The sequence below is a fragment of the Dendropsophus ebraccatus genome, chromosome 4, assembly GCF_027789765.1.
Source record: "Dendropsophus ebraccatus isolate aDenEbr1 chromosome 4, aDenEbr1.pat, whole genome shotgun sequence".
NCBI classification, from domain to species: domain Eukaryota; kingdom Metazoa; phylum Chordata; class Amphibia; order Anura; family Hylidae; genus Dendropsophus; species Dendropsophus ebraccatus.
The window spans coordinates 10,313,735-10,385,823 of record NC_091457.1 but is presented as its reverse complement, the minus strand read 5'-3'; the positions used below and the strand labels follow the sequence as shown (position 1 = coordinate 10,385,823).

At 43.7% G+C, this 72,089-nt stretch overlaps 1 protein-coding gene and 1 long non-coding RNA gene across 2 annotated transcripts; both read right to left on the bottom strand.

Annotated features, from left to right (window-relative positions):
• Positions 1-49,747: 49,747 nt before the first annotated feature.
• LOC138787862 (receptor-type tyrosine-protein phosphatase eta-like) lies at positions 49,748-68,256 on the bottom strand. Its single transcript, XM_069965131.1, has 19 exons — positions 67,982-68,256; positions 67,014-67,268; positions 65,980-66,246; positions 63,138-63,413; positions 62,460-62,711; positions 62,101-62,367; positions 61,239-61,376; positions 60,507-60,708; positions 60,091-60,257; positions 58,646-58,727; positions 57,779-57,814; positions 56,292-56,379; positions 55,491-55,581; positions 54,510-54,583; positions 52,775-52,909; positions 52,397-52,516; positions 52,146-52,300; positions 50,450-50,585; positions 49,748-50,057 (listed from the first exon to the last, which is right to left on the bottom strand). The coding sequence occupies exons 1-19, from the start codon at positions 68,250-68,252 to the stop codon at positions 49,845-49,847; spliced, it is 3,225 nt and encodes a 1,074-aa protein (XP_069821232.1). The 5' UTR covers positions 68,253-68,256; the 3' UTR covers positions 49,748-49,844.
• A 143-nt stretch (positions 68,257-68,399) lies between these two features.
• Positions 68,400-71,314, bottom strand: LOC138787864 (uncharacterized). Its single transcript, XR_011362525.1, has 3 exons — positions 71,207-71,314; positions 69,566-69,820; positions 68,400-68,660 (listed from the first exon to the last, which is right to left on the bottom strand). It is a non-coding gene; the product is annotated as an uncharacterized lncRNA (long non-coding RNA).
• Positions 71,315-72,089: the final 775 nt, after the last annotated feature.

Genomic DNA, 72,089 nt, shown 5'->3' with positions numbered 1-72,089 from the left:
CACTGACCTTACACCAACACTCTCAGTGTTTGTCATGGTGCAAAACAAGATGGCAATGGAGGCTGGAATAGAGGTCTGTCCTTTTAAGCAATTAAAGCAAGTTTTCGCACTGTTTTTTTATACACTTTTTTTATTCTTTGTAATTATGCTACTTACCACGTTGGGTCACTTGTAAATTTGGTTAAGGAAAACATTGAGCAACTTTACTATGTTGCATCACAATGAAGCCCATCCCTAAAATTACTCGGTAAATGACTAGAATTAGACACGGTATACTCACCTGTGCAGGTAGATAGTGACACCGGGTCTGACTCAGTGAGGCCATCGGCAGCTCTTGTATATACCATGAATGTATATGTCTCTCCTGGGGTCAGACCCGATATTGTAGCTGAGTCATTTGTCACTATTGTATTACTGATCAGTGAGGATGATGAGGAGACATTGGTCTGGACTCTGTAGGTGTAAGACGTCTGATACTCATCAGGTTTACTCCACGTCAGAGACACAGAAGATGGAGTCACATTAGTGTAATCGAGGGATTTTATAGACATTGGTTCTAGAATAAGAAGAAAAATAAAAAAGTAAATAATAATAATAATAATAATAATAATAATAATAATAATAATTAGCCCAGTGAACTATACGGGACATATGACATATGGTTATTCAGTCTGTACGGTTGCAGAAGTATATATAGAAGGGTTATAACTATTAATACATTTATGGAGAGGCCACAGAGATTAAATGTCCTAAAAAATCTTGTTTGTGTGCGTGTGTTTTTTTTTTTCCATTTGTGCTAATACATAACACATGCAGTGCAGACAAGGGACCCCGGAGTACTTAGGGAAGGACATGACCCGAGCTCTACTTTGTGGATATACTGTCTGTTCTCTTTCTATGCTCTATACAGGTGGAAACCAAATCTCTGAATCACTTTCTGAAAGTGACACAGACGGTCCTGCATTCTGGGCCATAGTGATTGACAGCAGTGGGTGATCAGGGAGACTGGCAGAGCTCAGTAGGGTATAGTGAGCTGCTGGCAAGGACAGAGCTGTGAGACTTATGGAAGCCAATAGAAGAGAACAGGAAAGGGAAGGTGATGAAATAGAGGGTGGTGCACATCACATTGTCTGCATAAAGCCTTGGGTATTTCTACCTACTGTTCACTGTCTTACTGTTTCTACTGTTCCCTCCTGGCACTGATTTTCTGTCCATACTAATCCCTTTAGTTATTGTCTCACTGTCCTTACTATCCCTCCTTTTTTGACTGCCTTATTGTCCCTACTGTCTCCTCTTCTGTCTCTGCTTCTCTTTCCCTACTGCTTCCTTTCCTATTACTGACTTATTGTACTGTACCTACTACTCCCCTCCAGTCACTGTCTTACTGTCCCTACTGCTCTCTTCGGTTACTGCTAACTGTCCCTACTTCCCCTCCTGTCACTATATCACTGTGCCCACTGCTGTTGCCTTCTGTCATTGCCTCAATGTCCCTACTGTTACTTTCTGTAACTGCATTGCTGTCCCCCCTACCAAACTCTTGTCACTGCCCTCACTACTCCCTCCTGGTTCTGCCTCTTTGTCTCAACTACTTTCTCCTGTCACTGTTCATACTGCTTTATCCTAGCATTGACTTTTTGTCCTTACTGCTTCTTTTTGTCATTGTCCCAACTACTCCTCCACCCGTAACTACCTCATTGTACTGCCTCCACTACTGTCACTGCCTCTCTGTCCCTACTGACCCCTCTTGCCAATGCCTCACTGCCCCTAACATTCCCTCGTGTCATTGCATTTCTGATTCTACTGCCCCCTCCTGCCCTGTTTCCTTTCTCATGTAACCTACTGCCCCTTACTGTGACTGCTCTACTTCCCTTTTCTTGTTACTCTGTCCCTGCCTTTACGGTGTCCACTGTTATTGCGTCCTGTCACTGCCTCTCTAACTCCTTCATTCTGTCACTGCCTTATTGTCCCTAATTTCCTCCTCCTGTCACTTCCTTACGATCTTTACTACTTTATCCTGTCACTGTCACACTTTCCTTGCAGCCCTTCCTAACACTCTTTCACTGTCCATACTACTCCTTTTCACTGCATCAGTGCCCCCACAACCCCCCCTTCTGTCACTGCCCTTTCTATTCCCTCCTTGCACTACCTGGCACTCTGTTCCTCTTCCTGTCATATACGTTTCTATCCCTATCGCCCCCCTCTTGTCACTGTCTCATTATCCCTACTGACCCTCTCATGCCTTACTGTTCCTACTGCTCTTACCTCCTGTCGCTGTCACACAGTCCCTTCTGCTTCCTCCTGTCACAGCCACATTTTTCCTTCTGCCATCAATCCTTTTATTGCCTTAGTGTTCCTAGTGCCTCTCTTCTTGTCACTGCCTCACTGTCCTTACTGCCCAACATCCTGTCACTGCCCGTACTGCTCCCTCCTGTCACTGCCTCACTGTCCTTACTGCCCAACTTCCTGTCACTGCCCCTACTGCTCCCTCCTGTCACTGCCTCACTGTCTTTACTGCCCAACATCCTGTCACTGCCCGTACTGCTCCCTCCTGTCACTGCCTCACTGTCCTTACTGCCCAACTTCCTGTGACTGCTCCTACTGCTCCCTCCTGTGACTGCCTCACTGTCCTTACTGCCCAACTTCCTGTCACTGCCCCTACTGCTCCCTCCTGTGACTTCCTTACTGTCCTTACTGCCCAACTTCCTGTCACTGCCCCTACTGCTCCCTCCTGTGACTGCCTCACTGTCCTTACTGCCCAAATTCCTGTCACTGCCCCAACTGCTCTTTCCTGTGACTGCCTTACTGTCCTTACTGCCCAACTTCCTGTCACTGCCCCTACTGCTCCCTCCTGTGACTGCCTCACTGTCCTTACTGCCCAACTTCCTGTCACTGCCCCTACTGCTCCCTCCTGTGACTGCCTCACTGTCCTTACTGCCCAACTTCCTGCCATTGCCCCTACTGCTCCCTCCTGTGACTGCCTCACTGTCCTTACTGCCCAACTTCCTGTCACTGCCCCTACTGCTCCCTCCTGTGACTGCCTCACTGTCCTTACTGCCCAACTTCCTGTCACTGCCCCTACTGCTCCCTCCTGTGACTGCCTCACTGTCCTTACTGCCCAAATTCCTGTCACTGCCCCAATTGCTCCCTCCTGTGACTGCCTTACTGTCCTTACTGCCCAACTTCCTGTCACTGCCCCTACTGCTCCCTCCTGTGACTGCCTCACTGTCCTTACTGCCCAACTTCCTGTCACTGCCCCTACTGCTCCCTCCTGTGACTGCCTCACTGTCCTTACTGCCCAACTTCCTGTCATTGCCCCTACTGCTCCCTCCTGTCACAGCCTCACTGTCCTCACTGCCCAACTTCCTGTCACTGCCCCTACTGCTCCCTCCTGTGACTGCCTCACTGTCTTTACTGCCCAACTTCCTGTGACTGCCCCTACTGCTCCCTCCTGTGACTGCCTCACTGTCCTTACTGCCCAACTTCCTGTCACTGCCCCTACTGCTCCCTCCTGTGACTGCCTCACTGTCCTTACTGCCCAAATTCCTGTCACTGCTCCTACTGGCACTTCCTCTCTGTAGCTACTGCTCCCATCTGTCACATGCCTCAGCAGATTCCAGTACTGCCTCTTTCTTCTATTTGCTGATAGCTTATGATGTTACAAGCTGCAAGCCAATAGAAGGAGAGTAGGAAAAGGAGGGAGAAAAAAAAAATGGAGATTGGTGCAGAAAACATTGCCTGCATACAGCCTGTGGTTTGTCTGCCTAGAATTCACTGCCTCACTTTCGCTACTGTTCCCTCCTCCCATTGCCTTTTTTTCCTCCTGGTACTTTCTCTCTGTTCCTACTGCTCCCTCCCATCACTGCCTCACTGTCCCTACTACTCCCTCCCATCACTGCCTTACTGTCCCTACTACTCCCTCCCATCACTGCCTTACTGTCTCTAGTAAACATCCTGCAAACATCCCGATGTTCGGTTCGGATCCCGAACACAAACATAAAAGAAAAAAAAATAATCGTGATTGGTTCGTGTTTGCCGAACATTCACGACCAAATAACGAACGTACAGTAAAAGCATACGTTTTGGTCTACACACATGCGTACATATTATTAGGTGCAAAGCGTAAATTAAGCAGTTGTGTACACATTTGTGTACGCTTTAGCATACCCAATTGTGTATGGATTGTGTAAATTTCGGTCTACAGTTATGCACATGCGTACAGATTATCAGATGCAAAGCGTAAATTACGCTGAAGCCTCAGCCAGATGAAGTGAGCGAGTCTCACGAAACAATCGTCGCTGAACACTATGCATGTGTGATGTCCTCCCTACCCCCACGCCCAACGTATTCTGTTCTATGAACTGAAAATGAAGAAGATTTTACAGATTCCGGTGAGTTGCCACAGTTTTTAATTTTCTCTTTTGCTTGATCGTTATAACCATTCCGATCATCGAACAAATTGTTTGTGATTGGTCAGTATGAACAATTAGCGGCATGTTTATAAGAACATACGAACATTTACTAATATGTTCACTCATCAATAGCCTGTAGTGCTCCCTTTTATCTCTGCCTTGCTGTCCCTGCTATCCCTCCTCCTGTCAATGCCTCACTATCACTAGTGCTTCCTTCTGTGACTCCCTCGTTGTGCCTACTACCCCTTTTCTAGTCACTGCCTCTTTGTTCTGTCACTGCTTTTCTGTCCCTACTACTCCTTCCTGTCACTGTCTCACTGTTCCTACTTCTCTCCCTCCTGTCACTGTCTCACTTTCCCTACTGCTTCCTGTTCTCACTGCATTATTGTCTCTACTTTCCTCTCTCCTGTTACTTCCTCACTGTCCCTGCTGCCTGCCTTCTTGTCACTGCCTCACTGACCCTACTGCCTTCCATCATGTTACTGCTTTACTGTTTCAAATTCTCCCCCCTGTCACTGCCTCACTGTTCCTACTGCCCCCGCCTGTTACTGCCTCACTGTCCCTTCTCCTCTCCCTCCCATCACTGCCTCACTGTGCCTACTGCTGTTGCCTCCTGTCACTGCCTTACTGACCATACTGCTTCCCTTTGTCACTGCCTCACTGTATCTACTTTCATCCCTCCTTTCACGCCTCACTGTCCTTACTGCCTGCCTTCTTTTCACTGCCTCACTGACCCTTCTACCTCCCCTCATGTCACAGCCTCACTGTCCTTTCTACTCCCTCCTGTCACTGTCTTACTGTCTTGTCTCATTGTCCTCACCGCCCAGTGTCGTGTCTTTGTCCCTCTTCCTGACACTGCCTCACTGTGCCTACTGCTGTTACCTCTTGTCACTGCCTTGCTGTCCCTACTGCTTCCTTTTGTCACTGCCTAATTGTTTCTACTTTCATCCTTCCTGTTACTGCCTCTCTGTCCCCACTGCCCCTCCTGTTACGGCCACACTGTCCCTACTCCCCTCCCTCTCATCACTACCTCACTTTGCCCACTACTAACTCCTGTCACTGTCTCACTGTCCCTACTGCTTGCTTTTGTGACTGCCTCACTGTCTCTACTTTCATCCCTCCTGTCACTGCCTCTCTGTCCCTACTGCCCCCCTGTTACTGCCTCACTGTGCCTACTCCTTTCCCTCCCATCACTACCTCACTGTGCCTACTGCTGTTACCTCCTGTGACTGCCTTACTGTCCCTACTGCTTGCCTTTGTCACTGTCTAACTGTCATTACTACTGTCTCCTGTCACTTCTTCATTGTCCCCACTGCCTAGTGTCGTGTCACTGTCCCTCTTCCTGACACTGCCTCTCTGTCCCTACTGCCCCTCCTGTTACTGCCTCACTGTCCCTATTCCCCTCCCTTCCATCACTTCCTCACTGTGCCTACTGCTGTTACCTCCTGTCACTGCCTTACTGTCCCTACTGCTTCCTTTTTTCACTGCCTCACTGTCTCTACTTTCATCCCTCCTGTTACTGCCTCACTGACTCACTGTCTCTACTTTCATGCCTCCTGTTACTGCCTCACTTTTCCTGCTGCCTACCTTCTTGTCATTGCCTCACTGACCCTACTGCATCCCCTCATGCCACTGCCTCAGTGTCCCTACTGCTCCCTCCTGTCACTGTCTGTCATTACTGCTGTCTCCTGTCACAGCCTCATTGTCCCCACTGCCCAGTGTCCTTTCACAGTCTCTCTTCCAATCATTGCCTTACTGTTTCTACTGCTTCTGCCTGTCAATGCCTCACTGTCCCTACTGCTTCCTTTTTATCATTGCCTCACTGTGCCTACTGTCCACCCACTCTTCACAGTCCTTACTGCCCACTTTCCTGTCATTGCTTTTATGGCTCCTCTCTGGCACTGCCTTTCTGTTGCTAGTGCCCCCTCTTGTCATATGCCTCAGTGTCCCTACTGCTTCCTCCTGTCACATGCTTTACTGTCCCTACTCCCCCTCCTCCTGTCATATGACCCACTGTTTCAACAATGCAGTGCCTTATACCTCATTGGGGCATAGTGTATTAAGAGGACACAGTGTATTATACCTTATTGAGGAAAGCACAATGTATTAGACCTCATTAAGGGGGCAGCACAGTGCATTTATGACTAGTGTCTATAGAATTATTACACCCCACCTTCTGCCATGTCCCTTACTGAAATAAATAAGGATAAACAAAACAGTGTTGTGGGGTTACAGTACTATCCTGTCCGATCTGACATTGGATGTGGAGAGATGCAGCTGCTTGCTGGGCAGTAGAGTAGCTGAGGCCACTGACTGTATCTGCGAACGATACTCAGTGGATGTCGTATAGTTGCCTTCAGTCTAGTGTGCAGTTACAGATCTCAATGGCAAAAGATAAAACTGACATGGGAAATAGACATGAAGGGTTATTGACAGCACACAGTGTGCAAAAATAATTGCATGAATGTAGAGAATGAACGCTCTCTAGGCCTGGGATCCTACAGACCCTATTACCATTGTAGAAATCCAAAATGAAGCTTGAAAAATGAAAATTGCAGTTAATTTAGTTTTTGAAGAACACATTGAACCTACTTGTATAGACAGACGTGGTGACCGGTGAGCTCGGATACCCCCGGACTCCGACTGTGACCACAGATATGGAGTAGTTGGTCCCAGATATCAGGTTCTCCAGGGTGACGCTTGTTGTGTTACTTGTCACAGTTATATTAGATGAGGGGGATATTCCATAGCTTATATTATATGACTTATTCACACTGCCCAGATTTACTGGCTCTCTCCAGGATAATGTCATAGTTTTTGTTGTTATTGTGTTGATGGACAACCTTCCAGGTTGGGTCGGATCTACAGAAATACGTATGGGTGAGAACATATATAGGAAATGTGTAATAATTAAAAAGTGGTTATATAAATGTGTAGTATAGATGAGATGCTGAGGATACTCACATGTGGCCTCTGTCACTGGAGCAGATGTCTGGCTGCAGCTCCCACTGACTGTCTGTACAGTGACGCTATATTCTCTGCCTGGTAGTAATCCTGGGACAGTCACCTGGGTAGTAGTAGTCTGTATTGTGTTACTGATGTCTCCTGTTATACTGACGATATAATTACCCACTTTTCCTATTGGTCTCGTCCATGTGACTCCGAGAGTATTAACCGACTGAGAATTGGTCAGTGAGATGACAGCCTTTTCTGGAACTGAAGAAAGGAGAAAACATAAAAAAAAAAAAAACTATCCTTAAAGGGACTAAGCAAAATTTTGGGCAGCAGTCACTGGTGCCATCTTGGCGGTTCCTTCGTGTGCAGTGGATCTGCTTCCTGGGCGCATAAACCTTGATGCTGACTTGACCCCCGAAGTGCTTGGCATCAGGGTCAGGGCTATATCAGCAGCATGGGAGTAAAAAAGGTACAGTATAGGTCTTTCCTATTTTTTTCTACCTGCCTATAAATATAATTCCCAGATACATGGCGCATTGAATCCATGCTTTATGGCATATGCAGTCAGAAGGTATTGGAGGCCGTCCTCAACTATTGTCACTATTGTCCAGCAAATGTGACAGGAAGGGCCCTATAACACGGGACGATTATCGTGCGAAAAATTGCTATATTGTTCAAATTTAAACGATAATCGTTCGGTGTAATTACAGGCAATGATCGAAAAATCGTTCGTATGCTGTTGATCGTTGATTTAGATCTGACCCTAAAATTATCGCTAATCGTTCGCTGTAAATCCACATTCTTTCGCTCTAGTTCCGCATTTGTTCACTAATCTTACAGTGGAATTGCACATTGTCCATGGTTTTGCTGGGAGCAGAAGGAATAAATAGTAACGATCGCAATAACGATTAATGTTCTATGTAATATGTGTGACGATTTCAGGTTAACGATAAACAATCTCGTTTGCGATCGTTTATCGGTAGTCGTTAAAAATCGATTTGTGTAATAATACCCTAAGTGTAAAGAGGAATTCCAAGAAAAACTAATATGTCCACAGGATAGGGAAGAAGTAAGAGATTTGGGGGGTGGGGGGCGATCTCCATATCGTCCCGCAGCTCCTTTGTTTTTAATAGAGCATGTGACTTGGTAGCGCCATTCATCCTCTATGGAGCTCCATCCTCTATGGAGTACAGACTCTGGCTTTTTTCGGAGGCTCCATAGAAAATGAACAAAGCACCAGCTGTACTTGTGGCTCTATTCAAAACAAAGGAGCCGCGGGCCGATATGGAGATCACCGGGGGTACAGAGGTTGGACCAGTTAGTCTCCTGGACAAGTTGGTTTTTCTTGGAATATCCCTTTAAGGATTGTTTGGCCTCTACATAAACTGCAATTCTAGAATATATTATGCCATGGAAAAGAAGCACCACCAAAATTATTTGAATGGTCACTGTTGTTTCGAACAACTTCCTACCATTTCGTAGCCAATGTGATTCCTAATATATTTGTAAATCACTTAATTTTACCCTAGAAATTCAGCTCTAAATTCTTGGCCTCTCTCTAGGTGTTTGACCTTTCTTCAACTTACTGTCCACGGCCTGTTGTCAGAGGACACCTGTCTCTAGTATTGGTTAGACAAGAACATAAAGTAGGGGTGGGGCTTAGCTAGTGCTGTGTGCAGGGGAAAGGTAGAGAACCTAGCTTGTGTACTTGCAAGCTAAACAAGTCCATCTGCTCAAGACAATGCTGTTTCCCGATAAAGTCTTAAAGTAAAGTTAGTTGATGAGTTACTAGATTCAGCCCTTACCTGTGCAGGTAGATAGTGACACCAGGTCTGACTCAGTGAGGCCATCGGCAGCTCTTGTATATACCATGAATGTATATGTTTCTCCTGGGGTCAGATACATTATTGTAGCGGAGTCACTTGTCACTATTGTATTATTGATCAGTGAGGATGATGAGGAGACATTGGTCTGGACTCTGTAGCTGTAAGACGTCTGATACTCATCAGGTTTATTCCACGTCAGGGATAAAGAATATGATAACAAATTAGTGTAATTGAGGGATTTTATTGACATTGGTTCTGAAATAAAAGAAATACAGGATGAAAGCACAGTGTACTGTATAATCTAATGGACAACAAATGTGGAGATGTGATCGGAGGCAGAAGAACGGAAGAACACTATCAGGAAACAATAACAGATCTGGATGAAAACTGCCCCCTTACTACACATGTAAATTTTCTCTTTTTTTGCTGGGGGTATGCCTGGTCTACAAGTCGAGCTCTTCTTCAGGTCCATAACGTTCAGCATTACTGACCCAGAATACAATGAAACAGATTACTCCGAGTAGTAACCTTCAGCATTAGCTTTTACTTGTTCTCCAACTCTTTTTTTTTCTCTGCCTTTTCCATTTATTCTGCTCCATCTCCATTTACCTCATGTATTATGTTATTAAGAGTAGTGAGCAAGTGCAAACAACCTACTTGTATAGAGAGATGTGGTGAGCGGTGAGCTCCCATACCCCCGGACTCCGACTGTGACCACAGATATGGAGTAGTTGGTCCCAGACAGGGGCGGGCTGGGCCGGGGGGCAGGGGGGCATGTGCCCCCCGGGCCGGTCTTCCCCACCACATCACAGGTCCGCAATGTGGCCACTGGTTAAGTGCATCCGGGCCGCGCAGGGGGAGCTTACCGAGCATCAGACCGGAGGAGGATGATTTCTGCCTCTGCTGCCGACCCCTGCTGTGACTGCTATATTAGCAGCAGGAGCCCAGGGAGCACTAGGACGCCGGGGCAGAACGCCCCCTCCCCCACACACACTCTCGGCAGGCTAGATAACCTTGTGACAGAGAAACAGTGAGGGACAATCACTCCCTGTCTCTCTGTAGAAGACTCCAGCTCTGCAAGTGGCAAGATGTCTGGTTATCTTCCCACTTGCATCTGGTCTCCTCAGGCCCAGCTCCAGGCAGCCTCCTCAGGCCCCTCTCCCCAGCTCAGTGACCGGAGCCCTATCCCTGTGCGCCCTCTAGCTGCAGGGACACTATGGTGGCAGAGCTCTGTCTGGAGGCTGCAGGGGGATAAAACAAGAAGAATTTGTCCCCACGATTCCTAAAGCTGCTCCATGTCTGTGTCGGGGCAGAGAGGAAGAAGGAGGGAGGCCCAGTACAGCAGAGCTATGTGCCAGAGCAGCATGGGAGGAAGCTGTGTGCCCTCCTGTACAGCCTGATCTCCTGTCTCCTCCACTGCTGCAGGCCTGTAACATCTATCAGAGAGACAGACAGGAGGTTAGTGTATATCTGTGTAATGTGTGTGTGTCTCTACATGTGTTGTGTATATGAAGGTGTGTATATATATACACGTGTGTGTGTGGTTTATATGTGTGTGTGTGTGTGTGTGTGTGTGTATATATATGTGTATTTACATGTGTGTGGTGTGTATATATATATGTGTGTGTGGTGTATATATGTGTGTGTGGTGTGTATATATGTGTGTGTGTGTGTGCGTGTGTGGTGTGTATATATATGTGTGTGGTGTATATATATGTGTGTGGTGTATATATATATGTGTGTGTGGTGTGTATATATGTGTGTGTGTGTGTGGTGTGTATATATATGTGTGTGGTGTATATATATATACGTGTGTGTGTGGTGTATATATGTGTGTGTGGTGTATATATGTAAGTGTGTGGTGTATATATGTGTGTGTGGTGTACATATATGTGTGTGTGTGGTGTATATATATATATATATATATACGTGTGTGTGTGGTGTATATATATATGTGTGTGTGTGTGTGGTGTATATATGTGTGTGTGGTGTGTATATATATGTGTGTGGTGTATATATATATATATACGTGTGTGTGTGGTGTATATATATATGTGTGTGTGTGTGTGTGGTGTATATATGTGTGTGTGGTGTGTATATATATGTGTGTGGTGTATATATATATACGTGTGTGTGTGGTGTATATATATATATATATGTGTGTGTGTGGTGTATATATATATATACGTGTGTGTGGTGTGTATATATATATATATATATGTGTGTGTGTGGTGTGTGTGTGTGTATATATACGTGTGTGTGTATATACGTGTGTGTGTGGTGTATATATATATATACGTGTGTGTGTGGTGTGTATATATATATATATATATATGTGTGTGGTGTGTATATATATATATATATATATGTGTGTGTGTGGTGTGTGTGTGTATATATACGTGTGTGTGTGGTGTATATATATGTGTGTTTGTGTATATATATGTGTGTGTGTGTGTGTGTGTGGTGTATATATGTGTGTGTGGTGTGTATGTATATGTGTGTGGTGTATATATATACATGTGTGTGTGGTGTATATATGTGTGGTGTGTGTGTGTGTGTGTATATATATATATATATATATATATATATGTGTGTGTGTGTGTGTGTGTGTGTACATAAATCCGTTTGTGTCTAATTCTCCGGCGTGGGGGAGGAATGTGGTGGCATGGTTTGCTTATAGGGGAGCCCAGGCAACTTTTTTGCAAAGGGGCCCTATGTATTCTGTGTCCGCCCCTGCCCGGCCCAGATGTAAAGGAGCGGGGATACTGGCAGACGGGAATCCAAATAATATTAATGGTGGGAGCTGTCTCCTGGGGGGGGGTTATTAACCTGGGGTCTTACCTAATGTATGGATGCTTGGAGGGGGCCTAATTACCATGTTGTTACACAGAGGGTCCTTCTACAATATATGGACTCTATAGCATGCTATATGGGGTAACAGAGGGGGCACTACATACTCAGGCCATGTGCACCTATAGTAAGAGACTGTCCATTCCGTGACCCGGCCAGGCTCTGAAAAGATCATCCCAGCCGGTACTGACCAGATGATCTTTATGGCTGCAGACTTCAGCGTGCGCCCACATCAGAACTCCCCACTGCACACTATGAAGCGAGCGGCTGCAGCTGCTCGCTTCATAGTGTGCACTGACATGTCAATTGTTTGCGGCGCCGCAAGGGATCCCTGACAGAGCGTATACTATGTGTATACGATCCGGCCGGGATCCCATAGACAGATCGCACACATATTTTTTTCGTATTAACTACGGCCGTTCTTGCAATCTGCAACAACGGCCGTAGAAATACGAAAAAATACGTTGTGTGAACATAGCCTAATACTGTATGGGAGCACAGAAGGGCCTAACAAGTATTGGGCATGCCCAGATAGGGGCTTAACTAGTCTACTGGGGCACATAGGGGACCCAGCTACTCTGTTGGCGGCATAAAGGGTCCTGATGTCTATATGGATGCACATAGAGGGGCTTTTTAGTTTATTGGGGCACAGAGGTGGCCCAACTAATATATGGATACTCAGAGGGGGGGTAAGGTAACAGGACAGGTAATGTACACAGAGCTGGAGCGGGAGGCGGGCGGCATCAGAAGGGGTTAAGCGGCCGGCAGGTTTACATACACGCAGCGGTCGTTCAGACCACTGCGTGTATGTAATGACAGTGATCTGCCAGGACCTAGCCGACTCGCAGCGTTATTAGGTAGGTAGGTGTGAAGGCACCCTTAGGGCTGATGGTTGTAACAGGATAAGAGAACCAGAAGGGCAATTTAAATGATTACAGCACTGATATCAAGGTCACCAGGTACACAGCATGGTACCTTAAAGTGTCACTGTCGTTAAATATATATATTTTTTTTTTGCAGAAATCAATAGTCCAGGTGATTTTAAGAAACTTTGTAATTGGGTTTATTAGGCAAATCTGCTACTATCTGCAAGTAAAAAGCCTTTTCCCAGGTCCCCCCCTCCTCTCCTTTCTGCTATCCACTCCTCAGAATCAGGAAATCTCGACTGTTTTCATCTCTGGTCTATGAAGAGGGGAGGGGGAAGGGGGAAGGAGTGAGATTACCTGGCAGCAGAGAATGGATTGCACAGCGGGGGGGTGTGTGTGGGGGGGGAGCTATTCAGAGGCTATTCAGAGGTCAGAGAGGTCAGTGGTGACATCAGAGGAGAGATCCCTGATGTGGCAGTACATTTAACTCTTTGTTGCTCTGTTTTGTTGTCTTTTATCTCTCTCTCCATAGGAAAACAATGAAGACAGGGGAAGAGCTTCAGGGTGCGTTCACACCTACAGGATCTGCAGCAGATCTGCAGCAGATTTGATGCTGTGTTCAGTTATTTAAATGAAATCTGCTGCAGAAAATCAGCTGCAGATCCTGTAGGTGTGAACGCACCATTAAACTGCTTTTTCATTATAAAAATTCATTTTTTGGCTAATAAACCCAATTACAAAGTTTCTTAAAATTGCCTGTACTATTGATTTCTGCCAAAAATTCTAACGGCAGTGACACTTTAAGGCTGCGTTCACACTACGTATATTTCAGTCAGTATTGCAACCAAAACCAGGAGTGGATTAAAAACACAGAAAGGATCTGTTCACACAATGTTGAAATTGAGTGGATGGCCGCCATATAACGGTAAATAACGGCCATTATTTCAATATAACAGCCGTTGTTCTAAAATAACAGCAAATATGGCGGCCATCCACTCAATTTAAACATTGTGTGAACAGAGCCTTTCTGTGTTTTTAATCCACTCCTGGTTTTGGTTGCAATACTGACTGAAATATACTGACTGAAATATACATATACTGACTGAAATATACATATACTGACTGAAATATACGTAGTGTGAACGCAGCCCTAGGGTGCATTCACACAGACAGATTATCTGACTCATTTTTGAAGCCAAAGTCAGGAATGGAGTTTATGGTCTGTTCCTGACTTTGGCTTCAAAATTCTGTAAAATAAATCTCTCTGTGTAAAGGCAACCCCAAGGTACTATGGTGCACACCTGGAGCTGGGTTCCCTTTAATCCAATAGATGTATATCTTGGTATAGCTCTCATTACATACTATATAGCATGTGAGAAAGCACTAGGTTTAAAGAAGTACTCAGGGGCTTGAGACATCTCAACCAGAGGTGAGACATGGCTCTGATACGAGGTTGAAGGTGCGCGATGGGACTCACACATCTTGATTAGAGTATTGGGGCTGGCCTTCACAGCCCCAATTCACATCACAAGGGATGTTCGTGGCTGGGAACACTGACCCCAATACTATGATTCTGTGGCGCCTGTGGCATCTACTTTCCCTGCACCGATTTGGGGAGGATAATAGTAGATAAGGGCCAGAGTGGTCCTTGAAAGATGGGCCGCTAGCCTGTCACTCAAGGGCCAGTGCTGTGTGCTTGCCCCCCAGGCTAAAACTTGCCAGCCAGCCCCTGGTCCCAGATATCAGGTTCTGGAGGGTGGTGACATTTGTTGTGCTACTTGTCACAGTTATATTAGATGAGGAGAATATCCCATAGCTTATATTATATAACTTATTCACACCGCTCATATTCACCGGCTCCATCCAGGATAATGTCAGAGTCTTTGGTGTAATTGTGGTAAAGATTATGTTTCCAGGTGGGGTTGGATCTGTGCAGGAGGAGAGAGATACAGACGGGTGAGAACATATACAGCAAGTGTGTAATAAGGTAATAGTGTGTGTAACAGAGGGGACTGATGATAGGAGGATTATATAGAGTGACTATAGATGAGATGCTGAGGATACTCACATGTGGCCTCTGTCACTGGAGCAGATGTCTGGCTGCAGCTCCCACTGACTGTCTGTACAGTGACGCTATATTCTCTGCCTGGTAGTAATCCTGGGACAGTCACCTGGGTAGTAGTAGTCTGTATTGTGTTACTGACGGCTCCTGTTATACTGACGTTATAATAATCCACTTTTCCTATCGGTCTCGTCCATGTGACTCTGAGAGTATTAACTGACTGGGAATTGATCAGAGAGATGGAGGAAACTTGTGCGGGAACTAATGACAAAAGGAGAAATCATGAGTATCATTACTCCCGTTGCAGCACTCTTGTGCGCCATCTTGACACCTATTTTTCATACAGTGTCTCGCCACTCTGCAAGGGTCGGTTTAGACTACGGAATCTGCGTGGATAAATTCTAGCGGATTCCATCACTAGTACGCACTCACGGCCGCGCGCCTTTCTGGCCATGCCATAGACACCATTCTATGCACGGGCGTAATCCGTCTGGCCATAGAATGGTGTCTATGGAGCTGGCAGAGAGGCGCACGGCCGTGAGCGCGTACTAGCGATGGAATCCGCCAGAATTTATCCAGGCAGTTTCCATAGTGTGAACCTGACCCAACAGTAGCAGTTAAGTGTTTAGTGTGACGCTTTTCTTGCTGAGATCCTCCTTCTGCTTCTCTCCTTTCCACTTACATAGCACCTTGGACACACAGTGCATCAACAACCACTTCTCCCCCCCCCCCACAGGCCCTCTTGAAGTGTACTGTGTAACTCATAAGCTCAGCACTAGCCTGTTCAGCCCAGGGTGCTTTCTCCAGCACAATGCCATGGTATGACAGTGAGGAGTAAGTGCTGCACTCTGATTGGTCAGAGAAGTAGGAAAGGAAGTCCATGTATGTGTACTACTGCAAACAGAGAACTAGAATGAGAAAGTTGTTCAATAAATTACTAGATTCGGGCCTCAGCCTTATACAAATAGCAAACCCTGGACACAATTGTATTACCTGTGCAGGTAGATAGTGACACTTGGTCTGACTCAGTGAGGCCATCGGCAGCTCTTGTATATACCATGAATGTATATGTCTCTCCTAGGGTCAGATTCATTATTGTAGCCAATTCAATGGTCACTATTGTATTATTGATCAGTGAGGATGATGAGGAGACATTGGTCTGGACTCTGTAGCTGTAAGACGTCTGATACTCATCAGGTTTACTCCACGTCAGAGACACAGAAGATGAGGTCACATTAGTGTAACTGAGGGATTTTATAGACATTGGTTCTGAAATAAAAGAAATAGAGATGTTGTAGTATTCTCTACAATCACTGCCCAAATCCTACATTTCTAGAGATGTGATCTGAGCCAGAAGCGGGCTATAGGCTATAGGTCTGGGGGGTATGCACATTCAACCTGGAGATATGCCAGAAGGTCTCCTGGTGTACAATATGTAATTTAATACATATATTGCCCCAAATAAGCCAAAGTTGCACTTAAAGGTGAAGTTTGGCGGATTATGAAATCCTGCATGGAGGCAAGGGGGAAACTGATTATAAGTACTAACTAACTAACCTCTCCCCATGCCCGCAGTTGGCGAAGAGACCGATCGTGGGACCCCCACCAGGCTCCAGGATCTCTGGAGCTGACACGTCACAACCCAGCTGATGAACTGGCTGCTCAAGGGGTGGGACGTTGCTCCAGTCACTGACTGGCTGAGCGGCCAGTCCATCAACCGGGACAGGCTTTTTCCTCCCAGTTGCGACGTCATCACGACTCTGGGAAAAATGCCCTCCGTGTTCCGAGGCCGGTCCCGACACTCACCGTGGACAGGTAGAGGTACTTCCCCCCGCATTACTTAATCTGCCAGACTTTTCTTTTAACTTTACAATTTAAATCGGTAACAATTATGGACATTAAATTAAACAAAATGAGAACTAAAAGATGTTTTTCTATTGAAATTTTCTCATTGTATAAGATCATAATGTGCTATTTTACATCTCAAGAAAGGCCAGAACCTGTGTATGCACATAGCCTGAGGGTAAGTCCATGCAGTGTCCTACTATGTGGGTGTCTTGTGTCTAATCTGAACTGTAGGACATGTAACTCCAACATTAGCATTAAAGGTTTATTTAGGTACCTTAGACTATTATATTGCACTTTTTTTTTATTTTGTACAGTTTGCCTCTGTATGTAGCAATGAAATATTGGTTCTTTACACTTTAGTTACGCCTACTGGCAAAGCTAAAACCAAGGGTTAAGTATTGTATGTTCCAAAGGTGGTAAAGCTACTAGTAAGGGGTAGTACCTACTCAGCCACTAATCGCCCTTCTTCTAAGGAGGGGTTTAAGGAGGTAGCTAGTGTATGTGTGTACTGCAGTGGTAGTGAGACCCTTGGGTCATATACAGTCTAGTGGATTGCTGATAGAACCTACTTGTATAGACAGATGTGGTGAGCGGTGAGCTCCGATATCCCCGGGCTCCGACTGTGACCACAGATATGGAGTAGTTGGTCCCAGATATAAGGTTCTGGAGGATGATATTTTCTGTGTTACTTGTCACACTCTGAGAGGCTGAAGAATTCCCATAACTTATATTATATGACCTGGACACGCTGCTCATATACACTGGGAGCCCCCATGATAATGTCAGGTTCTTAGTCTGAATTTGATTCATGGTTATACTTCCCGGCTGGGTTGGATCTGTACAACGGGAAAAAAATGCGGACAAGTTAGACCATACTGTCTACAATATGTCAGGGAATAATGTTTAAGAAACTCTTAGGCCCCGTTCACACGTAGCAAAACTAGCGGAATGCCGCGGTGGAATGGTCCGCCGTGGAATGCCGTTAGCCTCCCTCACATAATGGGAGTCTATGGGAGACGCGCGCTGCTGTTCTCACAGCGTCTCTCCGCGCTGAAGAATGAACATGTTCATTCTTCAGCGCAGGGAGAGCAACAGCGCGCGCCTCCCATAGACTCCCATTATGAGAGGGAGGCTAACGGCATTCCGCTAGTTTTGCTACGTGTGAACGTAGCCTTATAGTGTAGCCCCATCCAATAAAGTTATCACTAGAGATGAGCGAACCTGGAGCATGCTCGAATCCATCCGAACCCGAACTTTCGGCATTTGATTAGCGGTGGCTGCTGAAGTTGGATAAAGCCCTAAGGCTATGTGGAAATCATGGATATAGTTATTGGCTGTATCCATGTTTTCCAGACAACCTTGGAGCTTTATCCAAGTTCAGCAGCCACCGCTAATCAAATACCAAACGTTCGGGTTCGGATGGACTCGAACCCGAACCCGGTTCGCTCATCTCTAGTTATCACCTATAGACAGACTTAATAATAACTAGCTTATCGTGGGGGAGGGCTTATAATGTTGGAAAACCTGGGGCCAGACCCTGATTAGACTGGGTTCACACTATGGGGGGGATTTATCAAACTGGGGTAAAATAGAATTGGCTCAGTTGCCCCTAGCAACCAATCAGATTCCACCTTTCATTCCTCACAGACTCTTCGGAAAATGAAAGGTGGAATCTGATTGGTTGCTAGGGGCAACTGAGCCAGTTTGACTTTACACCATGTTTGATAAATCTCCCCCTATGTTTTTTTTTAAATTTTCGCAAAAAAAAAAGATAAAAACGGATGCATTTCTATGCATCTGTATTGATCTGTTTTTCCATTATGAAAAAAAAAAAAGGGATCAAAGCACATCCTTTTTTTTTAAAAAAACATACACAAAGATGAGGCCTAGTACGTTTTTGTGTTGAATAAAAAAAAAGGATGCGTTTTGATCGTTTTTTGTTTTTTTAAAAATGGAAGTCAACGGAAAAACTGATCAAAACGGATGCTCACAAATGCATCCGTTTTTGCAAAAATAAACGGATTGCAAAAACGTAGTGTGAACCCAGCTTTACAAGTATATATTCTTACATAGTTTCACGATTATTCAGCCCCTCAGATAATATCCAAGCAGTGCTGTAACGTTTGCCCAGCCCACCTGCTATTGATTGACAGCTGTCTCTCTGTAAATAATATAGGCAGTATAGACGGTCAATTCGACAGAGGGCATGGGTCCTCATGAATAATAATAATGGGGAGGACTACTGCGTTATGCTTGGGGTCCTGGCTCTCATTAGGTTGGGTTGCTCTTAAACTGGATAATATGGTCCCAGCCCCCTGTACAGATCACAATACAGCAAAGTTACCTATAATCATTGATACGTACATGTGGCCTCTGCCATTGGGGCCGATGTCAGGCTACAGTTACCACTGACTATCTGCACCGTCGCTGTGTATTCGGTGCCTGGTAGTAATCCAGTGAAATTTACTTGCACAGTATTGTTCGGTATGTTTTTTGTAACGCTGGACAGAGTGACATTATAATAATCCACTTTCCCACCGGCCGCTGACCAAGTCACAACCAGAAAGCTAGCGGAATTGTAATTTTTCACGGAGTTGATGGAAATTTGTCCAGGACCTGGAAGGAAAATATTTCAGGTTTAATGAACATTGGAAAAGTTCTTGCATATGTTATCTGAATCACATAGACCACAGTGAATCAAATGGAACAAAACTTCATTTTTTACAGTGTTAACAGATTGGATGTAATCCTAAAGTCTTTACCATACAAAGGCTACATAATAAAATCAGTTTTACAATACAATATGTAAACATTTTGGTCACTGATCTATACTGGTCAATAGGATAGTGGTGCAGTGTCCCGATATCCAAGCCTATAGTTGTCATGTGGCTGAGGAATATCTACCAAAGGAGTATTATATTGGTATATACTGCTATTTTAGTTGTCACACTGATAGCCACTGCATACACTGAGGTATAGTGTCAGTGAATGGGTTAACATTGCTGTGTAGTAGTCACATGTAAGGAAGTCAAGATTTGGTCACATGACGCTTTCTCAGGAAGTTCCTCCAGATTAGAACCAATCACTACAATTAATATTAATCACTACGAAAGTCCGGCCTCATCACCCCAGAAGGATGAAGCTTTCCAGGTTAGTTCTGGCTTGACCAGGAGAGTGAGGACACCAATCTATGTCTCCTTTAGTTTTAGTAATAGGCCTCACACCAAGCCATGGGACTGGACAATAGAGTTTCCAGTTCTCTGCAACCTCCGCAGACACCATTCTATGGCTGGGTCGATTCTGCTGTCCGCTGAAAGAATTGACATGTCAGTTCTTTTGGCGGAAGGTGGAATACGCCGGGCCATAGAATGGTGTCTATGGCACGGAGGGAAAGGCATTGAGCGGTTACGAGCGACTGAATCCGTAGTGTGAACTTACCTTACAACCTGTTCCAGTTGCTACTTTTGCTAAAATAGAGGACTGGGCTGTGTACCTGGTACAACCATGGCATCATGTGGAGTTCGGAGGTTTTACACAAGGCTGCTTACAGTCCACAGTGGTAGGAAAAGTTAATAGACCTGCGCCGTGCACGGGCACCAGGCCGGGGTTCAAAAAAAAAGGAATGCAGCATCGGCATCCCTGTGGCAGTGCCATTTTATTCATATTTAAAAAAAAAAAATGTACAGCTAGTACATTCGCTTTAAGCACTTGTTCCTATTTCAGTCAGGTAAAATTGGCTAGTCAAAAGAGGTAACATATCCTCAAGGACTCTCTTGCTTTACCTTACTTTATTTGACATAAGTCAGAGTTAGTTTTTACTAGCTACACATTACAATCGTCTTTTCTTCATACACCATTCAGGTTGCATAGTTCCATAACCTCAATGATGAGTAAAGTCTTCTTCATTTCACTACACCACAGTTTTACAATTTGGTAGGGGAGGGGGAAAATTGATTAAATGTAAAAACTTACCTCTCCCCGTGTCCATGGTGAGTGGCGGGAAAGGCCGAAGGACCCCCACGAGCTCTGGGATCTACGGGGTGTCCACGTCATGACCCAGCTGGTGAACTGGCCGCTCCACCAGTCAGTGACTGGAGTGGGACACCGCTTCAGTCACTGATTGGCTGAGCGGCCAGTCCATCAGCTGGAACAGGCATTTTCAGGACATAATCACAACTCGGGGGAAAATGACTTCCGGCCGGGGTCCCGTGGCCGCTCTAGCCGCTCACCACGGGCAGTGGGAGAGGTAAATTTCTACTTCTCCTATAATTGGAATGCATAACACCATATAACTCTTAGCAACACTAAGCATTACCGGCAACCCTTAAGTGTGCCAAGACTTTTCAGAAATTGTATTCTAGTAAAATTGCTCAGCTGCTGAAGTGACCAAATTTTTACTTTTCATTTTTAAGGCACTGCGTACTCACCTGTGCAGGTAGTTACAGACACCGGGTCTGACTCAGTGAGGCCATCGGCAGCTCTTGTATATACTATGAATGTATATGTCTCTCCTGGGGTCAGACCCAATATTGTGGCTGATTCACTTGTCACTATTGTATTACTGATCAGTGAGGATGATGAGGAGACATTGGTCTGGACTCTGTATCTGTAAGACGTCTGATACTCATCAGGTTTACTCCACGTCAGGGACACAGAGGATGAGGTCACATTACTGATGAGAGATTTTACTGATAGTGGTTCTGAAATAAAAGGAATTTAAAGAAAATTAATATATTTATCTGTATTTGAACTACGGATCTGTTCACATACCAGCTTTTAAGGCTCATTTTAATTAAACCTTTAAAAAAATACTTTTTCAGCCAAAATATCCAGAAGTGTTTAAACTTTTTGAGCCCTTTTCTGCTGTTTTTTGCCCCTTTTTTCAACCTTCTAGAAATTAAGCTGTATTTGTAGAAATTTCCTGTAGCCTAAAAATGGCTATTGTCATTTGAGCTGTGGTTAGGACAATTCATGGACTAATACATCACCATCTCTCTGTCATATACAAATACATATATCTTCATTGGGACATTTGGTGAACTAGGAGGTGTATGCTGCCTTGTGCTGAAAAATGCCTCATGTAAAAGGGCAGACAGGGAATGAATACAGCAGATTTAGTAGATTTACTGACTGCAACACAATAGTCTACTGTGTACTAAAATGTTCTGCAGCAGCTCTGGACGAGGAGTGCTGAGGGACAGGAACAGGCAAGGATGTGATGGCTACCTGCGAGAAAGCAATGTGTTAAGCAACTGCAGCAGGAGGTCATGGCCGGGGGAAGTATTACATACTTAAAATCCTAGGTCAGACAGGTAAGTAATGCTATATGCTTCTGTATATTTCTGTAGATAACCTCTACATTTCTTGAAAATAACCCAAAATTAATTTACGCCAACAAGTGCAAACAATAATGGAACCTACTTGTATAGACCGATGTGGTGAGCGGTGAGCTCCCATACCCCCGGACTCCGACTGTGACCACAGATATGGAGTAGTTGGTCCCAGATATCAGGTTCTGGAGGGTGGTGACATTTGTTGTGCTACTTGTCACAGTTATATTAGATGAGGAGAATATCCCATAGCTTATATTATATGACTTATTCACACCGCTCATATTCACTGGCTCCATCCAGGAGAATGTCAGAGTCTTTGGTGTAATTGTGGTAAAGATTATGTTTCCAGGTGGGGTTGGATCTGTGCAGGAGGAGAGAAATACAGACGGGTGAGAACATATACAGCAAGTGTGTAATAAGGTAATAGTGTGTGTAACAGAGGGGACTGATGATAGGAGGATTATATAGAGTGACTATAGATGAGATGCTGAGGATACTCACATGTGGCCTCTGTCACTGGAGCAGATGTCTGGCTGCAGCTCCCACTGACTGTCTGTACAGTGACGCTATATTCTCTGCCTGGTAGTAATCCTGGGACAGTCACCTGTGTAGTAGTAGTCTGTATTGTGTTACTGACGGCTCCTGTTATACTGACGTTATAAGAAGCCACTTTTCCTATCGGTCTCGACCATGTGACTCCGAGAGTATTAGCCGACCTAGAATTGTTCAGTGAGATGGAGGAAATTTCTGCGGGAACTGAGGAGAAGATCACAGATCACAGACAGGTTAGTTATATACAGGTATCATTATGGGGATATTCAACTCCCAAAGTCTTGTCTGTATAGTGGTATAGATTTAAGCACATGTGGTTCTACTTAAGATGTAACTTTCTGTCTTATCTCTCTCTCTCTCACAAGAATAATTCCCCCCCCCCTGCTCTCACTGTCTTAATCTTTATTCTATAACTATTTATCATTTACATGTATAATAATGCATGTATTAGTGTATCTCTTATTTGTTTGATAATGTCACAGTATAGTATATATGGTACCATCTACAATTTTATATTCATTTGTTGAGTTACAGGTAGGCAATAGGGAAACTCAATCCTTCAGCCATGGTTTTCTTACGGGTTTCCTCCACATGGGGTTTTTCCTCTGCTCAATAACTGGTATTAACTGTGAGGAGCGTGCATAGAGGAGATAATGTCTCACACTTACTTCCTACAGAGTGACGGCCAGTGAAGGATATAATTTTCACCAGTAGAGAGACCCCTAATGGCTGGAATTATAGGCCATTTTTTAAATACACATATATGGCAGACATATTTCTATTCACAGGTACTGCACATTAACAAAGTTTCCTAAAATGACAATGGTGATGGAGGAAATAATTAAATAATCATTATTACTGGTGTAAATTTTATATCTTCTTACTAGTCAGTCCTCACCTGTGCAGGTAGATAGTGACACCGGGTCCGATTCAGTGACGCCATCTGCAGCTCTTGTATATACCATGAATGTATATGTTTCTCCTGGGGTCAGATTCATTATTGTAATGGAATTATTTGATGTTATTGTATTACTGATCAGTGAGGATGATGAGGTGTTAGTGGTCTGGACTCTGTAGCTGTAAGACGTCTGATACTCATCAGGGTTACTCCACGTCAGAGACACAGAAGATGAGGTCACATTAGTGTAACTGAGGGATTTTATAGACATTGGTTCTGAAATAGAAGACATACAAGTGTTTAGTATTTACACAGGATAGCAGTGCAGTGTAACCAGCGCTGCAAATTCAATTGAAGGAACTTCCCAGGAGCAAGGGAGAATAGAGAGGAACTGCAAGTAGGTCAGTACTCCAGTGCAGAGTCTGCAGGAGAGAGGAGCACTCTAGTGTCTTGGTCTGTGAGGGTTACGCAGGGCTCGAGATCACTTCTGGAAAAATCTGACTCTGTTAAAAAAATAATTCTGGACATCATCCAAACCCGATCCCACGTGAGTGCGTAGAGAATGTGAAACAGGATAGACACACTGCCTTTGTGGAGAAGCCACACAACTAAGTGCCCCGCTGCAAGACCCTAGGACCTTATTTGGGTTCTGGCTAGGCCTAGGATTGCATGGCTGGCAAGCTACAGACCCTCAAAACTTGCACCCCGCAGTTGGGAACTGCAGCATCAGTTGTGAGTACAAATCCTTCTGTATAAATTTCAAGTCAACAGGTTAGGATCTGCTCTAGGAGGCTCAAGTAAAAAAAAAAAAACAAGCTCCAGGTATCCTACTACATGCCGGTTTGTGAGTTGCATTGCTCCAAACATCATTTTACAGTATTTCGGCAACTAAAAAAGTTTTAATCATATGCAAACAATGATGGAACCTACTTGTATAGACAGATGTGGTGAGCGGTGAGCTCCCATATCCCCGGACTCCGACTGTGACCACAGATATGGAGTAGTTGGTCCCAGATATCAGGGTCTGGAGGGTGGTGACATTTGTTGTGCTACTTGTCACAGTTATATTAGATGAGGAGAATATCCCATAGCTTATATTATATGACTTATTCACACCGCTCATATTCACCGGCTCCATCCAGGAGAATGTCAGAGTCTTTGGTGTAATTGTGGTAAAGATTATGTTTCCAGGTGGGGTTGGATCTGTGCAGGAGGAGAGAGATACAGACGGGTGAGAACATATACAGCAAGTGTGTAATAAGGTAATAGTGTGTGTAACAGAGGTGACTGATGATAGGAGGATTATATAGAGTGACTATAGATGAGATGCTGAGGATACTCACATGTGGCCTCTGTCACTGGAGCAGATGTCTGGCTGCAGCTCCCACTGACTGTCTGTACAGTGACGCTATATTCTCTGCCTGGTAGTAATCCTGGGACAGTCACCTGGGTAGTAGTAGTTACTGTTATATTACTGACGGCTCCTGTTATACTGACATTATAATGATCCACTTTTCCTATCTGTCTCGTCCATGTGACTCCGAGAGTATTAACCGACCGGGAATTGTTCAGTGAGATGGAGGAAACTTGTGCGGGAACTGAGGAGAAGATCACAGATCAGATATGTTTGCTTTGTGAACCTCATTAAGGGATACTCCGGATACTATATATATATATATATATATATATATATATATATATATATATATATATATATATTTTATTATTATTATTATTATTTTTTCCTCCCCCAAAAAGATTGCTTTTATAAAGTTATAAAATAAATGTATGTTGTTTTTTTTTTTACTTACAGATGCACTTTTGTTGACTGGCAGCAGTAAGGGGCAGCATGTTTCCTGTCAAATTCACTTGTGTAGCTTTAGTTTGTTTTATGTTATACATTATTCCCTTAAGGCTTCACGTAAGTGTAATAGTTTACATTGTTAATACAGATCCACTGTATGGACATATTATAGATGACTTTGGGTCAGTAATGCATCCATATTTATGTAACGTAAATAGTGATGGATGCCGAATGCAATATAGATTACATACTGATGATACTGATCCAGTGTGGATGACATAAGGAATATGTACAGATGCATCAGTATTGTGATTCTTCTCCACGAAGCCAATGAGCATTTTATAGTGATCCACTACGTGTTTTTTTTTCTCTTCTTACACCTTGGTAAAACTGTTTCTCTCTGGTGTCATCCTCACTTGAACCACTAGATGTCCCTCTCACACAGCACAGCTGCAGATCACACTTAGTTCTAGCTACACTATCTAAACAAGGGACTGACAAGCTCAAGACTAATCCTAAAATAGAGCACAGTGCAAGTTCAGTCGCTCTCTACTGACAAGCACTCAGCTTTGTAGGAAGGACACCCAGCTCCACCCAGAACAGAGACCTGGGACTTGTACTACCCCAGAGGACGGGTCACTAGACACTGTGGGGCAAAAGGCGGTTAGGTGAGATAACTAGACTTATCCATGTGTGAGAAAGATGATTGTTCAAACACTTCTCAACACTTAACCACATCCCAGCAGAGTAAAAAGTACCTGAGCACTGTTTGTAACTAATTGCACTAAGATATCTTTTTCAAGTAAAGTCTACAAGATGTTTAAAGTGTGTCAAGGGGTAGGTGTTACCACTCCTGGCCACAGTGACAAGTAGCCTCCAAAACACCAGAAACCACCAGGAGGCCCCAACATCAGTAACAGCAACCCAGGCCATGACAATTTCCCATCAGGCAAACAGATTAAATAACACATGCTATGACTTTATAATACATGTGTATAACCATGTTCACACTGCTTTTTATGCTGATTATTTTTCACCCGTAAACAGCTGAGAAATGGAAAAGAGCAAATAATAGGGCTCATTTTGAACTGAAAGTGTGGGTTAGAATCAGTTTAAAAAGACAACAAAAAACAGTTTTTTTTGACTATTTTAAAGAAAAAATTTAATTTATATGCAAAAAGGTTGGAATTTTTTTGTGTGTTTTATTAGCCATTCTTGCATAAAAACTGCAATTTTTGAAAGGGCGCAAATGCTGACCTACAAAAACACAACTCCTGGCTGGTCTCTCTATCCTGGAGGTGCTGTGGCTGAAGGTGTGATGTTTGCCAGCACTGTACTGGGAACCTCTGTTCCCTTGTTTTCTGCCCAGGTGTCACCTGATCCTCTGCGGCCTGGTTCCCAATTCCCTCCTTTTTTTATACAAATACTTACATCATACAGAGTAGGGTGGAGACAAGTATTCCTTCCAATGTTTGATGCGATTATTACTGAAGTAACTCTTTATATATAAAACTCTACCTAATCTTCCTTCTAATCTGTACTGTGATTGGTCAGAGAGGTAAGGGAAAGGAAGGCCATGTATGTGTACTACTGCAAACAGAAAACTTAAATGAGAAACTTGCTCAATAAGTTATTAGATTCAAACACTGCATACTCACCTGTGCAGGTAGATAGTGACACCGGGGCTGACTCAGTGAGGCCATCGACAGCTCTTGTATATACCATGAATGTATATGTTTCTCCTGGGGTCAGATTCATTATTGTGGCTGAATTATTTGTCACTATTGTATTACTGATCAGTGAGGATGAGGAGGTGACATTGGTCTGGACTCTGTAGCTGTAAGACGTCTGATACTCATCAGGTTTACTCCACGTCAGATATACAGAAGATGAGGTCAGGGCACTGACCTGCAGAGAATTTACCGATATCGTCTCTGGAATAGAAATAATATATATGTTCAGTGATATGGATGAGAGCTCAGAATGCACTGTTAGGGAAACACCTGCTATTGCTACGAACACGATTCTGGGCATCATCTTAGCCTACGGGCATGTGATAGTGAAGAGAAAGTGAAACAGGTAGGAGAGACAAACTTCTTATGTTGTGACTCTGCACAAGGGCCCCTTTGAAAGACCCGAGGACCTCACTGGGCTTCTTGCCAGGCCTAGGATTCCATAAGTACCAAACTGCAGACCTTCAAAACCTGCACTCTGCAGTTGGGACCTGCAGCACTAGTTGTGAGTATCCTTCTGTACATGCTGGGAGTAAACAAGCTAGGATCTGCTCCAAAAGAAGGAATGGTGAGAAAGGCTAGCCCTGTTCCAGCCATCACTTGCACATTATAGGACGAAGGAAGAATAAATCCTCCTTATAAAGACTTGGCCGTGTTTAACTACTTCAAAGCCTGGCCTTCTGACTGCACCTCATCATAGAGGGCATCCCAAAACCCCACTAGGTCACACATTACACTAGGTGTGCCCCAGGAGTACTACATGTACCATTACATACAGTGCAGCCCCCTCATCACTATGTGTGCTATATTTGTGGGGAAACCCTGATGCATCTGAAGGATACTCAGGCTTTATGAGAACTCTCAGAATCATTTTCCTTTCTCGTATTCAGAACCATCACCATTTCCTCGAATTTTTTTTTACACATATGATATGTTCTTAAAGGTTCTCAGCAAGTGCAAACAATGATGGAACCTACTTGTATAGACAGATGTGGTGAGCGGTGAGCTCCCATACCCCCGGACTCCGACTGTGACCACAGATATGGAGTAGTTGGTCCCAGATATCAGGTTCTGGAGGGTGGTGACATTTGTTGTGCTACTTGTCACAGTTATATTAGATGAGGAGAATATCCCATAGCTTATATTATATGACTTATTCACACCGCTCATATTCACCGGCTCTATCCAGGAGAATGTCAGAGTCTTTGGTGTAATTGTGGTAAAGATTATGTTTCCAGGTGGGGTTGGATCTGTGCAGGAGGAGAGAGATACAGACGGGTGAGAACATATACAGCAAGTGTGTAATAAGGTAATAGTGTGTGTAACAGAGGGGACTGATGATAGGAGGATTATATAGAGTGACTATAGATGAGATGCTGAGGATACTCACATGTGGCCTCTGTCACTGGAGCAGATGTCTGGCTGCAGCTCCCACTGACTGTCTGTACAGTGACGCTATATTCTCTGCCTGGTAGTAATCCTGGGACAGTCACCTGGGTAGTAGTAGTCTGTATTGTGTTACTGACGGCTCCTGTTATACTGACGTTATAATAATCCACTTTTCCTCTTGGAATCGTCCATGTGACTCCGAGAGTATTAACCGACTGGGAATTATTCAGATAGATGGAGGAAACTTGTGCAAGAACTGAGGAGAATTTCACAGATCACAAACAGGTTAGTTATATAAAGGTATCTCTGATATAAGGAAAGTAATAGGCCTGCGGCATAACTTTTAGATATAAGATTGCCCCTTGCTTCCCTCTTGAAACAACTTCAACAACAATAAACACTGACTAAGTGATATGAAGGCACAAAATGAAGGCGTGACAATAAAGGGGCAGCATGTTGTGGCAGAGCCAGTCTACTATAAGGGCACCAATGACCTTATAAACATATAACTCAGAACGACAAGTTCAGGCAAAACTACGAAAATTGTGCTAAACCTTGACTCATAAAGAGTCATCATCCAGCACTCAGGAGAGAAAAATACCCCTGTGGAGGAAACCCCTAGGGAACCAAGGCTGAAGGATTGCCATTCCTTTGGACTTAGAAGGTTAATGCCAAACTGTAACTAATCAAATGGTAATATAATCAATATTGTCATCGCATATATGGTACTATGCAAAAACAGATAATATTTTCACTAATACACTTGCAAAAATATAATCAGTTGTACAGTAAAGATTAAAAAAGGGGAGGACGGGAGGGAATTTTTTTCTTCAGATCTTCTTGTGAGAGAGAGGAAGAAAGAAAGATACAATCACCCTTTTTATAATATACACCAGGAATATATATATATATATATATATATATATATATATATATATATATATATACTCTATATAGTGATCCCTCAACATACAATCTTAATTGCTTCCAGGGCAAACATTGTATGTTGAAACCATTGTATGTTGAGACCAAAATTCTATGGAAAACTGTCCCAGGTACAGAGCAGCACAGGACATGTAGTATCACACTATACGCAGAGAATCACTACTAGACAGCCAACCAGTGCAGGCACTTCACTAATACTGGGGTTTTACCAGTAAAATGCCCAGTTTCATGGGTTGAACATCTAGTTATTCACATGTGCCGCAAATCCTGACTGTCCATAGCATTGTATGTTGAGTCTGGTCTCAAGTTACGATGGTCCAGAAAGGACCATTGTAAGTTGAAAATATTAGATCTGGAGACCATTGTAAGTTGAGGGATCACTGTATGTAGACTACATTAGAAGTGGATTGTGAGCTCTGCCCTGACACAGGGTGCCATCACTGGTCATTACAAAGCATTAGGCCTGGCTGCTGCTCTGCTTGGGAGAGTATGACTTTATTTTTGTTTGTTTTTGTTACCGGCCAAGTGATCTTCCGGCCGCAGTGTTCTGATGCAGGCGCATCAGCGCGCGCCCGCATCAGAACCTCCCGCAGCAGACAATGAAGCAAGCTGCCGGAGCCGCTTGCTTCATTGTGTGAACTGACAGGGTTTCCTACGGCCCCAATTCATTAAATTGCGGCCGCAGAAAACTGACATGTCAGTTATTTGCGGCGCCGCACCGGATCCCGGCCAGAGCGTATACGATGTGTATACTCTCCGGCCGGGATCCCATACAAATGTAGGCAATGTTCCACACTGTATAAAGTACGGCCGTTGTTGCAGATGGCAACAACGGTCGTACTTTTACGTAGTGTGAACATAGCCTCAATCTGAGGGAGGAGTTGCCCAGTTTCAACCCTTTTCCAGGACAGAGACAATCCCTGCAAACCCAGGTCCTAGTATGGCGGTACTATTCAGTATGTGGTCATAGTGGCGGTATTACTATTCTCTGTGTACTGTGATTTTTTTTCCAGTAACTGTATAGAGATATTATTCAGTATGTGGTCATAGTGGCGGTATTATTATACCCTGTGTACAGTGAATTTTTTTCCAGTAACTGTATAGAGATAATATTCAGTACGTGGTTATGATGTGGCAGTATTGTCTTCCTCTGTATACATAGTATATAACATATAATATGTGGTTATGGTGTAGTAGTATTATTATCCTCTGTATACATAATATATAACATTTAATAAGTGGTTATGGTGTGGCAGAATTACTGGTAATATTGGTACTAGAGATGCTGTATTTACATTCTCTAACCAGTCCGTCCTCACCTGTGCAGGTAGATAGTGACACCGGGTCTGATTCAGTGAGGCCATCGGCAGCTCTTGTATATACCATGAATGTATATGTTTCTCCTGGGGTCAGATTCATTATTGTAATGGAATTATTTGATGTTATTGTATTACTGATCAGTGAGGATGATGAGGAGGCATTGGTCTGGACTCTGTAGCTGTAAGACGTCTGATACTCATCAGGTTTACTCCACGTCAGGGACACAGAAGATGAGGTCACATTAGTGGAAATGAGGGATTTTATAGGCATTGGTTCTGAAATAAAAAGGAATACACAGAATAAGAACACAGTGTCATTTATTCTCTATTGTTCGTGTATCAGAAATTATCTGATACAAAGAAATCCTAGGCTTGGACTGTCCAGTCTGCAGGGGAGCGAATCCACATGAGGATTATCCACATTCAGAAGAGCTAATTCTGGGATATGCACTGTGAAATTTGAGGTGGATTTCAGGCACAGAATCCATGGGAGATGTAAAATCAGACAATGGTATTCCATAGATCTGGGCTGCAGCAGCCCAAAGTAATACAGCGCTGATCTAATCAGTCAGTGCTGTATTAAGTACTGTATACTGCAATAGTCTCTATGTGAGATCAGTGCAGTAATAATAAAAGTCCACCAATAAAAGTCCAGCAGGGGGACTAAAAGTTTTTTAAAAAAAATCCCCTCACCTAATAAAAGTTTAAATCACCCTCCTTTTCCCATTTTATCAATAAAAAAACATATTTGGTATTTCCGTGTGCGTAATCGCCCGAACTATTATATTATCACATTCCTGATCTCACATGGTAAGGCTATGTTCCGTGACCCGGACGGTCTCTGCCAAGATCATCCCGGCTGGTACAGCAGATGATCTTTATGGCCGTAGTGCTCTGATGCGGGCGCATCAGCACACGCCCGCATCAGAACTCCCCATAGGACACAATGAGCCGCTCGCTTCATTGTGTGAACTGACAGGGTTTCCTATAGCCGCAATTCAGGGAAAACTGACATGTCAGTTCTTTGCGGCCTGGCACGGGATCCCGGCCGGAGCGTATACGATGTGTATATGCTCCGCCTGGGATCCTATAGAACAAGAGGCAATGTTCCACACTGCATTAAGTACGGCCGTTGTTGCCGATGGCAAAAACCGACATACTTTTACGTAGTGTGAACATAGCCTAAATGCGTAAGCACAAAAACCAATTGCACAATTGCAGAATTTTGTCACATCAAATCCAGAAAAAATTTAATAAAAAGTTATCATAAATTTGCATATACGCTAACAAGGTACCGATAGAAAGTACACATCATGGTGCAAAAAATTACACTTCACACCAAAAAAGCATGGTCATAGAGCAATTTTAAACACATTTAGTTTTTTGTTTTTTTTTTAAAGTTACATAGAGTTGTAATCAAACCGACTTGGGGAACATATATATCACATGTCAGTTTTACCATAGGGCAAACGGTGTAAACACAAAATAAAAACAAATTGCTTTTTTTTTTTTTCAATTTCACCATGCAAATAATTTTTTGCTGGTGTCGCAGCATATTTTATGGAAAAATGAAGTCTGTCATTGCAAAGTACAATTAGTTTCACAAAAAAATAAAGGGTCATGTGGGTCTGTAGGTGAAAAAGTGCAAGTGCTATGGTCTTTTAAACCTGAGAAGGAAAAAAACAAAAGCGCAAAAGCGAAAATTAGCCCAGGAGGGAAGAGGTTAAGTACCCATCTCTGCTGTATCCCTATTTCAATTCAGTGATCCTTGCATAACATTGATGGAACCTACTTGTATAGACAGATGTGGTGAGCGGTGAGCTCCCATACCCCCGGACTCCGACTGTGACCACAGATATGGAGTAGTTGGTCCCAGATATCAGGTTCTGGAGGGTGGTGACATTTGTTGTGCTACTTGTCACAGTTATATTAGATGAGGAGAATATCCCATAGCTTATATTATATGACTTATTCACACCGCTCATATTCACCGGCTCCATCCAGGATAATGTCAGAGTCTTTGGTGTAATTGTGGTAAAGATTATGTTTCCAGGTGGGGTTGGATCTGTGCAGGAGGAGAGAGATACAGACGGGTGAGAACATATACAGCAAGTGTGTAATAAGGTAATAGTGTGTGTAACAGAGGGGACTGATGATAGGAGGATATTTATAATGAAAGTAAAATAGTAAAATCATGTATATCGGGTATAGACTCTGGCACTAGGACAGGGATGGGAAACGTTTGGCCCTCCAGCTGTTGCAAAACTATAATTCCCATCATGCCCGGACAGCCTTTGGCTTTGGACTTGCAGATTCATGAGCCTGGTATTAGATGCTGTACTGTCTGGGATTAGTTTGAGTTGAGCTTTATCTACTGTCCCTTGTCTGTCTTGTTCCTTGTTTGCCTCTATATGGGGATTTACACCCCTCCAGGTTCATTCCATTGCTCTAGTTACGGACTGGATATCCAGTTACAGGAGAACCTCTTGTACGCTGCCATTACAATGCATATTAGACACATCTAACCTTCTTCTCCCAGGCATGTTTCTTACCTTCCGCATACTTTATACTTCTCCTTGCCGTAATGCACAATATTCTGTATGTCTTTGTAAGTTAAGAGACTGATTTACAGGAGAGGAGATTTGCAGAAAAAACACATTACAATATCAAATATGTAATATGTATTGTAATGGATGGACCAGGTGCAAGGAGGTGGATCCCCTATATCACTAAGGAGTGCTGATATACGTTCTCCAAGGAGTCTAAGGCTCCTATTACACAGAGCGGTTTTTAACGATAAATGATCGCCAATGAGATTGTTTATCGTTAACCTATAATCGATCACCATATTACACATAACGATGGTTGTTAGTTATGATCGTTACTACGATTGTTATTACGATCGTTACTATGATCGTTTATTCCTTCTGATCCCAGCAAAACAATGGGCAATGTGCAATTACACTGAACGATTAGTGAAAAAACGCGGAACTTGAGCGAACGAATGTGGAATTACAGCGAACGCGAATGATTAACGATAATTTCAAGTTCACATCTAAATCACCGATCAATAAAATACGAACGATTTTTCGATGGTTGCCTGCAATTACACAAAACGATTATTGTTTAAATGCGAACGATATAACGATTTTTCACATGATAATCGTCCCGTGCAATAGGGCCCTATCGTTAACGATAAACTATCTCAAATGACCGATGTTGCGAACGACCTGAAATTGTTCACCCATTTACATGGAACAATGATCGTTCTTGCGGTCTTCTTGTCGTCGCTATTGCGTTCATCGCTACTGCGAACAACCAGACGACAACTTGTTGTCACCAGAGCCCGCCACAAGGCAGGATGGACTTCACTGTAGGAAACTCCAAGGTCGCTACCCTCAGAGAAGGTCCCAAGTGACCGTCAACTGAAGAGAATGAAGGAGGACTGGATCCCCGGGACTAGATGAACCGCAACTGACGAAAACTTCAATGTATTATGAGATGACATCTACCAGACCAACCAACGATGGAACAAGAGCCAGTCTTCCAGCGATGCTCCCTCGAAAGAACCTGCTAAAGCTGACCAGTGTCGGACTGGCCCACCAGAGGACGGGAGGATCCTTCAGAGGGCCCCCAGGTTTAGACCCTGCACTAACATTGACTGACATTTAGTTTCTCACTGGTTCTTCATTGGTGGGCCCCCAGGATCATTTCCTCTGGTGGGCCCCAGATACCCCAGTCCGACACTGAAGCTGACTGTCTGCATAGGAAAAGGCTTCACTGACTCAGGAGGAAGCAAATTCAGTACAATTTGGCTATAAAGAAGAGTTTACAATTATCCAATCAATTTAGCGGAACAAAAGCCACCATTGCCAAAAAAAAAGTGTAGGGGGGTTCTTTGTGAGAGGTGCGATACAGGTGGGTCAGTGTATGGGGAAAAAGCCCACATGTTCACCATGAGAATGGGAATAGCTAAAATATTATATAGAAGATCTCCTCCAACCTGCCATAGAGAAAAAACAGGGGGAACAATTAATTCTAACAGCTTCAAAGGTGCAAAAACTGTGAATGAGGCTTTAGGGCTGATAATGAGGAGAAGATTATGTTCCCTAGGGTAGGGGTATGCCTACCACAGCCGACAGATATACTAAGAGTCAACCTTCTAATGGCGGAGCCTGTACCTACAGGGCTGTGTCCCCCAATGATATTTACAAGAAATGATCATAAAGAGTGGTTATAGATGAGATGCTGAGAATAAGGTAATAGTGTGTGTAACAGAGGGGACTGATGATAGGAGGATTATATAGAGTGACTATAGATGAGATGCTGAGGATACTCACATGTGGCCTCTGTCACTGGAGCAGATGTCTGGCTGCAGCTCCCACTGACTGTCTGTACAGTGACGCTATATTCTCTGCCTGGTAGTAATCCTGGGACAGTCACCTGTGTAGTATTGGTCTGTATTGTGTTACTGACAGCTCCTGTTATACTGACGTTATAATAATCCACTTTTCCATCTGCTGGTCTCGTCCATGTGACTCTGAGAGTATTAACCGACTGGGAATTGATCAGAGAGATGGAGGAAACTTGTGCAGGAACTGAGGAGAAGATCACAGATCACAGACAGGTTAGGTATATACAGTTATCTCTTATAAAAGTGAACATTGGTCTTGGTCACATACTGTAGACTAGACAGTCCTGACTAGAGAGTGACTACACCTGTATAAAAACCTTAGGCCTAGTTAGGGGCCTATTCCACGGGCCGAATCGGCCCGATTCGGCCAATTATCGCTCGGTGGAATAGAGAAAACGATCAGCCGACGACCATGTCATTGGCTGATCGTTTATTTAGGGCCAGACCTAAAACCATTGGTCCCACACCGTGCATCGCTATGGTGGAATAGCGGTGTGCAGCGGGCGACCGGCGATTTGAGAAGCACCATACATTACCTGGCAGGACTTCTCCTCTGCTCCATCTTCCTCCCCGGGTCCCGCGGCACAGCATCAGCAGCTCCGGAGCGGCCTGACTGAGCTGTCAGACTGCTCAGCCAATTGCTGACCCTTAGACTCCAGATCCCAGTTAAAGTCTGCTACAAGCAAGATAACTGAGACTTCTATGTTGCTAAAGCTAAAATTCTCTTCACCTAGGAGGAATCTGGGTTGGGATCGTGCTGATCACGACACCGTGTGGCGTTCTAGGAGCTTTTACTGTTTCGGGTTCAGTCCATACTGACAGGGCAAATCAACTTTAACCCCTTAAGGTCCAAGCCAATTTTCGTTTTTGCGCTTTTGCTTTTTCCATTTTATGTTTAAAAGTCCATAGCGCTTGCATTTTTTCACCTAGAGACTTATATGAGTGCTTATTTTTTGCGAAACCAATTGTACTTTGCAATTACAGGCATAATTTTTCCATAAAATATGTTGTGAAACCGGAAAAAAATCATTTGCGCTGTCAAATTGAAAAAAAAACGAATTTGTTTTGATTTCGGGGAGATTTGCATTTACGCCGTTCGCCCTATGGTAAAACTGACTTGTTATGCATGTTCCTCAAGTCGTTACGATTACTATGATATATAACATGTATAACTTATATTGTATCGGATGGCCTGTAAAAAATTCAAACCATTGTTAACAAATATATGTCACTTAAAACCGCTCCATTCCCAGGCTTATAGCGCTTTTATCCTTTGGTCTATGGGGCTGAGTGAGGTGTCAGTTTTTGCGCCATGATGTGTTCTTTCTACCGGTACCTTGATTGCGCATATACGACTTTTTGATCGCTTTTTATTACATTTTTTCTGGATTTGATGCGACCAAAAATGCGCAATTTTGCACTTTGGAATTTTTTTGCGCTTACGCCATTTACCGTGCGAGATCAGGAATGTGATTAATTAATAGTTCGGGCGATTACGCGCGCGGCGATACTAAATATGTTTATTTATTTATTTATTTATTAATTTATATTTATAAAATGGGAAAAGGGGGGTGATTTGGACTTTTATTAGGGGAGGGGATTTTTTATTAATAAAAACACTTTTTTTTACTTTTTTTTTTACATGGACTAGTAGCCCCCCTGGGGGGCTTGTATATACACAGCAATGATCTCTCATAGAGATCAATGCTGTGTATATACACAGCAAAGATCCATGAGATCGGTCATAGATTGCTATGGCCTGCTGCAGGCCATAGCAATCTATTGCCGAGCCGGGATCAGCGTCATTCCGACGCTGAGGCCTGGCACGGCCAGAAGAACGGATCTCCCCCCCGCGATCGCATCGTGGGGGGGAGATCCGACCCACTAGACACCAGGGATGTGATGTCTGAAGCCCTTCAATGCAGCTGTCAGGTTTGACAGCTGCATTGAAGTGCTTAATTAGCCGGCGCGGCAACGGGACCCGCGCCGGCTAACAGAGGCACTGCCCGGCTGCACGTGTCAGCCGGGATCAGCGCCGTTCAGAGCGGGGTCCCGGCGGGACCCCGCTCTGAACACCCCCCGCGGCGCCATGACGTATTAGATACGTCATGGGTCGCTAAGGGGTTAAAGTTCCTGGGGGAGATTTATCAAACATGGTGTAAAGTGAAACTGGCTCAGTTGCCCCTAGCAACCAACCAGATTCCACCTTTCATTCCTCACAGACTCTTTGGAAAATGAAAGGTGGAATCTGATTGGTTGATAGGGGCAACTGAGCCAGTTTCACTTTACACCATGTTTGATAAATCTCCCAAATCTCCCCGCCCCCATTACTAATATCCAACAGGGAGGTTGGCAAGACAGAAGAGGGAACAGCTGTGCAAGGACTCTTCCTCTGTGGGTTCCTTGTGGGCTTCTACATAATCCCCTTCTATACTCAATGTCATACACTAGGCAGTCACGCTGCACCTGACCAGAGCTTATTCAGAGACTTTAGTCAATACAACTGCTTAAAGAGTAACTTCCTAAATACTGTAACTTTATAAACCTGAGCTTTGAAAGGAAACATTGTCAGGACTTTAGGTTTAGTTCTGTTTGCAAGTTACATCTGTGTCTGGGCTGATAAATCACACACATAGCATCACGGGTATACCCCCATATACCATACAACAGTGTATCCTAAGGTCACAGGCTCCCCACCTGGTATAGACCCCTCCACAGGAGGAATATACAGGGTCCGTCAGCCACTGGGCCACATGTGACACCTTGATAAACTTTGCCCCCAGGACTGCTACCCTCTATTAGTATCCCCCTGGGTCCTACAATGATACCAAATGCAATGTTTGTATATAAATCACTTTCAGTCTCATTGAGTCATAAATCATAAAACATACCGATTCCCTTCGTCCTCACCTGTGCAGGTAGATAGTGACTTCGTGTCTGACTCTGTGTTATTGGTAGCAATTGTATATACCATGAATGTATATGTTTCTCCTGCTGTCAGATTTGTTATTGTACTTGAATTATCTGTCGCTATTGTATTACTGATCAGTGAGGATGATGAGGTGTTAGTGGTCTGGACTCTGTAGGTGTAAGACGTCTGATACTCATCAGGTTTACTCCACGTCAGGGACACAGAAGATGGAGTCACATTAGTGATCTGCAGAGATTTCACCGACATCGGTTCTGTGATAAGAAACAAAACAAAAGCACACGAGTAAATGTGATAGTGTAATATTAGAGGTTGTTGGATATGACAGGTTGTCCATGAGGACAGACTGTGGCATAGAAAAAGATATCCCTTCTCTGCCTGGACTTGTTGTCAGTGGCCAGACAGGGATTTGTGCTGCTTAACATACATGTAGATGGTGCACATCAGATTTTACCAACTATGCTTCATGCTTTAAAGTCAATATCGTCCCGTGCTAGAGATTAGCCGACAAGTCAAAAATAAAAGTTTGAAAAAATTAGAAAATATAAGAAACATCACCTCTTCCATTACTAAGTTCCGTTATTAGAGAAAAAACGCATTGAACAAACTATAAAAAAAAACTATAAAAAAAACTATAAAAAAAAATAAAAAATAAGAAAAATAATTTTATGTAATTTTCATGGCAACAATAAGAAAATTGACAGAACTGCCAACAGATCTCATCCTAATATAACAGACACGGACCCGGCCGACCCATGTGAGCAGGGACCTCATACTTACTGGTGGTGGTGATGTAGCAGCAGCTGGCTAGTTCTTTCCTATAATGGATCACATACTGGGTACCAGACCTGAGGTTTGTAAATGTTGAAAATTCCCAGGTGTTATCAGACGTCCCAACTATAATCCCATTCATATCAGTTAAAGACTCCAGGGCAAATCCATCGGCCAGTCCGGTGGCGGTGATCTGTGAGGTGGTCACCTGGACGGTGATTGTTTGGCACTCAGGTGCTTCTGTGATGCAAAAAAATCATTAACCATGGCAGAGACTTAAAGGGGTTATCTAGTGCTACAAAAACATGGCTACTTTCTTCCCGAGACAGCCCCACTCTTATCTCCAGTTCAGGTGCGGGTTGCAATTAAGCTCCATTCACCTCAATGGAACTGAGCAGCAAAACCCCACCCAAGCTGGAGACAAGAGTGGTGCTGTCTCTGGAAGAAAGTGGCCATGTTTTTGTAGCGCTGGATAAGGATAACCCTTTTAAAGAGGTTTTTCAGGGAAAATTAACTTATCCCCTATCTACAGGATAGGGAAAAAGTAGGAGATTGCGGGGGTCCGACCTTCATACCCCCTCGCTTTTGGGCCCGCAACTCTATTCATTCCTATAAAGCCGCCAGAAAGAGCTGAGTAAGCCGGAAAGTGCTTACTCAGCTCTTTCCGGCAGCTCCATAGGAATCATATATATGGGGGAACGGAGGTCAGACCCACTGCGATCTCTTACTCATCCCCTTTCCCGTGGATAGGATACAAGTAAATTTTCCCTGGACAACCTCTTTAATACTGGGGGGAAGCAACTTTCCACATAGTTCTCATTATAAATATCCTACCATATTGTGTCTCCTATCTCCTACCTTATTGTGTCTATAGCTGACCCCTACCCATTCTACCTTTGAGAGCTTTTAGCACACCCCAGTTTACATCCATAGGTAATAATATGGAGTGACTCCGCCTTTGCAGGTATCACAGTGAGATGGGGTTGTGAAGGAAGGACTCTAGTGGTGACAACCTTGTTGGAGAAGCCAGAGAATGAGGAGTGGAGCATAAAGCTGGGTTCACATAGTCAGCACATGGCCTACAGTTCAGAGCTTGGTCAGTAATTTTAGCCAAAATTAAAACTGGTGCAACCGCAGGGTGCTGATAGGTTGCCATTTCTGAAGGCCTCCATGCCTGCCATGGTGGATCTGCATGTACAGTCTGCCTCAGGCAGGTGGAGAGTTATCGGTAAGGTTACAGTAGATGTTATAGATTGGGTTACAGTGGCTGCAGTAAGAAATTAGCAGACAAGATAGACATATGAGCAGTTATTAATACTAAAACATAAAGTTTAATAAAGTTTTAATATTGTGTGCACCCCCTCCTGTCATTTCTATGTGTACTTATGTGGTGCATTGGCTGCCACTGCAAATATATGTAGGTAAGAATGATTAGCTACCTGAGGATGGTACCTACGGTGGCCCAAGAAAGACATCAGTATTATAAATGGCATATGGTAAGTAAGAGTACTGTGATAGATTTTGCATTGACTCCTTGAGCAACTGTAGCTAAAGTCAGGGTCAAAGTAGTTAAAGGGCTACTCCAGCAAAAATTTTCTTTCAAATCAACTGGTTTCAGAAAGTTATATAGATTTGCCATTTACTTCTATTTAAAAATGTCCAGTCCTTCAGTACTTATCAGCTGCTTTATGTCCTGCAGGAAGTGGTGTGTTCTCTCCAGTCTGACACAGTGCTCTCTGCTGCCACCTCTGTCCATGTCAGGAACTGTCCAGAGCAGCAGCAAAACCCCTTAGAAAATTTCTCCTGCTCTGGACAGTTCCTGACATGGACAGAGGTGGCAGCAGAGAGCACTGTGTCAGACTTGAGAGAATACACCACTTCCTGCAGGATATACAGCAGCTGATAAGTACTGGAAGACTGGATATTTTATATAGAAGTAAATCTACATAACTTTCTGAAACCAGTTGATTTGAAAGAAAAAGATTTTTGCCAGAGTTCTCCTTTAAAGGGAAGTAACAGCAGGTTAGAAGTCTCTCACCCGCTCATATGTCCCTAAAATGCACAGAACACTAAGAATTGAAGTTATTTTCTTTGCTTCATCCTTAGCACCATTTTATTTAAATAGTTTAGTTGAACTTATTTGTCTATTGGACGGTTTGGTGCACTGTGGGCGGGACTACTGATCTCAGTGTACTGATCCCTCCCACCTGACTGCTGCCTCCTCATGAATATAGTGGCAGCACTCTACAGCAACTTCATCACATCAGAGCGCCGGGTAAATATTCATGAGGAAGAACAGGCGGGTGTTAGCCCCACCCCCAGTGCGCCAAACTGCCTAATTTACACATTTATTAAATTGACAAAAAAAAAATCACAACAACCTGCAGTAATGTGGAAAAAAATTTAGGTGGCAACAGAGCACAATATAGTATATAGTAAAAGCTGCTGCTGCTTCTTACCATTACATGGGGACACCACCTGCAATAAAAGAGCAGAAGGCAGTCAGCAAAACATGATCAGGTGACTATGTTTGTTACATTAGATGTACTGTGCAAGTTCTACTGATACAATAAAGAGGGTCTGTGTCATAGCTGTACATTATAAACTGGATTATAATCACCACTATTATCACTTAAAGGAAAAGTCCAGAGAAAAATTTTATGAAAGCAATGTATTGTCCCCCAAACAAATATACAAATCCCCAATATACACTTATTACGGGAAATGCTTATAAAGGGCTTTTTTCCCTGCACTTACTACTGCATCAAGGCTTCACTTCCTGGATAACATGGTGATGTCACTTCCTGGATAACATGGGGATGTCACTTCCTGGATAACATGATGATGTCACGCCCTGACTCCCAGAGCTGTGCGGGCTGTGGCTGCTGGAGAGGATTACGGCAGGGGGACACTGAGGGACACAGGGCACTGGAGGGACACTGAACATCCCTCTGCCATTATCCTCTCCAGGAGCCACAGCCCACACAGCTCTGGGAGTCGGGTCATGACATCCCCATGTTATCCAGGAAGTGACATCACCATGTTATCCAGGAAGTGACATCACCATGTTATCCGGGAAGTGACATCCCCATGTTATCCAGGAAGTGACATCCCCATGTTATCCAGGAAGTGACATCACCATGTTTATCCAGGAAGTGACATCACCATGTTTATCCAGGAAGTGACATCACCATGTTATCCAGGAAGTGACATCACCATGTTATCCAGGAAGTGAAGTCTTGATGCAGTAGTAAATGCAGGGAGAAAAGCACTTTATAAGCATTTCCCATAATAAGTGTATATTGGTAATTTGTATAACTTTTGGGGGGAAATACAATACTTTAACAAACAATTTTGCCAGACTTCTCCTTTAATCTGCAGACAGAAAGTATCTGCAAGTTTAAAGCTGCAGCATTATTTCAACTCCAAAGTTAAAGGGGTTATCTGGGATTAGAAAAACATGGTGGCTTTCTTCCAGAAACAGCACCAGTCTTGTCTCTAATACAGGTGTGGTTAGCAATTAAAGCGAATGTACCATCAGGTACTTTGCTTTTTAAATATATATTAGATGATCGGTGCCGCTGCAAGGATCCCGGTGGCACAGTCCTTTTTTTTTTTCAACGCATCGGTGCCCATCGGGTAATGTAAAAAAAAAAAAAAATGATATAGTTATGGTACATGCTGTTGTGGTACATGCCGCTGTTTCTGGAAGAAAGCGTCCATGTTTTGATCACAGTGGGTCTCACTGCTGAAACCCGATCTGATCAGGAGATGTAGCCATGAAGACAGAGCGGCAGCACAATCCCCTTCCTGGCTGACCACTTATTCCGCAAGTATTTTTCAGTGAGAATATATTGACGGAATGAGCGGCCGGCTGGGGAGTGGATCACGCTATACCTTCAGATCACATCAGATCTCAGCAGTGAGATGCGCTGTGATCAATAACTTTTGACATGTTTGATGACATACAGTATTAATAGTTATCTGTAGTGACAGTGCCCATTCAATAATATTTACAGATACAGACATTTTTTTCAGTATGGTTTTTCCATAGGACTGCATGATCTTGAAGGGGACGTCCTATCTTGTCAGACCCTTTGTAGATTGAAGATGCAGCCAGCCCCACACATCCCTATGGAGGCTGCTAATAGTGCATATGTAATGGGGTCATTTCCATGACGTTACAAACTCAGCTCTGCTACATTGGTGCAATATCACAGGACTCTGATGATTTGTACACATCAATTTTTAGCCTAATCACAATCTATACTCAATGTCTTCCCTATAGATATGTAGGAATGTAAAACATCAAGTGCGGTGACCTAGAAATTCTTAGTGTTGTGTAGATACGTAGATGATGGTTATTTCACATTATTCTTCCTGGTACAACCCAGTCCTAAAATGCACTGACAGTGTACAGTACAGCAGATGATCAGGTGACCCATGTGCTGTACCTGCAGTCACATACATAGGGGTATAGCTATAAGGGGTGTGGGGGCAACAGATGCATCCGGGCCCTGATGTCTCACACAATGGCCTCTACCAGGTGAATATAGGGACCTATTAAAGCTAATACCTAAGCAATACTTTTTTCATTCTTTAGCTTTGGCTGTCCAGGCATGATGGAAATTTTGTAACTGCTGCTGTGGGACACCCATGGCCTTGGGCAACATTTTATCAATGCCCAGAACACTCCCCTCCCTATGGTATGCGGCATGCCCTTTATGTGACGTGTAGGGGAGCCCTAAACAGAGTTTGGGCAGGGGTGTGGTGCCTGACCTTTGATCTCTGTCTTCAAATCTGTCAGCTTTATCAAAGTGTATCAGGCCATAAACTGACCACAATTTTGGGCACACTATTTTCACAAGGACGTGCTTCTTTTTTGTGACCCTTTAAATGCTGCCATTGATAGCTTTACATTGATCAGTCTAAGCAATCAACTGGTAGTAGAGATGAGCGCAAGTTGAGCACGTTGGAGTTTGAACGTTTGGCATTTGAATATCGGTGGCTGAAGAAGTTGGATGCAGCTCTAGGGAGACCTGGATAATATGGATACAGCCATAGGCCATAGCCTGCATCCATGTTTTCCAGGGGCTGCAGCCAACTTCTTCAGCCACCTGTATTCAAATGGCAAACGATCCTTTCTGTAATAAAAATTCAAATCACCCCACCTGCCTCAATTTTTAAATTGGAAAAAAATATAAAAAATGGACATGTTTGTAATTAAATATTAAAATATATTTAATTTGAAAAAGATTGTAAAGTAATGGCGTATCCCAGTGATGTGGTGACAATGGTTACTATTGTTGTCTTGCAGCACTGGGGTCTTGGTTTCGGATCCTGGTCATACCACAATCAGGTTATGTGCTTCTATATATGTAATTGATGCACGTTCACTTAAAATAAATAAAAAAAAATAAAAATATATATATACTGTATATATATATATATATATATATATATATATATATATATATATGTTTAAAGGGGTACTTTTTAATACATTGCTTTAATAAATATAAAATTATAAATTTGTTTTAATTACAAAGTAATATAATACAATACAGGAGGGGGAAGCTGCCTCTGCACAGTGAGCTGTGATTACTATAGCATATAATAAAGTATATAGTATAGTATATAAAAGTAATAAATGCTGACAATGCACACCACAATACTGACAGCCCATCCCCCCCCCCCGTATATATAGGAATAAGAATATATAATCTAGGGGAAGACCCTGCTCTGTATCAATAGTGTTGAGCGGTAGCGCTAAATTAGAGCAGAGGACTTCTGGGCTTGGACACCCTGCAGTTCCCAACGCAAACATAAGTGGCAGCAGAGAGGGCCGTGTCGCCTCTATACTGCTGCAGCCCAACGTAAAATTACGTATAAATAAAAAAAAAAACCTTCATATATTTTCATTGAGATACATTAAATAGTAATATAACTTTAAGGCTATGTTCACACACTGTATAAATAATTAAAGTCAATGCAAAATTGTCCAGCAGTGCACTCACAAGGGTTCCGGGATCTCCGGGGTGTCCACATCACATCACGACCTGGCTGATGGACTGGACGCTCAGCCAGTCAGTGATTGGGGCGGGATGCCACTTCAGTCACTGATTGGCTGAGCGGTCAGTCCATCAGCCAAGACAGACATTTTCCCCCAAGTTACAATGTCATCACAACTCAGCCGAAAATGAGGGAAAAAAGTTCCTGCTTGTAATCAATTTCCACCTCCCCCTGAAAGCTACCAGCTTTCGAAAATCACTGTACCATCGGCAACATGCTATATATATATATATATATATATATATATATATGAAAAAAAGCTGTTACTCAACAGAATAGTCCTTTAACATGTACCTTTTAGGCCATATTCACACAACGTTTGTTTTTTAGACGTCATTTGAAACGTAAAACCATATTTGTTAGATTTTGTTGTATGCCATCTGTGCAGGGCCGGACTGTTCATCTGGCATTTCCGGCAAATGCCAGATGGGTCGGTGTCCTCTGTGGGCCAGTCATGTCTGTTTCCTTTTGATGTACATCACCAGGAGTGGACTGGTCTGAGTGCCTTAAACTATACATGTTCCTAATGAGCGTGTATAGTTAAAAGCAATGCACTGACAGAGCGAGGAGCTATATATAAATTTTTTCGCTGTATGCAGAAAGCATAGCTAACTAGATTATTGAATACAGCAAATGAAAAGTCATGAAACAACAATATTGAATTGAAACACAAACAATAACACAGTGTGACCTATTAACCTACTATCCCTTTAACTTACTGCATGGTGTTATAGGCAGGAAGAGAAACCATTTCCATTCTGCATTGTATTTACACCTAATCCTTACATTGTATCCTTATATTCTACATTATTCTGCCAGTTCACTATTCAGTAAGGAGATTACTACCCCCGGGGACTTACCTCTATGAGAAGCAAAAAAAGGATCAGCAGACGGATCCAGAGCATCTTTCTGCAATGGAGCGACTGATCATTTAGTGGTATCGGGATCTCCAGGTTATCCAGCATGCCCCATCACTGACTACACAGATCCTTCCCATTGAAGTCAATCAGACTGCTCTTCACCCTCTCTAACCTTGATGCTTTTGCTCGGTCCGGTTGTCTATAACTTCCTCATTCTGTAGGGTATAAGGTATTTGTAAGGATCATTTTTCAGACGCATTGAACTGTGCCGCCAGATATCTCTTGAAGTTTTTCAACACTGGCAGCAGAGATGTTTTTGACACTTTGGTCACAGATAGAGAGAGTTATATAATGAATATTATACAACCTTATCTACTAATATGTGCATGTACATTCATTTAGCAAACATGCCTGATATGCCGCTTTTTCTCTCACATTGTCGACAGATCGTTGTCTAGGTTACAGACCACCACTCTGCTCTAAAAACAGTGGTCTGGCTGGGGTGTGTATAGCTATAGCATACATATTTATATATATTATACAGTCTATATATAACAGAAACCCTTTGTTAATATTTAGCCGGTGGCCATTCAAGCGGCAGTGTAGGGGCTGGGTGGTACGTCCAATAAAGACCGCATCTACACTCAATAACATTTAGATTTACAATTAAGAAAGATCTTGATGATGTCATTGTCACAAAATGGCTTCCACAGAGCAGCCTGGGGTCAACAGTCATTAGGTAAGAGTGAGTTTACTTCACTTCCTGGTGGGGGATTGAGGGGGGAAAAGATAGGGAAGAGGTGAAGATAGGCGATTGAAGCATATTACAAAGTTATATAACTTTATAATGTTTTTCAATTACTGGGAAAAAGCTTTTCGCTGGAGTACCCCTTTAAGTGCCTCTCTACGTTCTCTTTCTCTTTGAGGGTTGAGGCAATTCTCCTGTGATAATTCTTTGGTTCTTTTGTATGCCTCATTTAGAACTCTATTAGAATACCCTATGGGGATCATTTATGAAGGGTCCGCCAAAGGTATACGGCAAGGCCTCATTTATCAGACGTAAATCATGATCCAAATCTACTCCTGCTGGAAGCAGATTTGGTACACCGGGCGCAGGTTCGGACAGATTCACTAAATCCTCCCCCCCTTATGTCTTAATTTCTCCTGCAGGGTGTGGGCTTGCGTGTGAAACATGTCATCCTGGGTAGAGATGATCGAACATTGTCAGGTTCAATCGACCCTTCTCGAACCTTCGTCATTTGATTCTCGATGCATTCCCGTTCCGTGAGGAAGGTGGAGACAGCCCGAGTACTGCCTAGAAAACAGGCGGTCCTTGGGCTATCATCAAATGACGAAGGTTCGAGAAGGTTCAATTGAACCTGACAATTCCCGATGTTCGATCATCTCTAGTCCTGGGTACAGCTTTTTTGGATACGTTTGTATTGCCCGAATGGAATGTTGACTTTCCATTGTTCGAGATGCCTGCTGTTAAAGGGGTTATCCAGCGCTACAAAAACATGGCCACTTTTCCCCCTACTGTTGTCTCCAGTTCAGGTGTGGTTTGCAATTAAGCTCCATTTACTTCAACGGAACTAAGTTTCAAAACCCCACCCAAACTGGAGACAAGAGTAGGGGGAATGTGGCCATGTTTTTGTAGCGCTGGATAACCCCTGTAAACGCCAAAATCCACCTTTTTGAAGAAGGTCTCTGTGATGATTTCAGTTTCCGTATGGGCAATCATCAAATCTAGAAATTCAATCTTCTCCTCTGAGAAGTTGGGAACTAATTTAGATACTCTATGTGTTATCGCCTCTTAAGGGAGACCCGGGAGCGCTATCTGTTTATTCCACTGTTAATGATATTTGCTTACTGCTTTCCTTTGAAAGTATTTGTGATAATTAACTCCGACAAGCTGAGAGGCTTCGCTATATTCAGTATTTAGCACTTACCTTGATAGCCTAGAATAGAATTTTCTATTTTTTTTAATTAACTTTTATTTTTATTATTTTTATTATAAATAAGAGCATAGACATACTTACAGATTCCCTTTCTGAGTACAAAATCAATTTACAAATCTCATTAACCTACATTTTCTCCAAACCGCTTGTTGTTTCATGCCATAGGAAGATAGTATGTATAGTTTAATATTTCCCTGAACAACCTCTTTAAGGTTTAACATACTATATCCCAGCAGATTTTACACTGTGAGTTTCTCGTGGTAAAATCCGCTGAGCGCATAGCGTTGTAAAAGGGAATATATAGTGCTGCTGTTATGTTAAAAATAATAAGGAGCCCATGCCTACCTGCCCGTGCTCCCCTGATGCCCTTCTGCTGGAGTTTTTGGGTCCCCTGCTCAGCTATTGAGCTGGAGCTGTCCCATCTCAGCCAGTGATTGGCTGATCGGGTCATCACTAAGTGGGGGACCCAAAGACGCCAGCAGATAGGCACCACAGAACTATGGACCTTTTTATTATTTTTAAGGATGTTCATGTCCTACTGTATTTTGGTCACTAGATGTCACTGTCTGCTATTTTATTTTTATAAGCACATGGTAAAAGGGAGTGTAATAAGGGTTAATGGTGTATGTGACTCAGCACACTTCAGCTACCTGCAGAGAGTTGGCTTGTTGACCAAGCCCATTAAGGTCACTCCATGGAAATATACTTTTCTGTCTCCCCAGGTTCCTCTGCACCAAAAGAAAACTTGCCCAAAGGTTAAAAGCAGGTGGACTGGACCATGTAGACCTGTCTGGTCTAGTCAGAGAAAATACAAGTGTCAGCCCACCTGCTGATTCCCACAATTGTATCCTGATTTCCAGTATTCCTGTAGCCACGTCAGGCTATTGCACCTCGGGTGCGGCTACCACAGGGGACTAACACCTATCCACGCTGAGGACTATCCTGATTCTCTCAAAGAGTTTTCACCTTTAGTAATCCCCAACTGACAAAAGCTATAAAGTTCCACAGGAGAGATCTATGGGGCCTGCCAGCCACCAGAGCCGTACTTGACATCCTAATAGCCTGAGTAACTACTACTCTTAGCTGCCCTAACAACAACTTTACTCCAAAGGGTACCACATTCCGGCATCATGTTTTTAAAAACTTTTTTTGTTTTACTTTTACTCCACCCTATGGGACTTGAGCAACTGGTTGTTTGGTGGCTGCAGTGATACCCAGGGGTGTAGCTAGGATTCATGGGGCCCCATAGCAAAAAACTGTACAAGGCTCCCCTCCCATGCGTATGATGCCAGTAGAACTGAAAGTGCTTAAATGTTCATGGGAATTTACCGATACAGCCCCGCAGCTGTATCGGTACCTTCCCATGAAGATTTAAATACAGTCCACTGTGCGCCTTCATGTTCTGTAACCTCCGAAGTGTAGGAATAAGCTTAAGCTGTCAGTATCGGGGAAGGGCTGTGGCTGTTACTATGAAGGCAGGTCGTGCTTTGCTAAAGGGCCTCCCGGGCCCCATAGCAGCTGTGTGGTCTGCCTCCATGCTAGCTACGCCACTGGTAATACCATATTGTTGTGTACTATGATCTGCCGCTCTGTTAGCACACCTTTTATCACAGAGTATTAAGATGGCAGGCCTAATGGCTCTCACTAGGCTTTGGGCAGTCTTCTTAACCACTCATCCTTACTTGATCATTTTTTGAAGGACACATGGGACAATTGGGCAGTATCTAACCACCTAGGTCCACCAGTCTTCACTGACTGCTGAATCTAGGGGGAGTCATCTCCAGTCCTGGCCACCGGTGGGTGGGCGAGAGCTGTAACACAGAGGTAAAACGTGCTGTTTATAGAGTAGGATGAGCTCCTTTTCGTTTTCATACAACCCTATCAGCATTACGAGAGAACACTGTGATGTACAGTATATGAGCATTGCAACACAGAATAATAAAGACATTGGCAAGGATTTTATTGTACACTATATATTACATACCTAAAATCTATATGAAAAGTTTATATTGTACATCATATAACAAATCTTTTATTTTATACATATAATCTTACAGTACGACAACATAATCTGGTTCTAAGACAGAAAGTGCCTGTTCATAGGACTCCTCTCCCACCGGGACTTGTGGTTTGGTCCAGTCTGTGAAGGGGATCTCTTCGTATAATACTTCTGCATTGGCGTTCTGGTAGTAATAGCTGGAGCGCAGATCTTTTTGTCCTCTGACTATGTCCAGTGTGCAGCGGTGCAGGAATATGTACTGGACCTACAGGGGGGGGCACATATATAATTGGTGAATATTAAATCACAACCATGGGCAGCATGAGTTAAAGAGTCCAGAGTCTCTTGTTGAATCTAAGTGGTGTTCACATTTGGAGACTGCTACTCTATTCATTGGCTATGGAAGCTGCAGGGATATCAGAGTACAGTGCTCAGCTATCTACGCCTGACTATCACTCAACTCCGACAAGACTTGATCTTACACTTATCTCTATACAGTGGACAGGGAATATGTGTTAATAGTCAGACAAACCCTTTAAGTGGACAGATCCCAGTCTAGAATTTCCTATATAGTAGAAATAACACTAAAGATCCTTTTAATGGCCACAAAAACGATACAGCGACCCGACTGCCTTGTAAAAGGCCCCTGACACTCACCATCGTTTGCAGCATCAGGGGTCGGTGTAAATGCATTTTATAGACCGTGCCATAAACATCCACCTTTTCATTACTTTCCAGCTGATCAATAACACAATTAAGAGCGATGAAGACTCCGGATCTCCCAGTGCCGGTCCTAGAGAAGAAGTCATGTACTGTATTACAAAAGGGATACATACAACAACATATCTTATGTCAGGGATTACTTTTGTAAATCTTTCTTATCCCAGTTTTCTGTGCTTCCTACACCAGATAGGTATGTACCTGACCTTCTTTTACTAGTGTGGCTAGGCCTGGGAATTACAGTGGTGCCTTGGATTACGAGCATAATTTGTTTCAGACAGTGCTTGTAATTCAAATCTACTCTTAAACCAAAGCAAATTTTCCCACAAGAAATCACTGATATGCAGACAATTGGTTCCTGAGTGCAGGCACATTATAGCAGCAGTGTGTATAGCCGAATGTGAGTGCAGGCACATTATAGCAGCAGTGTGTATAGCTGAGTGTAAGTGAAGGCACATTATAGCAGCAGTGTGTATAGCCGAGTGTGAGTGCAGGCACATTATAGCAGCAGAGTGTATAGCTGAGTGTTAGTGCAGGCACATTATAGCAGCAACAGTGTGTATAGCTAAGTGTGAGTGCAGGCACATTATAGCAGCAGTGTGTATAGCTGAGTGTAAGTGCAGGCACATTATAGCAGCAGTGTGTAAAGCTGAGTGTAAGTGCAGGCACATTATAGCAGCAGTGTGTATAGCTGAGTGTTAGTGCAGGCACATTATAGCAGCAACAGTGTGTATAGCTAAGTGTGAGTGCAGGCACATTATAGCAGCAGTGTGTAAAGCTGAGTGTAAGTGCAGGCATATTATAGCAGCAGTGTGTATAGCTGAGTGTGAGTGCAGGCACATTATAGCAGCAGTGTGTATAGCTGAGTGTGAGTGCAGGCACAATATAGCAGCAGTGTGTATATCTGAGTGTTAGTGCAGGCACATTATAGCAGCAGCAGTGCGTATAGCTGAGTGTGAGTTCAGGCACATTATAGCAGCAGTGTGTATAGCTGAGTGTGAGTTCAAGCACATTATAGCAGCAGTGTGTATAGCTGAGTGTGAGTGCAGGCACATTATAGCAGGAATGGAGAGGATGTGAAACACAAGGGCTGACAGACTGCAGGGAGCATAAAGGAATGAGCAGGGCAGATGTGGGCACATACATGCAGCACTCTGGGGAGAGAGGGATTACAGCTATGGGGAGATTACCTCCACAGTCCTGTCCCCTGATGTAAGCCCCAGCATGGATCTGCTATGATTTGGAAGGTGAGGGACACTTCCTGGGTCAGAGTACAATGCTTTAGACCCCGCTATGGAGGCCATGCCCCTCCCCAATCCCCTCCCACCCAGTAGAGGGAGCTCTTAAACCAAAGCAATGCTCTTAAACCAAGTTACAATTTAGAAAAACTGTGAGCTCTTCTTGCAAAATGCTCTCAATCCAAGTTACTCTTACACCAAGATACCACTGTATTTGAATTACAGCCATTTTTAGCAGCTATAGAGCTATCATTTAGTCATGCCCCTCCTACTTCTTTCTCCCTCTGTAGTTTTTCTTGTTTTATTCCTCCTCATCTATGGAGGCCTGAAAGAGAACAACTTGTGCAGATTCCACCTCTTTAAGCAGATAAAGTTTTCCCTCTTATTCCTCCTACCTGCAATGGACCAGGGTGGGACTGTTTGAAGAATTTTCTTTTCTGTATTTCCGAACCGTATGGACAAACTGTATTAGAGCGACTCGTTCATCCATATCACAGCTCTCGTGCCATTCTGTGAAATGGAACTGCCGGACTTGGCGACTTTCTTTACTCTGAGACGAAGACGGAAAAAAACATGGCATATACAACCTATACGGACCACGTCATAACACGCTAACTACTGCTACATCAGTATATTGTTTACTTACATTTGTCACCATAATGTCTCTGATAGTCCAGTCATTGTGGATTTGTTCGGAAATGAAAGTCGCTATGATGTTGCCAAATGATTTGGCTTCTGTTTTTGGCCAGTATTCCTCCTCTTTCACCTAGAATACATCCAAGTGAGAGCAGGCGGTACACATTGTCCCCTACTTTGGTATGACTACAAGATGACACTAGACAATGTCTGTTTGGTCTCTGTTAGCATGGAGACACATAGGTCTGCACTCGTTTTCTTAATTTCCCATTTAAAATGCACTGAAGCAACAAAAAGAATTAGTTGCAATAAGTTTGTCCAAATAAATAAATTTCCTGACCTAAAATATTAATAATTCAGATGTCAGAATGCAGATGTATGACTGTACCCTGTAATTCTCTAGGTGATGTGACAGCATTACAATAGTGGTGATGCGCTTCTCCCAGATCATGTGCCAGAAGTCTCTGATGGTCCCCGGTAATGGATGCTGAGCGGCAATAAACTCTTTCTCTGATTTGCATCCCTGGAGATGGTAAAGGGAAAATAAATGGTAAATTTGTAGGAAAATGATGAAAAATGAAGTGGAAAGTTGTGTTTTTATAACATTATGGAGTCATTTATGTTCATGATTGTAGCTATAAGGTGTCAATTCTATAAGCGTAGAGCGGAGGTAAACAACACATTACATTGAAAAACTGAGGCAGGTGGGATTCTGAGCGGAGTCCGCAGCGGGGGTTCCACTTTGCCTGCTTTAGGGTACAAACACACAGGGCGGATCCGCAGCGCACTGATTGGCTGAGCGGGGCGACCAGCCAGGAACTCCCAAAGCAAGCCGAAGCAGGTACAGTATACTCCGTTAACAGTCTCCTCACATACTTACTATGTTGCAAGTTGAAATGCGACCACATATGTTGTGCTACCAAATTAATAGTCATTAGATGCTTTGTCAAAATGTGACAAAGTTGTTGTGTAGCCCTGACCTTAAAGGGGAACTCCAGGTAGAGGTTAATAAAAATGAAACTTCTGCAGAAGCATAACACATTACTTACCTGTCTATCCCAGTTTTGAAACTACCAAAAATCCATTTGTTTGGAGGGTTTTGCTCTGTATTGTGTTTCTGTCTTTCCTGGTTTAGCATTTCCCAGAATGCAATGCTTTCCCTCAGCTGACCATCACAGCCCCCACCCATTACAATCAGTAAAATTAATGCGCCTGCTTCTGGCCAGACAGAGATGGTGGATCACTCAGGGGATTGGGGGATCCAGCCCGGCTGCATCAGGGGGGCCCCATGGCCTGCTCCTGCAATACACTGGGCCCCCTGAGCCGTCATCATTTGCAGCACCGGGTGGCCCTGCTGGTCTCCTGGGTTTTGCAAATGTCCCTTTAACTGCAAGCACTCCTGACCAGAGCTAGCAGTTATGTAGTTATGGCTTCACTTGACCGTTTAGTGGTCAGTCGGGGGGGGCCCAATCAAAAGTTTGCTATGGGGCCCAGCCATTTCTAGTTACGCCCCTGCCCTGCCCCCTGTCTGTATCATCAACCTGAGCTCAGCAAACACACACAATGTGAGACAGAGGCATGGAAGATTTGTCTCCTAAGGGGGGGATAGCAGAAGGAGCAGGAGACAATGTGGATTGGCACAAAGGCCATTTTTCTTCACTTCCTGGATTTCTATCAGATACCAGTGTGGCAGAACCGTACAGGTAGGGTAATACAATGTATAGACACATCTATATAGCTTTTAATGTACTTTTAATAGAAGTTTTTCTTATCTGGAGTTCCCCTTTAAAGGGGTTATCCAGGCTTAAAAAAACATGACCACTTTCTTCTACAAACAGCTCTACTCTCGTCCTTAGTTTGTTTGTGGTATTACAGCTCAAATCCATTGACGCGACTGGAGCCGAGTTGTAATATTACACACTACTCGAGAACATGGGGGGTACTACTTTTGCAAGACGACAGCTTTGTTATTTCTAATCCTGGATAACCCCTTCAATATCCATCATACCCACTTGTATTATTCGCTATAAAAGTTAAAGTATAGACATAAGCTCTGATATCATCTATGAAAAAGTAGTACAATAAAATCATCTCCACCATCCATTCTCAAGAATGTGACTTACAGGAATATAATTGGCGTTGATATAACCATCGGAGGAGTTTTCCAAGGTTGACAACTTAACTCGAGATTTATCATCTATTATAAAAATAAGAGACAAAAGATCAAAAAAAGATAAAACCTGTACATGATAATAGTAAAAAACTACAATGGTGATAATAATAACATAAAAAATACTATTTACAATACTGATATTAATAGCAATAATAATTATGATAATTTTTACAGATACAAATTAGCATTAATAAATATTCTAAATGGTAAAAGGTTTTCTACATTGTAGAGGACCTATCAGCTCCTGTTATATGTCTCTCTCGTGATTTACTTAAAGGAGAAGTCCTATGAAATAAAAGAAAACTACAGTGCAGGCAGGGGGGTGGGGGACTGTAATAAAGAATGTATACTTACCTGTCCCCGTGCCCCCACAGCTGTCTAAACACCACCATTTTCTCCTCACGGCAAAAGGGGAAAATACACAACCCAGCTGATAGATTTCCCGCTCACCCAGTTAGTCACTGCAGTAGTGCTTCGCCCTAGTCACTGACTGTCTAAGCGGGCAATCCATCAGCCGAGTCGTGACATTGCAGGAGGGAGAGCTGGAGGAGGCCAGGGGCAGTAATGCGACACTGTGGGGGCACGGGGACAGGTAAGTATAGATTTATAATGTTCCCTCCACTCCCTGCTGCCACTGTAGTTTTTGGTTTTGCAGGACTTTAATTAACTCCTTTAATTGCACATGGCACTGTCTAGGCTCTTTAGTCATGATAGGAATTGTAGTTTTGCAATAGCTGGAGGACTGAAGGTTCCACATCCCTGGTCTAGACCTAAAGGATGCCACCTTGTTAAAATAAGGAAATCGTGGCATGCCGTATGAAGGGGCCATGTAATGTGTATGGGTCTGTAATATGGACATATGTGTCTGTAATATGGACATATGGGTCTGTAATATGGATATATATATATATATATATATATAAAGACTTACATGGATAAGTTGCATCCTTACGGTTCTTCCCTGCATTGGCGGCCTTAAGAGAGACAGACCTTGACTGTAAAGCACCTACAGACTGCAGGCTCTAATAATAAAAACATACAAGACAAATATTATCTATACTAATAAAACATATATATATATATATATATATATATATATATATATATATATAAAAGCAATTAAAAAGAACCAGGTTAGCCTCTGTGCAACATGGATAACACTCTTTTTACTGTCACAAAAACCTATATCAAATTAAGGAAAAATCACTGATGTGAAAGGAGCGTGGGAATATTTCTTCTAACATGTTATATTACCAGAACAATAAATTCTGGTTATATATATTTTTTTTTTGGACATGTCAGAGAAATGTGCCAAAAGTTTGGATCCCGAGGGTCTGGGTGTTCGAGCCCATGTCTCCCCTTTTTGCTGCAAGATGGATCCATACACTTTCTATAGAGCCTATCTCCTGTACAAAGCTGTGAGATGGAGAGAGAAGTGCCTAGCCCAGTGCTTCTCCCCATTTCAGTTTGGCCTTAACACCAAGACCGTGGCTGATCAAAGCTTTTTACCATGTCACTGTGACATGACAATAGTTTCAGTGACAAGTTCACATCTGATGTCCGGGAAATGGTACAATGCTGCAGGTCTCAAACATTACGGTCACAATAATAGTACTGGGAAACACCAGAATGTCTGTCCATCTTGGTTATGACCTTATGACCATTTGTAAAATATTGCAGTATCAGGATAAGAAGAACAAGCGAAGTATTGCCCAATTGTTTCATTACCTACATCAAACTCCAAGATGAAGCCTTTGTTGTTATCCGCTTGCAGTTTTTCAAACAAAGCCTCATAGTTCTCATTCTTAGTAGTGTAGTTTCTGGAAAAAGAAAAAAGTTTCCATTTAGTATGTACTATAAATCCCATAGTTTCCCATAGTCCCTTCTGCAGCACAATATGGAGTAGTCTTCACTTGGAGGGCTGGTAGGAGAGATGGAATTTTCCATGACCGGATCTGGACCTCTAAACTTCACAACTTTTATATGCAGGTTGTTTAGAGCAGGGGTGTCAAACTCGCTGCCCTTCAGATGTTGCAAAACTACAATTCCCATCATGCCTTGACTGCCAAAGCCAAAGCTATTGGCTGTCCAAGCATGATGGTGATTGTAGTTTTGCAACAGCTGGAGGGATGTAGGTTTGACACCTGTGATTTAAAGGATAAAATAGGAGTCCTGGGCTGTTGATGGGATTAAAGAGCATGGGGGGTTGTGAAAAGGGGAACATTTTCGGCCTGTGTAAAAATCCCTCAGAAGAAAACAGATTTAGAGCCAGTTCGCATTTAGCGGAATTCCGTGGCGGAGCTCTCCATCACAGAATCCCGCCTGTCTCAGTGTCAAACGGAGACTATGGGAGGGCTCACGTGCTTCCACTCTCCTTCGCCTTCCGCTCCAAGAATTGACATGTCAATTCTTTGAGCGGAAAGGGGAGGAAGCGGAGCCACATGGGCTCTCCCATACAGACACTGCGGGACACTGAGGCAGGCGGGATTCCGCGGTGGAGACCTCTGCCACGGAATTCTGCCAAATTTACTTACTGTGAACTGGCTCTTATGTGGTAAATCAAAAACTCCCCTTACGTCCCTTACAGCAGCACAACATGGGAATGTCACAAGGAGAATTTCCTGGAGAAACTCTTAATGCAAAAGTCTACTCCAACAATCTGTCATAAAGTCTGTGTTATGAAAGTGTTTGGAGTGGACCAGGAGGCAGCACTACACATCTGTTCTACAGCAACTAATAGATGTTCGAGTAAAGATCTATAATGAGACCCGAGGAAGTAAACCTCTAATAAAGATGGAGGCTGCAGCCTTTCTTCGATCCATCTGGATATGGAGGACTGTAAGATCTTACAGCCACAGTTATCATCAGAAATGGAGACAAGATTTTTATCCTCTCTGAAACTAGTTGGCGCTTCCATGTATATATAAAGGCAGTGTGCAAGGTCCATGGAGCTCCACTGCATCTCTTCTTATTAGAGAATGATAGAACCTTGGAGCTTCCAAGATGAGGGGAAGGAGGCTGGTGTGACCCCTGATCATGACGTGAGGGTGAAGCAATCAGAGTAGCAGTTTTGAGAGGATCAGGGCAGGTGAGTATGTTTTTTCCCCCTCTTCATTGTAAAACCTTTTCTATTCTTGAAATACTGCTTCTGTTTTATAGCTTATCTTTGGACCTATTCCATTTTATTAATGTCTTATTTTATGGTCTCACAATACATACCTACTTTCCAAAACACAGGAAAACATTTCTTTCTGCCTGTAATGAAAAATAGAATATAACATATTAATGGGGTACTCCGGGCCAGGGGTATTTTTATTGTACGCAGGTCACTTACCTGCCTAGTCCCAGTGCCGGGTCCCGAATCGGGCCGCCCCGTTCTCCCATCCAGCTGCCGCTTCCTGGTCTGAGCTGCGGCTTGAGACGTGACATCTCAAGGCAGCTCAGCCATTTAGCGGGCGAGATGGGACCTCGCTACCACCCCTAAATGGCTGAGCTGCCTTGAGAAGTCACGTCTCAAGCCGCAGCTCAGACCAGGAAGCGTCAGCTGAACCGGAGAACGGGACGGCGTGATCTGGGACCCGACGCTGAAACCGGGGAGGTAAGTGACCGGCGCCTACTATATCCACCCCCTCCCCGGCCGTACAATAAAAATGACCCCAGCCCGGAGTACCCCTTTAATGGATTGTAAAAAAAATTACTTAAAAGAGATTCTTTATAATATTGTTGGTGTTTTTATGTGACTTGCCCCATCAATAGAATGACACTGCTTCACATTGCTATGTGGCATGTAACAGGGTCCATCAGGAGCACTTTCCTGGTTTATAGCAGTAACTTCACTTGGGTTCCTCACGTTCATGTAATCATTCATAAGCTCTAGGTGACACGTGTCTCATTCTCTAAACCAGGAATTGGGAATCTTCGTTTATCCAGCTGTTGCAAAACTACAATTCCCATCATGCCTGGATAGCCAAAGCTTTAGCTTTGGCTGTCCAAGCATGATGGGAATTGTAGTTTTGCAACAACTGAAGGGCCAAAGGTTCCCCATCCCTGCTCTAAACCCTTATAGAAAAAGTTATCTTGTTTTACCTCCTTCGACACAACCAGAATCCGACACCAATGAGTACAGAGAGGACAACAACGCCTCCAATGACGCCTCCTATTATGGCACCTAAAAGAAAAATATACAGTAATGAACATGTATGTATACTGCTATATGCCTGTATGGAAAGATCGAACCATTAAAAGCATGAAGCTTATGGCAAATGTTCCTTTACTGTTCTGCTGTCATAGATATTCTCTATTCCGAGCATTAGGCTCTGTTCACACATACAGAATGGTTTATTTTTCTACTGGAAAGATCTGTTACATGACTGATACGATACCACCCATCAGGTTCCATCGCGGTTTCTGTTATTTTGTTTAACAGAACAGCAATAAAAGTGGCTCCATTTCTCCTGTTACACAACTTTCCACTATGCTTTCTGTTTCAATTTCTTATCCTTGTTCACATCCAGAGCAGCAATCATGTATATGCTTAAAGGGGTTAGCCAGCGCTTCAAAAACATGGCCACTTTTGCCCCACTCTTGTCTCCAGATTGGATGGGGTTTGAAACTCAGTTCCATTGACGTAAATGGAGCTTAAAGGGGTTATCCAGCGCTACAAAAACATGGCCACTTTTCCCCCTACTGTTGTCTCCAGTTCAGGTGCAGTTTGCAATTAAGCTCCATTTACTTCAATGGAACTGAGTTTCAAAACCCCACCCAAACTGGAGACAACAGTAGGGGGAAAGTGGCCATGTTTTTGTAGCGCTGGATAACCCCTTTAATTGCAAATCACACCTGACCTGGAGACAGAGAGGGGGAAAAGTGGCCATGTTTTTGTAGCGCTGGATAACCCCTTTAAATGCTTTGTAAGCTAAACATAGCAGCAGCAGAAATCTTTCTGGCAGTTTGCTACAATGTATCAGTCTGAAGAGTTCACAGAGCATTGTCTACAGTGGAAAGAGCTGAGAGCAGGACTAGCTATGTACAATGTATCAGTCTGAAGAGTTCACAGAGCATTGTCTACACTGGATACAGCTGAGAGCAGGACTAGCTATGTACAATGTATCAGTCTGGAGCTCACAGAGCATTGTCTACATTGGATACAGCTGGGAGCAGGACTAGCTATGTACAATGTATCAGTCTGGAGCTCAGAGAGCATTGTCTACACTGGATACAGCTGAGAGCAGGACTAGCTATGTACAATGTACCAGTCTGGAGTCCACGCTGTAGAGCTCACAGAGCATTGTCTGCACTGGATACAGTTGAGAGCAGGACTAGCTATGTACAATGTATCAGTCTGGAGTCCAGGCTGTAGAGCTCACAGAGCATTGTCTGCACTGTATACAGTTGTATCACTTCTCAGCTGAGAGCAGGACTCTCAGGAATGTAAGTGTTTTCATCTACTGCAGTAAAAAATGATGTCTTGGAAACCACAGTAATATATAAGAATAATAGATAAGTAACAGATAAGAATATGTGTACTATACCTATGTAAGAGGGTCCTGGTCTCACACTGGAGACTGTAGTGGTGGCACTTGTAGTTGTTAAGGAGACAGATCCTGTGTATTGTGTGTAGGATACCAGGGACTGTTCTTCAGTGATGGTGTCGGTGTTTGGGTCATAAGTGACGTCATTAAATCCAGCGATGCTAACCCTGAAAATAAGAAGATTATTATAGTGTTGTCTAAAAAAGTCACTAAGCATGGGGGACACACATTTATTGAGTCCTGTCCGTCAAGCTTCACATGCTATATCTTGCTCTTGTCTTATGTGGCCTTTTGGTATCCTTCATACATTAGGGCCTCAGCATACCCTACAACAACAACTCATGTCTGCATGAAATGTACTAATTTATTACTATCAGGTGAGGTGTAGACTTATCCCCTGCCATCCTTTAGATTACCTGTACTGTAACTTGGGGTCCAGAGCTCCATTGACATAAGAACGAGTCTTGGTCCCATCGCCCACATGAACACTGATATCACTGGCGCGCTCAGATCTCACTGCCGTGCTTTGCTCGATAATACAGGTGACATAGGTGTTGGTCAGTCCGTTATTAAAGTCATCGTATGTTTTAGATAAAATCCCCCAAGGTGGACGGTCACCTACAAAGAGACATCCAGAGTTTAGATGTATAAGATATTGGAGGGGGCTGACTACCATGTGTGGCACTATTGGAGGGGGCTGACTACCATGTGTGGCACTATTGGAGGGGGCTGACTACCATCTGTGGCACTATTGGAGGGGACTGACTACCATGAGAGACACTATTGGATTGGACTGACTACCATGTGTGGCACTATTGGAGGGGACTGACTACCATGTGTGGCAATTTTGGAGGGGGCTGACTACCACAAGAGACACTATTGGAAGGGGCTGACTACCATGTGCGGCACTATAATGGGATTGCCTACTGTTTACTACTGCGTGGGGGGCAACTATATTATGGGGCAGACACAAGACAGTGCTAAGAATGCTGAATGCCACCAGGATCTCACACCACTGTAACAGTGCCAGTAAGGCTCCACACACATGTCAGTAAATATCAAAGTTTTCCCGCGACTTTGTCCAATTTTTTTATTTTGGCGTCCCTGTTATATAGGTACTCAAAGTGAATAGCGAATCTAGCTCCTACCATTTATCTCTGTTGTTATTATGACGGCATAAGCCACCATGGGTCCACTTGAACTATCAAATGGTGGAAAGGTGATGTCCATTAAACCATTGGATACGGACATACTGGCCTGAATGTTGATAGGTTGATCTGGCAGACCTGTAAAAAGATAATGGATGTAATAAGCTCACTCATCTGAGAATGACTCATATTTCACATTTAAAGAAGCCTTAAAATTATTATTTTCTTTGCTTACTTGACTATTTTACTTCATATCGGTGTAGTCACACGGTACAGTCAAGTTGTGTTTTTTGCAACAACCTGCGTCCCTTTCCCTTAAAGGGGTTATCCAGTGCTACAAAAACATGGCCACTTTTCCCCCTCTCTTGTCTCCAGATTGGGTAGAGTTTCAAACTCAGTTCCATTGAAGTAAATGGAGCTTAATTGCAAACCACACCTGACCTGGAGACAAGAGAGGGGGGAAAGTGGCCATTAGAGATGAGCGAACTGGGTTCGGGTTCGAGTCCATCCGAACCCGAGCGTTCTGCATTTGATTAGCGGTGGCTGCTGTACTTGGATAAAGCTCTAAGGTTGTCTGGAAAACATGGATACAGCCAATGACTATATCCATGATTTCCACATAGCCTTAGGGCTTTATCCAACTTCAGCAGCCGCCGCTAATCAAATGCCGAACGTTCGGGTTCGGATCGACTCTAGCATGCTCGAGGATCGCTCATCTCTAGTGGCCAGGTTTTGGTAGCGCTGAATAACCCCTTTAAATTAGTTGCCATGTAGCACAATTCAAGGAGACCAATGCAGCAACCTGTATTGGGGCCACCGCATAGCCCCTGCCTAATTCTTGTGGAAAGAAAAGATAACCTACTTGTATAGACAGATGTGGTGAGCGGTGAGCTCTCATACCCCCGGACTCCGACTGTGACCACAGATATGGAGTAGTTGGTCCCAGATATCAGGTTCTGGAGGGTGGCACTTGCTGTGGTACTTAGCACTGTCCAAGCGTCTGAAGAAGTCCCATAAGTTATAGTATAGGACTTTTTCACATTGTTCATAGATGCCGGTTCTCCCAAAGATAATGATATAGCATCCGTTCCTATTGTGTTAAAGTTGATCTTGTCTACATTCAGGGGATCTGTGTAAGGACGACAAAATACATATAAAAATAAACATGTAAATGATTTAAAAAAAACAAACGTATACGGTATAGTCCCCCCTAATACTCACATGTGGCCTCTGTCACTGGAGCAGATGTCTGGCTGCAGCTCCCACTGACTGTCTGAACAGTGACGCTATATTCTCTGCCTGGTAGTAATCCTGGGACAGTCACCTCCGTAGTAGTAGTCTGTATTGTGTTACTGACGGCTCCTGTTATACTGACGTTATAATAATCCACTTTTCCTCCGGAATTCGTCCATGTGACTCCGAGAGTATTAACCGACTGGGAATTGTTCAGTTTTACAGCGATGCTCTCAGGAACTGAAAGGAACATACATACACAAATAAATGGATGTGACAATACTCTGTGAGCTCTACAGCCTGGACTCCAGACTGATACATTGTACATAACTAGTCCTGTTATCTTGTTTTTCCTAAAATCAAACATTGGAGGGTCGTCCACTGGGACTGATAAAAGTTAGATTCTAGTGTAATATGTAAGTGAATGGGAAACTGGAGAGTTACTAAATGCCTTATTGCTTATAGCAGTGGTAGGAACCTTGGCTCTCCAGTTGTTGCAAAACTACAACTCCCATCATGCATGGACAGCAAAAGCTTTAGCTTTGGCTGTCCATGCATGATGGGAGTTATAGTTTTACAGCAGCTGGAAGGCCAAGGTTCCCTACCTCTGGCTTAGAGTATGGGCTCGGGATTGATAATGAAACAATAACAGACGATCATCCTCACCTGTGCAGGTAGATAGTGACACCGGGTCTGATTTAGTGAGGCCATTGGCAGCTCTTGTATATACCATGAATGTATATGTTTCTCCTGGGGTCAGATACAATATTGTAGCTGCTTCATTGGACACTATTGTATTACTGATCAGTGAGGATGATGAGGAGACATTGGTCTGGACTCTGTAGCTGTAAGACGTCTGATACTCATCAGGTTTACCCCACGTCAGGGACACAGAAGATGAAGTCACATGACTGATCTGCAGAGATTTCACCGACATCGGCTCTAAAATATAGTAAAAACATGGAAGAGTTCATACATAGGCAAATACATTGTAGAGCGAGCAGATACCAGCTGTCCTTGATGAACCCTATTGGCTTAGAATAGGACCTGCAGTGTGCGGCCAAAAAGGAACGCCACTTGCACCCCATGACCCCCATGGGGTCCAGCAGGTCTCCCACAATCCTTAGGCTGGTCTGAAGTTGGGGGCTTCATTGATGGGGTACAACTTGGGTTGCTGTGCTGATGTGCAGAAAGACAACACCAGACACAACAGACAGAACCAAACAGAGACAGTCTCTTTCTTTACTAATGCCCCTATTCCACCGGTCGTTAAGAGGAACAAACGAGCACTCTCAGCGCTCGTTTGCTCCTTGTTCCCCGCTCGCTGCCGCCGCTATTCAACGCGGCTGCAGCGAGCGGGTGAGTGCGGGAGGGGGCGGCTGGGAGCTGCGGGGGGGGAGCTGCTCGGAGGATCGCTGATCGTCCGGGCAGCCCATAGGATATAGCAGCGTCTGCTGCCGATGCTCCTATTCAACGGAGCGACGGCAGCAGATCATTGCTGTATCAGTCGCTTGTTTTTCAACATGTTGAAAAAAAAGCAACTGCAATGGTCAGCCGACATGAACGATGTCGGCTGATCGTTGCACTCTATTCCACGGGACGATTGTCGTTCGTAGCGGCCGATATCGGCCGAATACGAGCGACATTCATTCCGTGGAATAGGGCCTTTATTCTCAGTCAATAAAGGTCAACTCATAGTCTTATAAGTAAGCAGATAACCAAAGTAGGGGAGCATTGTGAAATGATACTGAGGTGTCAGGGGGGGCCCCTTTCTTCCTTTGGCTGCATTCCTTGAAAAGTTTAGGAAACCACAATCTGTTGACTGTTCACCAGGGATGGCATCAGCACAGGGCTTACATGGGCAAGTGCCGGGGCTCACAGCTCCTCTAGGGGCCCAGAGAGGGAAAGGGGCCCGGTGTTCTAATGTTCAGCCTGCTGACTTTAGGTCAGGTTGAACAGGTTGAACATCAGAAGACAGAGAAGGAGCAGGACCTACCAGAATCCTGCACAGTGTCAGAAAAGGGTGAAGGACCTGATCACATGACCCGAAGGTCCTCAACCTCACAGTGTAGAGAGCAAACAGACAGAGAGGAAGAGGGAGAAGACTGAGCTGTAAGTGCTGCGTGGTAGTATGTGAGTGTGTCAGTGACTGTCAGTTAGTCAGTGTCTATGTCAGTCAGTCACTCAGTGTGGGTCATTGTGTGCCAGTCAGTGTCAGTCAATGTCTGTGTCAGTAATGTGTGTTTGTGTATGTTAGTTGTGTCTCAAGTGATATAGTGTGTGGATGAATGGATGTGCATAGTGAATGGATTAGGGGCCTGCTGAGGCTCTGTCGCCCAAGGGCCTGCAAAAACCTGGAGCCGGCCCTGCTGTTCACTGTTGGGTTGCTTCACTCCTGGAGGTTTTCCTGGCACTTGCAGTATTCATTGATGCTCTGTAATACCCAAAGCTGTAGAATGCAGACATTTGAGGTTAGGCTATCTCATTTACTAGGCCCGACTTAAAACCCAAAAGGTCCTAAAATGTAATGCGGCACTTGTCATGCTTTTCCTCAGTAGCTGTAGATTTTACCTCTCTCAGCTAGGTGGCTTGGAAGTGTCTTCCTCTTGTCTATTGGTACCGTTATATCCCCCTTAGTTGTACACTGGTACCGTATACTTGAGTAATTTTGTAGACTTTGCAGGGTTGTGGCTCCAAGAGTACACAGGGTGGGCTTCAGGCCTAAACTAGAGAAGTGGAGCCACACTGCTCCTTATTAGCTCACACTTTTCTAGCTAGGCTCCTTCAACTAGAACAAAGGAATGACTCTTTCAGGCTTGAGAGGGAATTGGACAGTGGAAAGATATCCAAGTGACCAACTCTCTATGGGTTTCCTTTCAATATAAATCTATAACTAGTCTATGCACATTGTACATAAAAAGAAAAAAAGGAAACACAGTGGTGCTGCATGTGCAGGCGGATTAACCCTGTGAGATGTGTATGTGTAAATTCACACCAATGCACACTTACCTGGTTAGGTCGTACGTATTAGGCACGACTCTAATGTAGGCTTGTAGGTATATAAGGAGGGCTGCTGCCTTCCACCTTCCGATATCCCTGGATTTGGGATCGGGACCGAAATCCAAATGACCTTGTAACAATGGTGGATTCCTTGGCGCTCAAACCTCCAAGCACAGTCACTCCACTTCAATCAAGAGGCAGAGATTTCCAGTATTCTTGCCAACCAGATGTGTTCTTTATTGCTACGCGTTTCAAGGGTTAACCACCCTTGCCTGATGAAGAGGGTGGTTAACCCTTGAAAATGCATAGCAATAAAGAACCCATCTGGTTGGCAAGAATACTGGAAATCTCTGCCTCTTGATTGAAGTGGAGTGACTGTGCCTGGAGGTTTGAGCGCCAAGGAATCCACCATTGTTGCAAGGTCATTTGGATTAGTCTATGCACATGGCTCACTTTCTTTTGGCGTTAATACAATGTACAATTTCCCACGTGTCTGATATAAACCTACTTGTATAGACAGATGTGGTGAGCGGTGAGCTCCGATACCCCCAGACTCCAACTGTGACCACAGATATGGAGTAGTTAGTCCCAGATATCAGGTTTTGGAGGGTGACATTGATTGTGTTACTTGTTACAGTCCAAGCGCCTGAAGAATTCTCGAAAATAATTTCATAAGACTTCATCACATCATTCATATTTACTGGCTCCAACCAAGATACTGTCAGGCTTTGAGCTTCTATTACATGGAAGGTTAGTCCGTCTGGTGGCGTTGGACCTGTGGGAACCATAAGACAATAGACTTATAACACTTAAAATGTAGACTATAAGCAGGATATATATATGATTCTAGGATGTAACAAAGTTGAGTGAGGATATTATTACATCCGGGCAGCAGCTCTAGGGTTGAGGAAGAGACTATGTATTAAGTATGTAAGAGCCTCGGCTTTCCCAAAGGGGGTTTCTTTCTTTACACAAATCACAAATAAACGAGATTAAATTGATTGTTAACTAGAGGATGATAAGAGTTGTGCTGGAGCTTATAGTGTTGAGAGACAATAGTGTGCGGCAGTGTCTCTAGCCAGCAGAGGGAAGCCCACACTGATCTGTTATAAGTGATGTAAGGGAGAGTTTGGCTTGTCTCCAGGTAAAATCCTTATTACTGATGAGTGAATACTGTTCGATCGAATAGATATTCGATCGAATAGTAAGGTATTCGATCTATCAAATATTATCGAATAGTTCGCTGAATATTCAATAAATATTCAATAAGTGTTCAAATGCCCCAGCTTCCGGTTTTTACCTCCAAGTGGTCGAATAGATGTTTTTCAATAATCGAATACTTGTTCCCATAGACCTTAATGGGATCGACTATTCAGGAGATATTCGTACGAATATCGAATATTCGAATATTTCACTATTCGTTCATCACTAATCCTTATGCAACACTGGTTGGATCCCCAATCCTGAGGGACGGTGAACTGAATTTGCAGGCATGGTTATGGTGAAATGTTTTTTTACTTCAAAAGAGTTTCTGATACTCACATGTGGCCTCTGTCACTGGAGCAGATGTCTGGCTGCAGCTCCCACTGACTGTCTGTACAGTGACGCTATATTCTCTGCCTGGTAGTAATCCTGGGACAGTCACCTCCGTAGTAGTAGTCTGTATTGTGTTACTGACGGCTCCTGTTATACTGACGTTATAATGATCCACTATTCCTTCTGCGCTCATCCATGAGATGCCAAGAGTATCAGATGAATTGTAATTGTTTAGTGAGATGGAGGAAACTAGTCCAGGAACTAAAATGACAAATAGTAAATATTACATTAAAGCTCAGGGATGCCGTCCCTATGGTGTATGATACCAGTGCATCTATTACTATATGTCCATAGAGTGCAGTGTAACCTCCCCTTTCCTCCCTTCAGCAGCAATAGTAGCAGCTCAGTGTATAGTGTAACCTGAGTGTACTAAAAACACCTTCTCTCATATCATACCATCTATAGTATTGTGTAAATGATCTCCAGCACACTGCCAGCCTGTACAGTGCAGCACAACTTCCCCTGCACTAGTTCTTAGCATAGCAGAGAGGAGTATGTTCTTTGGCCAGAGAATTAAGGAAAAGGACATCCTATGTGGGTACAGCTGACAAACAAAACCTCTCCTGCTCTGGATAGTTCCTGACATGGGCAGAGGTGGCAACAGAGAGTGTCAGACTGCGTCAGAACTGAAAGAATACACCACTTCCTGCAGGACATACTGCAGCTGATAAGTACTGGAAGAACTGAGACTTTTAAATAGAAGTAAATTACAATTCTGTATAACTTTCTGACACCAGTTGATTTGAAAGAAAATACATTTCACTGGAGTACCCTATAACAAAAAGATGCAGGTATATAAAAATATTTTGAAAAGATAGGTACACTGTGTGGCATCAGTATTTACAAAGTGTGGTGACTTTCATTTATAATGAAATAGGCAGAAATATAGAGAGAACGTTTGACTGTGTCCTCACCTGTGCAGGTAGAGAGTGACACGGGGTCTGACTCAGTGAGGCCATCGGCAGCTCTTGTATATACCATGAATGTATATGTCTCTCCTGGGATCAGACCCGATATTGTGGCTAATTCACTTGTCACTATTGTATTACTGATCAGTGAGGATGATGAGGAGACATTGGTCTGGACTCTGTAGCTGTAAGACGTCTGGTACTCATCAGGGTTACTCCACGTCAGGGACACAGAAGATGGGGTTATATCACTGATCTGGAGAGAGTTCACCAACATTGGCTCTGTAATATAGTAAAATTACAGAAATACATCACTCATTGACCAATGTTCATATATAGGTACAGAAGATACCAATGATCCCTGATTGGCTCTTAAGGAATTTGCATAGTGCAACCCCACTGTCTGATATAAACCTACTTGTATAGACAGATGTGGTGAGCGGTGAGCTCCGATATCCCCGGACTCCGACTGTGACCACAGATATGGAGTAGTTGGTCCCAGATATCAGGTTCTGGAGGGTGACGCTTGTTGTGTTACTTGTCACAGTCAAAGCGCCTGAAGAATCCTGGAAAATTATTTCATAAGACTTCATCACATCGTTCATATTTACTGGCTCCAACCAAGATAACGTTAGACTTTGAGCTTCTACTACATCGATGGTTAGTCCGTCTGGTGGCGTTGGACCTGTGGAAACCATAAGACAATAGACATATAACACATAAAATGTAGACTATAAGCAGGATACGTATGATTCTAGGATGTAAGAAAGTTGATGACTGTAACGAGGGAGGATACTATTATGCCCGGGCAGCAGCAATAGAGCCTATGCTGAGGAAGAGCCTATATAGATTAGGCTGCTTTCCTGGAGGTGGTTTCTTCTGGGAATCACCAATAAATAAGACTAAACAACTAGCTAAAGGGAATCTGTCAGCTGCAATTCAGGTTCCAAATTGCCAAAACTGTTAGATAGATGTTAGGTCAAGGAGACACGTTTCTTTTCATATATCCGTCTGCACTACTATAGTGTGGAGCGTCAAAGAGGCTCTCCCAAGCTTCAGAAGTGTAGCAAGCTGTAAGGGTATGTTCACACTCAGTAAAAGCAGCTAGGATGTGATGCCATGCACTCCTACGCTCTTCGCTCCCTCTCCTATACCTGGCCCTGCTTGGAACTCAGCTTCTAGGTGTCAATCAAGCAAGGAGGGAGGAGAGAGGAGGTGTTCCAGCTGCAGCTATCCAGAAACTTGGCAAAACCTCTTTGACTCTTTGTACCAGAGAATAAAAGCATGTCTCTACCTTCTGGAAGCTCAGACGGATATATGAAAGGTACCATGCGTCCCCTTGTCCTAACAGCTATCTAACAGTGTCGGCAGGTTGGAACCTGAATTACATCAGACAGATCCCCTTTAACTAAAAGATGGTAAGAGATGTGCTGGAGCCTATACTGTGGAGGAACAATGCTGTTTGGCGTCCCGAATGTAGCGTGCAAAAAATGTAGTAAATCCCACCTAACAAACTTGAAAGCTCATCTGGGAGGTCGTCACTTTTTCTGGGAGCCTCTCAGACACTTCAAGGGAGAAATCGATACTCACATGTGGCCTCTGTCACTGGAGCAGATGTCTGGCTGCAGCTCCCACTGACTGTCTGTACAGTGACGCTATATTCTCTGCCTGGTAGTAATCCTGGGACAGTCATCTGGGTAGTAGTAGTCTGTATTGTGTTACTGACGGCTCCTGTTATACTGACGTTATAATAATCCACTATTCCTTCTGCACTCGTCCATGTGACTTCGAGAGTATCAGCCGACTGGTAATTGTTCAGCGAGATGGAGGAAACTTGTGCAGGAACTGTGACAGAATAAAATGACACATGATGAATATTTCATTAACATTTTCAGAATTGTTAGTAAATAGAGAGGAGCGCACGGTCAAGTGCGATCGTCATATTGATGTTTTTTATTGTCTTTGTCTCCAATTGTACAATAGAAATCCTGGAATCACTTGAGATATCTGAAAAAAACCCAGGGAATAAAATGCCATAGAAACATGTCTATAAAAATTTTAAAATGCGAAAAGCTAGAAAAACTACCAGTTAGGCAATGGGAGTCTATAGGAGAAAATACAGCACTGTTTCGTGAAGAAAAAAAATGAAAAATTTTTTTACACAAAAGCACTTTAAGGGTCAGTTCACATGTACAGACTTGCAGCGTAAATCTCGCTGCGAGTCTGTCAGGTCCTGGCAGTTCACTGTCACTACATACTCGCAGCGGCAGCCGAAGGGGTTAAGGGGCCGGCAGAATTACATACACGCAGCGGTCGTTCAGACAGCTGCGAGTATGTAGTGACAGTGAACTGCCTGGACCTGACAGACTCGCATCCCTTAGGGTGCATTCACACGTACAGGATCCGCAGCAGATTTGATGCTATGTTCAGTCATTTAGATGAAATCTGCTGCCGATCCAGTACGTGTGAACATACCCTTAGGGTAGCTGCACATGTATGGGTTTGCAGCGGATAATTTCTCGCTGCGAGTTTGCAGCGAAATCCTCTGCGAATCCTGGTACTGTCACTTCAATGGGGTTACATACCCGCTGCGAGTATGTAACCTGGCCCCTTTAACCCACCACCGCCTGCAGCATACATTAGCTTACACACAGGGCCGTGCGGCGGGGTTAAAGGGGTACTCCGGCCCAGCCATATTTTTCAGATATGGCCGGGGAGGGGGTGGTTATGGATGCCGGAGGTCACTTACCTCCCTGGTCCTGGATCGCGGTGCCCCGTACTCCCGTCCAGCGGCCGCTTCCTGGTCTGAGCTGCCGCACAAGAGGCAGCTCATCCATTACGGCCGCCGAATGGCTGACCTATCTGGAGACATTACGTCTCGTGCGGCAGCTTAGGCCAGGAAGCGGCCGCTGGACGGGGGTTCAGGGCGCCGCGATCTGGGACCCGGCACTGGAACCGAGGAGGTAAGTGACCTCCGGCATCCATAACCACCCCCTCTCTGGCCATATCTGAAAAATACAGCCAGGCTGGAGTACCCCTTTAAAGGGGCTGGTGGTAAATACTCGCAACGGATTTGAAGGTGCAGATTTGATGCTGTGTTCAGTTATTTTGATCAAATCTGCTGCGGATCCGGAGCATAAAATCTGCTGTGATACGGTGTGTGTGAAGCTACCCTTATACTATGTTTTTCCTCATAAAGCTTCTTTATACCCGTCTTCCCTCCCTTCTCACCTATATTAGCAGGGCCCTCCCATATTACGGCAGTTCTCCTCTCCCCCGGCCTCCCTCCTCTCTGTATCCCCACAATCCTCCCTCACAGCCCCCATTTTCCTGTCATAGATCAGTTTTCTCCATATCTGACAGAAATTCCAGTCACAATCTCCTCATAGACTCCACCACACCCCTCTCTTCCCATTGGCTGCGGATAGCTGTCAATCACCTCTGCTGGTTGAGAAGTGGAGGGGTTTCCCTATCTGATAGAATGGGGCAGATTTGTGCCCATAGCAACCAATCACAGCTCAGCTTTCATTTTGTATTCTGCTCTTGTATAATGGAGGCTGCGCTGTGACTGGTTGCTATGGGCAACAATGGCCGCTATTCTTTATAATAGTTTATATAAATCTCTGCCATGTTTAATCTGCTGCACTACAGCACCCAGCAATCCTCTCCCCCAGCTCCGTGTGTGACTATCCTATACAAACACAGTAATGCATCATTCTAAAACATGGCCGGCCTGTGTACTATCCAATATGGCTGCTGCTATATCCTACATAGGAGTCACCACTCAACTCCTCTATATTCCTAAATAGCAAATACAGCTAAATATACAGCGACACATCCCTCACTCCTGTATAGTGATATAACTAGGCGTATGTGCCGTTCAGGAGTCTGGAAACTTGCAGAAAACCTCTGCCATGTGGTTTAGTGGTTGTCACCCAGCTTTCCCAGAGGCCTGATAATACTGAGATAAAGCTGATTAAAATTATTTTGTACATTAAAAAATACATTAAGGGTATGTGCACACAGTATTTCCGTCAGTCTTTTGGTCAGTATTTTTTTTTTTACCAAAACCAGGATTGGTACTGACAGGGCAGAATTATAGTGGAAAGACTTT

What these genes read in the sequence shown, in the direction of transcription:
- LOC138787862 (XM_069965131.1), bottom strand. Translation starts at nt 68,252, where the DNA reads ATGTTGGTGAACTCTCTCCAGATCAGTGATATAACCCCATCTTCTGTG. An exon ending in TCCAGTGACAGAGGCCACAT is followed by an intron (nt 66,247 to 67,013) that starts GTGAGTATCAGA and finishes TGGTTCCCACAG; the next exon opens with GTCCAACGCCACCAGACGGA. An exon ending in AATAACAACAGAGATAAATG is followed by an intron (nt 60,709 to 61,238) that starts GTAGGAGCTAGA and finishes GTCTCTTTGTAG; the next exon opens with GTGACCGTCCACCTTGGGGG.